Source organism: Panthera uncia (assembly GCF_023721935.1).
Source record: "Panthera uncia isolate 11264 chromosome B2 unlocalized genomic scaffold, Puncia_PCG_1.0 HiC_scaffold_24, whole genome shotgun sequence".
NCBI lineage: Eukaryota > Metazoa > Chordata > Mammalia > Carnivora > Felidae > Panthera > Panthera uncia.
Window position 1 is genome coordinate 116,484,919 of NW_026057580.1, and position 72,089 is coordinate 116,557,007.

Genomic DNA, 72,089 nt, shown 5'->3' on the forward strand with positions numbered 1-72,089 from the left:
TTAAAAAAAAGAAAATAAATGTTAGAGATCGTGTTGCAAATCTAGAATTTTCCGTTGAGAAATGCTATGATTTTGACTCAATAAATAAAAGTACATACTGTTGCAACATGTAACTCATTTGTAATTGGATCTTTGATCAAAGTTTTTTTCAACTCCTTATTCTGGTCACCATGGCAGTGTTAAAGCATAAATGTATACAATGAGTGTTGTAAAAGGATTATTATGGTATGCACGAACACATGTTCAACTTGAACAGAGATGGAAGCTGGGAAACTTCACACAACTGCCCATCTGAGGAAATTCTATACGCATCAAGTAAGGATGGCAAGAAACATCTTTAATCTCTTTCAAATATATCAAGGCGCCTTCAAGGAAAACCCCATTGCTCGGGTCTGCGAATTGTCTTCTATGTCTTGAGGTGCGTTTATCTGAAATACATGCTGAAAATAGCTAACAAAATATTTCCACCACTCGAAACTGTAAAAGGAAACGGTAGGGTTCGCAGAGTTCATAGGTGACAGAGACGGGAAACTTACATCCACGTGGGAAGAACAATGAGCAGGGGGACAGAAAAAAGGAAGGCTGACCAGAGAGTCCAGCGGGCTGCGGAGCAGGTTGGGGGCCCCGCCTTCTCACACTTCTCAAGGGCACATCAGTGGTCACCGGTAATGAAGAGCTTGAATCTGGACACCAGCCGCACAAGCAAGGGCTCTCCTGCCATCTGTGTCCGGGCTCAGCCTAGCCCCCCACCATCCCTGCGTTTATCGGTTTGCTCCTAGAAAACACAGCGCCGTGGGCCAGGCCCAGCGCCGCGCACCCTGGGGCACTGGGTGCCCGTCAGCAGTGCCCAGGCTCCTGGAGGAGATTCCCGGGCTGGCGAGGCAGGACCACGGGAAGAGAATAACGCGTGTGGAGGTGTAAGTGCGGGCGTGCTTCGGGCAGTGAAGGAGAAGTGCCCACGCACAGTCACAGATCACAGATCACGGTCAAGCTGTGCTTGTGGAACGGGATGGAAACCCGTAAGAGAAGACCTCTTGGAAGTGGTATTTCTAGCAGGATCTGAAAACATGGTGGGCACCGGCCTACAGAGGAGCGAGTGGGGGGTGGCTCTAGGCGAGGCTAAGAGAGAGAGAGAGAGAGAGAGAGCTCCCAGAGACTAAGAGGTGAGCAGTGGGCAGGCCAGGGAGGGTGCAGGGTAAGAACTAAGCAAAATATTCCAATGGATCAGATATTCCAGCAATCGATTGATGAGTCTTCAATTAGTAACAGTGGTCTTTATTCATCAAACACTGTTATACTTTTAGTTTCCGTTTGCTATTTCTGTGCATGTCACTGGAGCCAAATACACACTAAGTGATGATTCTGGGGGCACCACAGAAAAGCCGAGGTGACACGGGTACGTAGGTCTGTCCTAAGGCCACAGGTGGGCCTCACAGGGGTTTAAGTGGGAAGGTGACAGCGTCGGACGTGTTTCATTTCCCCCGAGGTCCAGCACGTGCCCTTCTCCCCTGTCCATGTCATCAGCTCAAGATGGCACTTTCTAGGGGTGCCTGGGGGGCTCAGTCGATTAAGCCTCGGACTCTCGGTTTCGGCTCAGGGCATGATCTCACGGTTCGTGAGTTCGAGCCCTGCATCGGGCTCTGCGCTGACAGTGCTGAGCCTGCTTGGGAATCTGTCACTCCTTCTCTCTGCCCCTCCCCCACTCTCTCTCTCAAAATAAATAAACTTTTAAAAAAATTTTAAAAATCACACGTTTCTAGGGAGCAAACTGGGGATACGTTGTGGTCTCCCTGCCTTGCACCAAAGCCTGGGAAATGAGGAACCACCTTGTTAAAAATGATTTAATTATGGCTGCACTCAGAGGAAGAGACCGTGAAGACCCCTGAGACTCAGAGCCAGTGCGTTAAAAAGGAGACAGCAGGGCTGTGGATGGCGGGGCAGGGCGGGTGGGGAACCAGGCCAGAGTGCAGCCCAGGAGCAGGAGGGCCAGAGATGCAGGGAGGCAGAGGGCACGGCCGAACCACAGAACCCACCTGCCCCTTCTGCCCCAGTCCACCTACTGCCCCACGCAGAGCTACAGGTCTCCCGGGCTCCTTGCAGGCAGAAGGGGCCACCGAGGGAAGAGTGCTGTCCAGCAGCAGGAGGGGAACTCGACGTGCGCCAGTCCAGGCCCGTAGGGACCCGGTATGGCTGCTCTAGGCTTTCCTTTCTTTGCTGCCGAGGCCTTAGCCCTGAGGCGCTTTATTGTCAGGCAGCTTGTTAGAGTGACGGAGCCTTCTGCGCTGACAGATGAGAGCAGGGGAGCACCCGGGCCGGCATCGCCCTCGCCCCCGAGGCCCCCGCGGCAGGAACCTCGAACGGTCAAGTCCGTCTGAGAGTCTCCAGCACGGCTGTGCTCTGGGTGCTCAGCGCTGCTCGGGGTAGAAGGCCAGCGGTGGGGACTCCCAGCTGGCCAGCGGATGCCATCCACCCGGGACCGGCGACGTAATCCGCGGGGTCGCCAGGGGTATCAACCACAAAGATACACTCCCAGGCAAGACTTTCCGCGCGTCTGAGGCGCGGTACCATCGTGACACGAGGCAAAGAGAAGACCTCGCTGAGGAAAATGGAGACACCAGTGCCACTATCCCAGATCCTGAAATGAGTCGTGAAGCCACTGAGAGATGAATCACACAGGAGAAGCTTAGTGAATCTCTCCCCCGAGTACTCACATGTGGAGAGCAAGCCGGTTTGTGCCTCTGCGCTCACCCAGGGCCATACCCCCTGATGGAAAGCCATGAACTCAAACAGGTGCCTTAGTGTGGTCTACGGATTCATGGCCCCAAAGATGTCCTCGTCCTCGGGACCGGGAGTGGGGAAGCTCCCATGGCAAAGGGGACTCGGCAGTGTGATCATGGACACGGAGGGGGACTTGAGACGGGGAGAGTAAATGGAATTATCTAGGTAGGCCAGGCCAATTTAATCCCCCAAATCCTTAACAGCTGTGCTGAGAAAGGCAGATGGAGAAGAGGCCAGAGGCCACGGACACAGGCACCTCCAGAAGTTGGGCAAAGCAGGGGTGGGTTTCTCGAGAGGAGAATCTAGAAGGAACAGACAGCCTTGCTGACCCCTTGACTGTAGCCCCGTGAGACTGTGTTGGACCTCTGACCTCCAGAACTGTAAGACGGTCAATCTGTGTTGCTTTAAGCCACTAAATTTGTTACAGCAGCAGCAAGAAACTAATACACTTATGTAGGCAATAACCAAAGATGTGGAAACTATGTGTCTTCCAAAAAACCAGTTATGTTAGCCTGTGTCTGTGGTAGTATTGGGGGTGGGGTGTGTCTCAGGCGCCTAACGTAAGGCACTAGCAAAGAAAGATCCAGAAGGTATAAGAATTGAGTCCACCCCCAAACATTCTCAAAGAGATACAATGACCTCTTTGGCAAAATATGAAAGGGCACGAAAGTCCTTGGTGACTTTCAGCATCTTCTCTCGTTTGGGTTTTCAGGCAGCCACAGGTGCATTTAGCGGGTGTTCGTAGAAGGGGAGGTCACGCCTGACCGGACGCTCTTGCCACAGGTGGCAGTTTGAAGGGGACACGTAGGAGACGTACCCTTTCTAAGAGATACTTATGTTTGCTGTCAGTATGTTAAACACACGTGACACAAAAGAGACGTTAAGCATCTTTAAGTCGACAATTCAGTGGCATCTTTCGCATTCACGGTGCTGTGAAGCCTTCACCACCGTCCGGTCCCAGAACTTTTCCACTCGTCCCAAACACAGACTCTGTCCTCACCAAACACCCCCCAGCCCCTTCCTGGGCTCCCACCCTCCACTTCCTGTCTCTGTGGATTTGATGACCCCAGAGACCTCATCTAAGAGGAAGCACGCGGTCCTCGTCCACTGTACCTGGCTTACGGCACTTGGCACGACGTCCTCAAGTTTCATCCACGCCGTAGCTCGGGCCAGAACCCCATTCCTTTTTATGGCTGAATAATATTCCCTTGCGTGCATCATCATTTGTTCATCCACTCAGCAGCTGATGGGCATTTGGGTGGTACCCACCTTTTTGGCTATTGTGAGCAACGCCGTCCACACCTCAGACGTTCCCGGTTTTCATTCTCGGCACACTTCCGGTTTATCAGTGATGGGAAGACCGTTAAAAAGGGGGTTTCTCAGACTCTACCAGCGAGGGTGCTCTTAACTGCAGTCCGGCTGGGAAGTGCCATGCCACCGGGACTTTAGGGACAAGGTATCAATCACATCAAGTGGGTGAGAGCAGAAACGTCGTAATTTACAGCTGGGGGCTGAACCCAGCCTGCCAAGTTCAAGCCTATCCTACAGGATGAATTTGGTAGCACATTTAGGCAGGAGTAAAATGGCCCAAATTACTGTGTTCTGGAGATGTTTACAGACAGCAGTTTTATTCACTTCTGATAGAGAAGCAGCATTTCATTTAGGCCACAAAGCTGCATCCGGCCCACACCCCTCTTCCAGGCTGTCTGATTGCCCACCGCCCCGCACGGCCAAGGCACCCAAGAGCACCGCTCCGGGCTTCTCCAGTACACCGGGACCCAGGCCCAGAACTTTCCAAGAGGAAACACTCGTGGACGCGGGCGCAGGGCCCTGGATCAGACAGGCACACTCACAGCACATCACCACTAATCTTCTTCCTGCCCTGATGACTTTTTTAACAGAAAAATAACACTGACTCGAGTAGATTCTCAGGCCATGAACAATAGGCACTTGCTGGAGAGGTGGCTGGGTAGGAGGTCTGGGGGGCAACGTGGGTCTGCAGGGGGTTCCAGTGATGGCGTCTGGGGGGAGGGGGCGGGCTTGGGCATCAAGATCTGTGGCCTGGAAAACGGGGTCGCTCCCCGCCCGCAGCCCGGGAACTGGGGGTATCCCTCCCCCTCCATCCCATTCCGGATCCTCTCCAGCTCTCCATGGCAGGAGTAGCTGGGGATGCTGGGGGATCGGCAGGGTCCTGCAAGGCTAGCACAAGGGACCCAGAGCTGTGCCAGGGTGGGGGGTGGGGGGCAGTGGTGCGGCAGAGGAGGGTGTGGCGGCTGTGGGGAGACAGAAGGGACAGGCCAGGGGGGCAGTGGCGCAGGGGGGAGCGGGGAGTGCGGCGGTGGTGGGGGTGTAGGGGGAGCTGCGGGGGGTGGGGGGGAGGCGCGGCGGCAGCAGCGGGGGCGGCAGGGCAGCAGCGAGGCCCAGGGAAGGCCGGCCCTCGCGCTCCCCTCGCGGGCCCCCTGCCCCCCTCCCCCCTGCACCCCCGCCCGAGGCTGCTGGCGTCAGAGCCGCCTGCGTCAATGCCTCGGTGACACACACAGCTTTTTTTTCTCCTGCTCCTTTTTCTCAATGAGAGGAGCCTAATGGGATTTTTATTATCAGACCCATAAATCACGCTGCGGGGCCGTCACGCCGGGCACGTGCCCAGCAACCCCACCCCCACCGGCGGAGCAAGCGAGGGGGTGGGGCAGGCGGCTGTCCCTCCGGTCCCCTGCCCCCCTCCCCCCCCCCCCCCCCCCCGGCACCGCTTTAAACCCCCGGCTCCGGGCGCGGTGCGCGCAGGTGGACCCCGGGCAGCCGGCCCTGAGCTCCGCGCCCGCCCGAGCCCGGGCGGTCCGGCCAGCGCCGCGCTCACAAGGGCGGAGGGGGAGACCGGGAGGTGCGGGGCGGCGACGGGCTGGCCAGGGGGCACGGCCCGCGTTCAAGCTGCTGCTGCGACACGAGCGGGCGCGACGTCGTGTTGGTGGGGGGTGTTGGTGCATAGCGGCATTAGCTGCAGCTTCGGCCCCCGCCCCCCGGGGTTTTGTGTGGGGGTGCGTTACGGACACAAAGCAGAGCACCGGCTAGGAATGCAAATCAAGGAGCAAATGCGTCAGCAGCAGAAGGCGTCTGGGGTGGCAGGAGGCCTGCAGGCTTCAGCGTTCTGATGCCGGGGGCGCCGGCAGGCTTCTGCCACGATAAACAGCGCTGGTCGGTCCCATAAACGCCTGTCCCCAAACAGTCCAGCCCGTTCGTGCTTCTCGGTGCTGGGGTGTGGGAGGGCCAGGTTGGCTCCCGGAGGGGGGTGGGGCGGGGAATGTCACGGGGTCTCCGTCCTTACTTTTGTCAGAGGTCCCAACACTGGTGATGGCCCAGCCGTTTCACAGGGAGGCCCAGGGATCAAGCCGTGGGGTAGGGGTCCCGGGGAGGGAGTCCCGGCTCCTAGGAGTGGACAGACCCCTCCCACCTCTCTGAAGCCACCTACTGGGAACAGCCACGCTAAGTTCCCCCGAACAGGTGCTCGGGGAACTCTGAAACCTGGGGTCAGGGGCTTCCCTGATGGAGCTGCACCGCGTCCGGTAACTTCTCCAGGCAGCCTCTTTGGGCTCACGCGGACACCTCCCAGAGCCCAGCTCCTTCAACTAAAAGTGGGTGCCCAGAGCACAGTGCCTTCGGAGGAAAGTAGCTACAAAGACCGTGACCCCATTTTGGGTAAATTCATAATGATTTTAAGTCCCCTTTTCCCTGTGGTCTCCGTTGCTCCGAATTTCTTCGATGGCCATAAATATCTAACCCGGGAGCAGAGGGGGTTGTGTCTGTTCGTTCCAATTCCAGACCTTTCTCTTCTCCGACTCTGCTGGAGCCAGAGACCCAGGCTGCACACTGCCACAGAGGAGCGGGCTGTCTGCCTGCCTGAACCGCCGTGTTCAGGTGGCCGGTTGCACCCACACCATCCAGATCTGGCTGCGTTTTTACAGCAGACAAGCTCTCTGCTTGTGGGTGAGCTTCTTCCAAAGGAGTTAATAAATTGACTATGGCCAGCTAAGGGAGGCGAGTGATATATTTAAGGAGGGATCACATCAACTGCTGAATTCCTCACATTTCTTTCCCTCCAGCAAGGATAGAATGAAAACAGGGAAGGAGCGAGGCCTGAAGAGAGGGCTCAGGAGGGTGGAAGGAGGGAGACGTGGAAAAGATAAATGAACGCTTACAGCCTGGCCTGTTTGCGTCATTAGGATTGTAACCCATGGATGTGCAGGATGACGTCTTTTATACTAACTGTGGCACCCAGCAGTTTTGGGGTGCACAACAACAACAAAAGAAATGGACGTGAGGACATTGTAGCCTTAGGACAGAGTTGCAAATAGAACCTCAGTCATCTGTGTCTAAGCCCATATTCCGCTCGGAGGGTAACCGTGGTCTGCAGCCTGGGGGCGACAGATGAAACCTGTATTAACACGGTGACGGATAGACTTCAGTGGAAGATCCCACTTATTGCACGAACAAGCCAAAACTGGTCCTATTGCAAAACGATTTTTATGCAAAATTGGGCAGGCGCAGTGAATGCTATCAGATAATTATTAGCTCACTTTTTTTTTTTCTGCATCCAAAGCAGAGAAACGATAGACTTTGCAAATATGTAAAGATATGGATGTCAGTGCGGAGAAAGGGGATCAGGACTCCTTTGCAGAGGAGGAAATGGGCGCGATAAGGACGGAGGAGTGGGTCCCGCACTGACTTTCACCAAGGGAGGGATGCGGGGGGAGGGGCCTGCCAGGGGCTGGCTCCGCCCCTGCGGCTCCCGAGTGCGTCCCGGGTGCGGGTGCCGCAGGGATCCCTGCCCGGGAGGCGCCCACACACCCTGACCCGGGAACCAGCCCCGCCCGCCCACCTGCTGGAAAGACCCACCGAGTCGGCGCACAGCTTGCAGTGCCCCCCGCCCCCACGCCGGCAGACACGGAGGTGGGGGCGGGGGAGGGCGCGGGGAGGGGCGCAGGAAACAACCGACCTCCTCTGGAGCCCTGCCCACGGGCAAGGGAAACCCCCAAATGGGGACTGTCTTGTGTACGTCCTCCAGTGACAAGTTGAACGTGTCATCTCCTATCCTTTCCCTGCAGGGGGACTGTACTGCGCGCGCGCGTGTGTGTGTGTGTGTGTGTGCGCGCGCGCGCCCTCTGAGCATACACGCTCACAAAACGTACAGTAACCCTGCAGAAGGACTGAGTCTGGGAAACATGCACTGCCTGTAAGCTATAGTCTTCAAAACATATGTCTCCAGCTATTTGGGCACCCAGCACCCGCCTCCTTGTCTCCACGCTCCCCAGCGTGTGCAGGGAGGGAACCCGGGAGCCAAAGATGTGACCTGTGCCCGAGGACGTCAGCTGTAGCCCCTCTGACGTCCTCGCCTCGGGCTTTGTTCCGCTGCGATCCCGCAAACCCGCTGCGGTGTCGCACGCGCGCACCGCTAGTTGGGGGAAATCCTTGACCTCGGCGTGGCTGGAGAGTCTTGATACATTTTAATTTTACTGGTTGAAAGGAACGGCTAGGAGGAGGAAAGAAAGGGCAACGGACACATTAAAGGATTGTTTTTACAAAATGTCGTTGTTGTTTTTCCATATGAAAGGTTGGCACCGTAAAGCAGAGAGAGAGAGCTCAGGGCGCAAGATGCTTCCGCTGAAAGGAGAGTCCACCGAGTTCTCTGGAACTGTGCCAGTATTTCTTCGCTAGGACTCACAAGTCGCTTCATGGTACTGCTTCTCTTCTTTTTGTTTATCACTGTTTAAAATGCCAAAGAGGGAAAAAGAGGGCCGCCTGGGCGCTCAGTCGGTTAGGCATCTGCCTTCGGCTCAGGTCATGATCTCGCGGTCTGTGAGTTCGAGCCTGGCGTCGGGCTCTGTGTTGCCAGCTCAGAGCCTGGAGCCTGCTTGGGATGCTGTGTCTCCCTCTCTCTGCCCCTCCCCCACTTGGGTACTTTCTCTCTCTCTCTCTTTCAAAAATAAATAAGTATGTTTACCAGATAAAAAATTAAATGTTAAGAAAAAATAATTTTAAATGTGATATCAATCTTTGCATTTGTCCCCCCTCTCAATTGCCTTCACGGGGCTTCACGACTGGTTTCTAAAGTATCTCGTGGTGAAATGGTAAGGGCGGCTCTGATGTGAGCACAGCAGTAGTCATGGATGAGCCGGGCCTTATACTTGTGTGGTTCTTAAGGGTTGCAAGGGGACAGAGTAGGGACCCCGAGGTGCCGGGGGCAAGCTGCCCGGGGGTGTCTCTGCAAGGACACACGACGGGATTCTGGAGGCAGTCATAAATTCTACTCTGAGAACTGGTCATTGGGCTCAGGGGCCCCAAGGTTCCTGCTCTTGAATGACAAGGGAGGCACATGTTTCCTGGAACCTCAAGGAGGCTGAGACAGGAAGCTGGGGGAATCACTCTGCGACAAGAGAGTCAAGGTGTTTGGGTTCTGTCTTGGGAACCATTAACGGATGGCAGTGAATGAACACCATTAGGACTGCTGTAACGGAGTCCCAGGAACTAGATGGCTAGAAATTTATCCCGTCACAGTCCTGGAGGCTGGACGTCAGGGGTCAAGGTGAGGGCAGGGCCGCACGCCCTCTGAGACTGGGTTCCTCCAGTTTCTGGTGCCAGCTGTGGATCCCTGGGGTTCCTTGGCCTCCTGCTGCATCACTCTGCTCTTTGCCTCTGCCGTCACATGGCCTTCTCTGTGTGTCCTTTGCTTTTCTTCTAAGGACATCGGTCATATTGGATTGGGACCCACCCAAATGACCTCATCTTAACTTGATACATCTGCAAAGACCCGATTCCAAATAAGATCATGTTCACTGATGCCAGGGGTCGGGGCTGCCTCAGAGCACACAGTTTGAGCCTTAGCAGGTGCTTTGGGGTTGTAACATTTGGATGGTCCCCGCCTCGGTCCATGAGGAGCTAGTCCTGAGTTTCTCCAAGGATGCAGCTGAGAGTCGCAGAGGGAAGAAATCCAGTGTTTTCACACTGTCCCGCAATGCGGCGTGGCGCGCCGGGTGGCCTCAGCAGCCTCGAGAGAAACCAGCTCAGCAGGTGCAGCTCCCGGCCACGCCGATGGTGGGACAGGTGCTTTAGAGGTGGCTCGGGGACAGACCCGCCAGCAGACCCTGGCCTGCCTCTCAGATGACCCAGGGTTGTGTGGGGACAGCAGAGCCTGAACCAGAGGAGGAGAGGGAGAGAAGGCTCCTACGGGTCTTCAGGGCCCAGTGACTCCAGGTGCGGGCTTGGCACCAACAGCCCTTCCTTCCATTGCCTGGCCCTCTGCCCTTCTCCAGCTGGTGACATCCGTAGACACGAGCGCATACGCCCCCGTGTTGAGCGCCAAGGTAACTGGACAGACAGTTGGCTGGATCTGTTCCACCCTGATGCGTGCCACTCGGTGTCAGGGCTTCCTGAGGGGCAGCGGTGTGTGTCTGCCTACAAGAAATGACCCTGGGGTTAAGTGCAGGCAGGGCAGTGATTTCCAGCAGCATCCCGCGGAGTTCTAGGGCTGGGAAGAGGCGTCCAGCAGCCCTGGGAGGGGGAGGGGAGGGGTGCCGGGCCTCCCACTTCAGGTCAGAGCTTCGCTGCTGCTTTACCGTGATTGGTTCTCCCCGCTGACAGCGTGTACGGATTTGGTGAAGGACCCCATCTGGGGAAGGAGTCCAGCAAAGTGAAGAAGGAATTCGTGCCTGTGTTCGTTGAACAGACGGGTGGGGTACCTGTATTCCAGGCTCCCTTCTAGGTGCATGAGAGACACCCGTGAACAAAATAAGCTACGATTCTTACACTTGGAGAACTCGCGTTCTATTGGCTGAGGGACATACGATCGAGGATAATAAGTGAGAAAAACAGATATTATGACAGAAGGCAATCTATGCTTTGAGAAAAAACCAAATACAGGAGTATGTAAGGGTGATAGAGTAATGGTGGGCTTTACCAAGGAGATGGGATTAAAGCAGGATTGGAGTTGGTGAAGGAGTTGCTAATGTGGGGGGGGGGTGGGTGCAAAGAATGTTCCAGTTACGAGGAAGAACCAGAGACTGGGACATGAAGTAATTAGGAAACCCTGCAGGTCATGGCAAGGATTTCAGTTTTTACTTGGAAATGGAGGCCTAGCCATTCCTTTTTGCACAGAAAAATGACAGAATCTGGCATGCGTGATAGAAGGATCTCGTGGGCTACAGGGTGGCAAACGGACTGGTGGGGGCAGATGGGGGCAGCAGGGAGGCCAGCGTGGAGACATCGCAGAAACCCCAGTGGGGGGTGAGGCCACCCAGAGCAGGGTGGTAGAGGCAGGAATGATAAGATGCTGTCATATTCTGTGTGTATTTCGAAGGTGGAGCTCAGAGGATTTCCGTGAGCTTCGATGTGGGATGTCATGAAAAAGGGAGCAGAGGGTGATGCTAAAGAAATAAAATCGCAGTGGGAGCGACTTACTGGGAAAATGCAAAACCTGGAAAGCAACACACCAAATCTGAAAAGAACCAGAAATCAATTCTGGATTTTAAAAACGCATTGATCACAAGTAGGAAGTCGGTGGGTGAGTTTAAAAGTTTAAAGTCAATGGACAGACACAGCTGAAGAGAAATTATTAAAAAAGAAGATTCATCAGGAGAAAGTGTCCAGAATATGACACAGAGTGATCAAATACGGGGCAAATTTTAAAAGGAGGTAGGGTGTATTAAAGAGGTATAAATGTTTTGTGTTTTAATCCCCCAAAGATAGAAATGATTCCATGGGAGAGAGGCAACAATTGACAATTGAAGAGATAACGGTGGATGGTTTCCCAGAAATGATGAAAGAAATCAATCCGCAGGTTCAGGAAACCCAGAGAGCATCAAACAAGATAAAGAAAAGATGTCCTCGCCTAAACATAACATGGAAAGAGAAAGTAGCCGAAGAAGAAAAAATGGGCTATCTTCAAAGGGTCCCCAAACTGAGCACTGAATTTCCAGAAAACTGAGACAGGAAGCCTGAAGACCGAATGGCATCCTCAGCGAGAGTGCCGGCCGACACGAAATCCCGGGCAACCTTCAGCGGCGACGAAAAGAAGGACATATCATTCAAGCAGTGGCTGAAACGGTTTGTCACCACAAGGCCACACTAAAAGAAATTCTAAAGAATGTGCTTGAGGCAGAAGGAAAATGGCCCAGAGGGAAAGACAGAGATGCCCGAAGGAATAAAGAGAAAAGGAAGAGACAAACGTAGGAGTGAATCTAAATTAACCTTGCCTTGCTAGTACAAAAAATAATAATGTATTATGGGGTTAAAACACAGAATTAAAATGTATGAAGATAATACCGTGTATGGTGTGAGCGGGATAAATGGAATTGAAATATTCTAAGGTCTATTTTATTTTCTGGGGAGGGATAAATTTATTGATCAACGTTAGCTTGTGACTGGATACAGATGTATTCTGTCCTGTCAGAGGGAACATTTCAGTTCCCTCAGTCAGAGGGGAATATGGGAAATTCTACACTTGGTCTAAAAGGCATCCACCCAAAGTATTATTATTTAAGTATTACCCCATGCACCCGTAACTAATCTCAAACTAATGTTACCTCAAGAGCCCACCAATTCCTTCTCCGTTAGTCATCACTTCTGCATGAGGACTCGTAAGTTCGGGAGAGAACTTTCAATCTCAAATACTAACATACATATTGGAGGAAGTCTTGGAGGGACAAAAGCCAATTCCCACCCGGTTTTGGGCAATGATCAGTTAAAGGTATGGCTTATTTGAAAAATCTCTGAATGGACCAAGGTGCCTCGATACATCTTTTTTTGTGGACAAAATGGCTGAAGAGAAAGGAAGTTAAGGGTGTGACGTCCTCACTAAAGTGTGATAGGGTCAAACCACCTCAGCTGAAAGAGAGAGGCAGAGGGACATGGCCATGGGAAGACTAAGGACTATACAGCAAGCAGGAATCATGGAGCGTGTCAGCTCTGTGAGGGCTTTGGCTTTAGACTTTATCTCTTTAGAGCCCTGCAGAGCCAACTGATGGAGTGTGTGGGTTAGAGGGACGACAAGACCTTACTCACATTTTTAAAGGGTCTCTGTGGCCACAGTATTGAAAAGAGCCCATGGGGAAGTGGCTTGTGACAACAGCCACCACATGAAGCTGCCTGGAATCATAAAGAAGCTATCCTAGACATTTGAACTACAATCCACATTGTTGGTGGGTTAATCCTTCATAGCGTTATTCAGGCGAGAGCTAGTTGTGTTTGCTGGAAAGGAAACTGAGAAGGGGAATTTCTTTCACATCACCATCCCGTTCAAGTCACAAAGTACTGAAGAGTCGCCATGTTGGCACCGGAAGTCAGTGGTCACGTGGCCACGAAAAGGTAATGTTGTTTAAAATTCTTTTGTTTTGTTTGTGTTTTGTGGTTGGATTTCCGTGTCATTCGCAGTTCCTGAGTACGTGGACTGTGTTGTCATCAGAGAGTGGGACATGAGCTACGTTGTTGGGCACAGATTCACTCAACATTTGCAAGCGAATGTCCTGGGGGCAGTTTTCCCCCAGATCTGAGCTGTTGTATGTGATGGTTTAGTCCTGTCAACCTGAGACACGCCTTATAAGAAGCCCACGGTGCGCCAACGTGGTGATTTTTTTTTGGAAAATATTGAACATCTGCTTCAGTAGTTTCTTATTTTGATACTCTTTTCTTCAAGACATTCTATTGGGGCTTTCAAAGATTTTTTTCTCTATGTTTTGTATGTACATGCCGCTGAGATTTTAATGACTTCGTTACTTTATCAGCCAGTATACCTCTGCGAATAATATTTTCTGGTTTTAACACTTCACCACTGATTACGGCTATCAAAGCAATGGCAATATAAGAAGGATCACACTTCTCAATAACACTAGTGAAAGTTTTGCCTTCGTTTCTTCAGAGTAACTAACCTTCATTATCATCATTGGGCTTACTATTAATAATGCATTCAGGAGAGATTGACTACACTTGACAGAAAAGCCCCAGGAGCCTTGGTACAGCACCAATAATTTAGGAATAAAAATAAGTAACATGGGCTTTATTTCTGTATTTTAGGTAATAATATTAACCAGCCACCTTAAAAATTAGGTTTGATTAAGAATAGAGATGTTGTACAAATAAAAGTTTTAAGAGGAGGTAAATGCTTACTTACATAATTAGATTTCCACAAACTTTCCGGTTACAGCTGACAGATTAACCTCATCACATGTAATAAGTGTTCCTATTGCCAGGTTGAAAACCCTTACTGGAAATATCAGTGGCTCCACAATGCAGGGGTGACTTATTTCAGTTCAATTCCAGGTAAGTTCATTGTCCGTGAAAAAACAAACGAACAAACAAGAACCTTTATATCATCCACAGTTGATGGAACATATTCTGTCTGTCGAGTTTTTATGATGTATTTAGCTAAGGTAAACATCAGACATTTAAATAAATAAATAAATAAATAAATAAATAAATAAATTTAAATAAAGCAGACATTATAAGTCTATCCACGGGACTAAAAGAAAATATGGCATCAGTGAAGTAATAGAAAATCTCAACATTGAAATGGAAACTTGGGGTGCCTGGCCAGCATAGTCAATAGAGCATGTGACTGTTGATCTCAGGGTTGTGAGTTCAAGCCCCACCTTAGGTGTGGAGCCTACTTAAAAAAAAAAAAAAAAGAAAAAGAAATAGAAACTTAAAAAACAGAAACCCTAGGGCTGAAAAGTATAATAACTGAAAACAAAATTAAAATAACATATGGGGAATGGCTGGAGAAAAAAATCAGTAAACTTAAAGAAAAATAATTAGAAATTATTTATTTTGAAGTAAGTGATCAAAGATGACAAATAAACGAACAGTTTCAGGGACTTGTGGAAAAATATTAGTCAAACTTTTGTAGGCATGATTGTATTCCCAGGAAGAGGGCAGATTGAAAGGGTTACAAAAATTATTAGAAGAAATAATGGTAAGGTCTTTAAATTAGACTTGAGAAAAAAAATCAAATCTAAGATTCAAGAAAGGCATCAAACCCCAAGTAGAATAAACACAACCTCACTTTGACAAGTCGTAGTCAACTTGCTGAGAGCCAAAAACAAAGAGAAAATATTGAAATCAACAAGGGAAAATTAAACATCCGGTCACATGGGAAAATGATACACAGAATGGCTGACATCTCCTCAGGAACAGTGGAGACCAGACACATTGGAATATCCCATTCCAGGTGTTGAAATAAAACACAGATCATTAAGAATTCCATATGTAATGAAACCATCCTTCAAACATGAAGGCTAAAAAGGGTATTTCTTAATAAATGAAAACTGAGATAATTTGTTGATCAAATACCTGCACTACAATAAATTCTAGGTAAAATTTTTCAGGAACTGGGTATGGTGGCCATCCCAGCCACACCAGATGGTAACTATTTGGTAAACATAAAAGAATTTGTGTGTGTGTGTGTGTGTGTGTGTGTGTGTGTGTGTGTGTATTCTCTTATGTTCTTTAAAAGATATATTGCTATTAAATAGCAAGGATTGAAACATTATACTGGTAATTTAGAAAGCTTGTAGAGACATTATATATGACCATACTAGCACAAAGGGAGTGTTTTGGGGAACACCACCATATTGGTGCAAAGTTCCTATATTTTACTGTAACTGGGTCAGTATTAATATGTAGGCTGTTTTGATAAATGTAAAATATATATTTTAATCCCTTGAATAACTGCTAGATAGGAAAACAAAATATGGCAAAATATAAAGATGATGTGTTACAAATTCTGTTTACCACAAAAGAGAACAGGAAATAAGAAAAACAAAAAAAAAGAGGAGACAAATAAGAAACAAATCGCAAAATGGCAGGACTTAATCCAATCATATTATTACATACAAATGGACCAAACACTCCAGTCAAACACCAGAGATGATCAGACTAGATATAAAAGTAAGATCCAATTATCTTTGGTCTATAAAAAATGCACTTTAAATTGAAAGAAGTGGATATTACAAATATATATTTTATATATCCTAAAAGAATGGAAAAAAGATACATTATGCAAACAACAGGTGTTAAGAAAGTTGAAACGGCTACCTTAATGCTAGGCAAAACAGATCATACAACAAGGAATATTATTACAGACGAAATACAAAATGGACAATCCAAGAGTGGAAATCAATTAAACCAAACTGGTTCTTTTAAAAAGAAATCGTATAAAACTGATAAAAATTTAACTAGATTGATGAAGAAGAAGGAAGAGATGTTACCAATATCCATAATGGCAGAGGATACCTCGACTACAGCAGCCTTCCAAAACAGAAAGCACCAGGCCCATGTGGATTCACTGGTGAATTCTATGAAACACTTAAAGAAGAAATGATACCGATTCTCTGTAATCTCTTCAAGAAGATGGAATCAGAGGGACTATTTTCTAAGTCACTGTGTGAAACCTGCATTACCATAGTACCAAAACCACACAAAGAAAGGAATTAAGAAAGAAAAAAGAGGAAACTACAAAGCGGTGTCTCTCGTGAACATAGATGCAAAAGTCCTCAACAACGTTTTATGAAATCAGATCCTACAATATAAAAAAGAATTATACACCACCACCAACTGGAACTTGTTGGTATGCATCCCAGGCATGCAAGCCTGGGTCAACATTTGAAAATAAATTAACGTGACCCATCATATCAACAGGATAAAGAAGACAAATCACATGATCATCTTGATAAATGCACAAAAAGCATTTGGCAAAATCCAGCACCCATTCCTAATAAAAACTCCCAGCAAGCTAAGAATAGAAGGAACTTTCTCAAATTGATAAAGCAAATTTACAAAAACCTATCGCTACAATCGTACTTCATGGTGAGAAACTCCAAGCTTTCTCGCTAAGATCAGAAACGAGGCAAACATGTCCCTTCACACCACAGCTTGTCTTTTTTTTTTTTTTTTTTTAATTTTTTTTTTTCAACGTTTTTTTTTTTTTTTTGGGACAGAGAGGGGCAGAGCATGAACGGGGGAGGGGCAGAGAGAGAGGGAGACACAGAATCGGAAACAGGCTCCAGGCTCCGAGCCATCAGCCCAGAGCCTGACGCGGGGCTCGAACTCACGGACCGCGAGATCGTGACCTGGCTGAAGTCGGACGCTTAACCGACTGCGCCACCCAGGCGCCCCAACACCACAGCTTTTCAACATCTTCTCAGAGTTGGCTCTTGTCCATTTTTTCCTAATATTATTGAGATGTAATTGACATACGATGCTATCAAAGTTTAACGTGTACAGCACAGTGATTAGCTTACATGCATTGTAACCGAGGACCCTTATTAGTTTTGTTAATATCCATCATTCGATGGAGATAGGGAAAAAAAATGGTGTTTTCCTTGTGATGAGAACCCTTAGGATTTACTCTCTTAACAGCTTTTAAACGGGGTGTGTTGCAGTTTATGCAAATTATACTTTAACGAAGTTAAAATCAACTTAATGAACTGATCTTTCAAAAAGAAGAAAAAAAAAACCAAAACAGGGAAGCTAAGGCTGATGACACCAAGCCAGGCTCTCGTGATCATGCCGAGCGACCAGTAGTCATCCCTGTGATGGTCCTGCCCCACAGGGGTGTGCTGAGGCACAGGGAGGGAGAGGGGAGGAGGGCAGTCTCATAGGCTGGTCAGGAGAGCTGAGTCAGCTTACTGGTCCCTCCAAGGCAAACTGTCCCTGCGGCTCCTCTTTCCAGAGTCGGTTCCATTTTTTATAGCTCTGGGCATTCTTGGTCGTAGGGCCCCTGCCACTACAGAGCACACATATTAAAAAGTCACCACATCCCACATTAAATATAAATGGGTTTAGTTAAATTGCAGGAAACCAGTTGGCATAATGTCATATTTTGTGGGCCTTTAGTTAAACATTTATTTATTTCAAGTTTTCTGTGTTTCTCCCACCCGCAAATTGCCGCCAATTTTTTCCCTTTGTAGTTCTTAAAAATCGCACCAAATCGAGTACAGTAGGACTTCTGTACCTACGGAGACTTTTTTTCTTCTTTTTGAAAGCTTCTCTTTCATCTACAGAGAGCTCACGCCACAGAGAACTGAGTGGGGTGGGCAGGGTGGGGTGAACCCACCCCTGGCCCCGCACACCGGGGTGACAGCCTGAGCCCCGTTCCTCGGGCAGCATTCAGGCACAGATCACCTGTGGGCATCTGTCCTGTTCGCATGCGCAGTCTGAGCGGCATGTCTGGGCTGGCCCAGAGCCTCTGCCTCTCTAACCAGCTCCTGATGTTGCCTGTTGTCTTCGACTGGGGTCTTTCCCAGCAGAGCCTGACTCCTCGGGGTTCTTGTCTGAGGAGTTCTCTAGGAAGGGTCCCCAGAGGAGCCGGTCAGGAGGAGGGAAGCAGGAGAGGCCTTAGAAGAGGAACCTCCCAGAAGTGTTGTTAGCGGAAGGCCAGCTCTGACCTGACCCCAGAGGGGCTCCGGAGCAAGCATCACCCCAGGAGCCGCTCCTGCCGTAGCAGGCTCCCACCCCCATTCCCCTCTACTCCCCCCCTCCCCCGCCCCCAGAGCAAGTATCCCAAGGAGGCAGCTTTGAGCCAAATGCAGTTAACTTTCACAGTAACTGGGGCCCGGGAGAGGGGACCCAGCCGCCCACAGCTCCTGCCCCACAGCCTGGCTCTTGTTCCTAAAGACCATCTTTGTATGGTGGCCTCAGCTAATGGGTATCCTACCCCAATACAGATTTCCAGGAACCACCCCCAAGACAAAAGTTGTTTCCAGAAGTTTCCAAGGAATTCTAGTTGCAGCCAAGTTTGGGAGGCACTGAATTTTAACTAGAATTTCATTGGCTTTAACTCTTGCCCAGTAATGAGTGTCTGCGGAGAATTTCTCTCCAGCCTCTGGGCTGCCACGGGAGCCTCCAGCTTGCACACCCTTGACCGTTGTTGGTTGGGTGGTGTTAGCCTGCACTGAACTCATAGCCACACAGCCGCCCTGGGACTCCTGGGGGCAGCAGACCCCCTCTCCCCCTCTCCTTTTTGTCATACGTTTTGCAAGCGTAGCTCTTTGCAAACCCTATACCACAGAGTTTTTAGTGAAACACCTTTTTGGTTTTTACATCGTCTACAGCCTATGGGCAGGTGATGTCCTGATTGGTGTGTGTGTGGTGAAGGGGGGAAACGGGGTGTATTTATCCAAGTGATAATGTTCTCAGAATCTCCCCTGTTTCCACATGCCCTGTGGTTGGTAAGGACTAAGGACCAGGCCAGGCTCTCTGGGGAGACTCCTTAGTCTCTCATGGCGATAAACGCCCTTGGATTCTGGACTCCTTCCTCAGACAGACTCAGTTACTCAAGCAGGCAATGAGAGTGCCTGAAGGATTCTATTCCTTGCTCTGGTTCAGGAAGCGACCGTGAGTAACGTCCTCATTTTTCTTCTTCTCGTGCTTTTCACCAGAAACAGCAACTTTGTCTAACACACCCAGCGCCCTTCGGGTACCCTTGGCTCTTTTGGGCAGGAAGACTGTCTGTATGATTTTTTTTTTTCACTATTTGGTCTTCTGCACCCTTCAGATTTCCTACAACAAAAGAGCGCTTCTGTCTATGCAATGAGCACACACAGAGATGGCCTCTAATCACAAGGGCTAGGTGACAAAGGGCGGATTTTAGGCATTTACTGAGTCCGTACCGAGGTGTGCATGAGTCATGTTTCATGAATGACCTCACTCTAAAGTCTTTCCAGTTGTGAATGGAAAAATGACAGCCTGGGTAATAGGAGGTCTTGTAAAAAAGTGTCTCTGTTTTCAGCCTGCTACGCAGTATACGAAAATCTCAGGGTTTCTGGTGAGCTGTTAAAAACATCTTAATTTGCGATTATCACCCTAAAATGAAACGTCTTGTATGATAGGAATTATTTGTATGTCATCCCACCAAATACCCTATAGGCTGTATGTGATTTCTCCAGACCCTCCCAGAAAGACGAAGAAAGGCAAAGAAGGCATTGGTTTGATGCATTTTCCAAATTACCATAAAATGCTAGGACTGTGTTTGATGCTGATTATTTCATACATAGTGGCTTAAAACGCAGATCTGTTGATTCACAGATCGATAACATAAGCATGTCTGAGTAACAAGATGAAAAGAGGAGACTGTGTTTTTATCATGTTACTCTCATCAATGGAGATACTAAGCTGGAGGCTGAAGCTGAGAAAAATCTAGAATTGGTAGTTCAGCTGTCTTCATTGATCTGGTATCTGACAGTTACTAACACTCTCTACCCCTCCTTGGTCGAGATGAGCCAGGGGAATTCTGCTCTCAGATGGTGACACATTCTCTTCTGCAACACACGTAGGAGAGGCGGTGTGTAATGGCCAGGAGGCCGGGTTAACGTGTGTGACATGGGACTTCACCCCACCCATCACGTACCCACTGTGTGGCCCCCATGCGACCACCCTGTTGTCCCAGTGTGGGTCCAGGCAAGCTGCGGGGGGGGGGGCCCTGCCCCACTTCTAAACTCCCATGGTGCCGTCATCTTGAGAATGTGGATTATTGAAGGCCGATCCAAAATAAATTTCAACCAAAAAGGACAGAGTTTTATAGAAGCACACAACTGTAACAAATCTAGGAATAAAACCTAGTATCCAACTCATCTGGATCCTTTCCTTAACAATTCTTAGACCCTCCGATGGATGCCCACAACATATAAATGACCCCACGTGGCCCTGAGGCTGGGATAATGAACACATTTCAGTCTCCCAGATCCCCTAAGTTCTTTAAGAGCTGGATGTTGGGAGACAATTTTCCATGGGTCTTTTGTGTTCCTGGATGCCTTGCACGCGAGGCACAGACTGCTTTTGTTCTGGACATCGTTGCAAGGATGTTTGCGTGTGAGCAGCCTTGGGAATAAGGTGGAATCTTCCTCCGCAGCAAACGGCATGCGTGCTTACCGTCCAGTGGGACACACGATGTCCCCTTCCGCGGCCAATGGCACACTCGCCCGGTCCGTCCGTTCACATCCCTCAGGCAGGTTCTTCTCCAGAGCTGCGCATAACTGCAAATTAACATGTCCCCTTCACGTTGGCTTACAGAAAGTGGGGTTTGGGGGCACTGAGCCATCAGCTGCCAACGCGGTGAGTGACCGACTGGCCTTCATCTGGACCAGCACCCGGGGACTGTGGGCTGGGCGTGCTGATTTGTTAGCTTGCAAGTGGGGAACATTCCAGGCCCCCTGACACTTCTGGACTGAAGGCTGACTCTCACAGCACACCTCTAAGACTCACTAAAATTGACAGTGATTGTGATTAATGGGCTTTTCTTTCTGGTAAGTTTTCAAATATCAGCGATGCTGTAAGTTGCAGAAGATGACAAGATGACCTTCCTTCCCCCCCGCCCCCGGCCTATAAATGATGAATAAAGGCATAAGCCCCATAGAAGGACTGAAGGAAACACCACATGCAGAAACACCCAGAAAGTGACTGAAACTCACTTGAAGGCAGACTTGATAAATTTAAGGTACATAATATACCCCAGGACAACTATACATGTGCACGAAAGAAATACGGCTAAGAAGCCAATTATAGCAATAAAATTGGATTATTAAAAAACAGTTAATACAGAAGAAGACAGGAAAAGAGACAAAGAGACAAACACCAGATGGCATAAACCAAAAATAATAGCAAGAGAATAGATGTAAACACGAAAATATTGATAACCGCTGGGCATGTAAAGGGTCTAATTCAGGAATTTCTGCCAGCAGCCAGAGAGTAAACATTTTATGCTTTGCATGCAATAAGATCTTTGCTACCAACACAAAACTCTGCTGTCGTAGCAAGAAATCAGTAACAGACATTCCGCCATTGAATAGATGTGGCCGTGTTCCAACAAAATTTATTTACAAAACCAGGTGGTGGGATTTGGCCCAGGGGCCATAGCTTGCTGGCCTCCAGCCTAAGTGGTCCAGTTAACAGGCAAACCTATATATAAAGAGACTGAGACGCTAATCGTAAAACATTGGGAAAACGTGTATTATTAGAATAGCAGTCAAAAAAAAAATGCTGAAGTGGCAAGATTAACATTAGACAGAGTAGATTTAGAACAAAGACTGTTGCCCAGGATGGAAAGAGACATTTTATAATGATAAGTGGGTCAATTCATCATTAGAACATTCAATGCTAACATTCAATGCACTTAATAGCAGATCTTCGAAATACTTGCAGCAAAAACTGATAAAAATGAAAGGATAAACAAATCCACAGTTATAAATGGAGCTTTCAATCTACTCTCTCAATAATTGATAAAACAAGGAAACAGAAGATTAATAAATATACAGGAGGCACCCACGTGGCTCAGTCTGTTAAGCATCTGACTCTTAGTTTGGGCTCAGGTCATGATCTCACAGTTTGTGAGTTTGAGCCCCACACCGGACTCTGTGCTGACAGTGCAGAGCCTGCTTGGGATTCTCTCTCTGCTCCTCTCCTGCTTGTGCTCTCGATTTCTTTCTCTCAAAATAAATAAATAAACGTTAAATAAATAAGTAAAGATACAGAAGTTTTGGCAAACACTAATATCAATTGTCTTAATTGACATCTATAGAAAACTACCCCCAACTACAAAATGCAAGTTCATTTCAAGTGCACATGGGACTTTTACCAAGGTAGACCACATTCGGGACCAAAAAACAACTGTCCGGAATTTTTTTTTTAACATTTATTCATTTTTGAGAGACAGAGTGTGAACGGGGGAGGGGTAGAGAGAGAGGGAGACACAGAATCCGAAGCAGGTTCCAGGCTCAGCACAGGCCCGATGCAGGGCTCAAACTCACGGACTGTGAGATCATGACCTGAGCTGAAGTTCGGACCTCAGCTGAACCAACTGAGCCACCCAGGTTCCCCTTAACTGTCCATAATTTTAAAGATTGAAATCATAAAAAGAATATTCTCTGAACAAAGTGATATTAAATTAGAAGTTAATAACAGCAATATATGTGGCAAGTCCCCAAATGTTTGGATATTGAACAAACATGCAATGTTTCAAAGAAGAAATCAAAAAGGGAAATTAGAAAAATATTTTGATTTGGATAAAAATGAAAACAGTCTGTCAAAATTTGCAAGATGCAGCCAAATCAGTACTTAAAGGAAAAGTTATAGCCTCAAATGCTTATGTTAGAAGATAAATATTTCAAACTGGTGATCTAAGCTCCCAACCTAAGAAAACTAGTAACGGGCAAGACCTGATATGGCAGAGTGAGGAATGTGGCGAGTCCTCTCCCCCAAAAGACAAAAATAACAAAACAACAATTTCAGGGCTCTGGGAATTGACCCAAAACATATAACAACTGAGAAATGGTTATTCACGAAAACCTATTGATCCTCAGGTAAGAATGGAGGGAGATGGCAGGGTCCTTGCCCCAGCGGACCCCAGCACTCTCTGCTTCACCAGTGAGAGAGCTGCACCAGTTTGGGGTGAGTCGTGGAAGTCAGCGATCTTGCCACTAGCCGAGCCTCACTAATTTTGAGGGGAATACAAAACTAGCAAACGACAACCCCGCCTCCAGGGCCGTTGTGAGTAACAGCAGAGACCTGGTGGCAAAGGTAGTGGAAAGGCAGTCAGGATACAGTCAGCTAGCCCGCGGTCTGGTCTTGACTGGGACAAGCGGCAGAGCAGAGGACTGGCCGGAAAATTAGCAGGGCAATCCAGGAACTGGGACAGCTCTGGAGGCCGGCTCCGTGCATTCACATGGCAGAGACCGGAGAGAGCCCGCGCTCTCCGTGAACTGACCGTGGGCCAGCGCTTGTGCAGAGAGGGGAACGTTAGAGCCAGGAGAGACCTGAGGGCCCTCCCGGAGTCATAAACTGACCTACCGGCAGGTGGTGGAAGCTTTACTGGCTGGAGCTGTCTAAGCACAGCCCCTGAGCAGAGTCCCCTGCTAACCACTGTGCTATGCAGACACAAGGATGAGCCCTCAAACCCTCAAATGCCAGGCTGAAGAATAAAACAAGATTGAAAAAAAACAAAACAAAACTGAGCAAAGACAGCATTGGCCACACACCGTAGGGGAACCAGATTTCCCAGATTTAGTGTAAGGAAGTCCCTACACAAATGAAACACCAGCAACCATACCCTCCAGTGGGAAATAGCAGATTCCACAGTTGCTAAATATACAGTATATACAGAATGTTACCCAAATATTGGTAAGATCTAACATATTATCCAGACTGCCCAGAAACAGCTAAGTATGATCCACAGGGAGGGGGGGAAAGCACTCAACAGTTCTATTTTTCAACACCAAGATATCTGTTTAGTACTTTTAGAGAATTTGTCTCTTTTCTGTGTGGAACGATCTTATTTTAATTCATCAGACTGGTTTTTAGCAATTTAAACTGCTTCAGCATTTTGAGCGTATTTATTTCAACATTTTTCTAAAGTTTTGGTTTTAATGTTCTGATTTATTTTTGAGACAGAGAGACAGTCCTCAGCAGAGGACTTCTTTGGTGAGAGACGGACAGAATTTTCTCCTGGGCCCCCTATAATTATGCATGGTCCGGAAGTTTCCATCTACTGTGGGGCAGCCATAATTGGGGCAGTCCCTTTCAAATTGTTTCTGAGTGAATTACTTCAGGGAGATTGGTGACCATGGAAGAGGTCTCTCAAAGCAGCCAGAGACCTGAGAAGCGCTTGTGTTGTTCTAGAAATAAGTGTAAATGGGTCCAAGGTGCCATTCTCTTTGGTGGGCGGACAAAGGGAAAGAGATTTTCTCCCCACTCAGGTCAGTGGCATTACTCACGGGGCCCTCCAGGGGCCGCCAGAGAACCTCGAGGAGCACCTGTTTGGCGCATTCAGAAGGAGACACCAGGGAAGCGAGTCTCATAAGCAACAAGAATGATTTAAGGCCACCGGGCTCGCGGCAAAAGGACTGATGTCTAGCTGCTGTCAAACAGATGCTCGTGTCAAAGCCACACGACGTAAGTCCGTACACATGCACTTTTCCCCAGGACGCTCTCTCTGCCCACTCTGGGTTCCACTTGAGAGAGAAGGAAACACAAATAAGGTGGGGTGGGGTGGGGTGGGTAGAAGTCAAGGAGACCGAGGGTGCAAGGCAGCAGGAGAGCCCGAACCTCTTCCTGGAGGGTGTGCCTGTTTCCTCTGAGCTCTGGCTTTGTGGTCTTTACAGTGAAGGGGCACCTGGGTGGCTCAGTCGGTTAAGGTCCCGACTTCGGCTCAGGTCACGATTTCACGGTTCGTGAGTTCGGGCCCCGCATCGGGCTCGGAGCCTGGAGCCTGCTTCAGATTCTGTGTCTCCCTCTCTCTCTGCCCCTCCCCTGCTTGTGCTCTGTCTCTCTCCATCTCTCAAAAAGGAATAAACGTTAAGAAAAGAGTTTTAAAGTAAAGCAGCTGGACCATCTCATATTGAGGGCTCTTTCCTTTAAGACTGTGTTTCTTCCTTGTGTCGGATCACGCTGGACTTAGAGCGTGTTGTTTCATCGGAACAAACTGCCGTTCCGGTGTTGAGGCCCCAGACACCGGGCATCGTCTCGTGCTTGGAGAATCTGCAACCCAGGCCCATGGTGCTTCCAGCGATGACAGGTGCATTTCCATTGGAAGTCGGGAAAATGGTGAAATTATAACTGGCAGAATTTTAACTGTAAATTTACAATCCTATTTCGCTCAAGAGAGAAAACAACTAAAACATAATCTCCTTCGGGGCACCCGGGTGGCTCAATCGGTTAAGTGTCTGACTCTTCATTTCGGCTCAGGTCATGATCTCATGGTTCGTGGAAATCAAGCCCCGTGTCAGGCTCTGGGCTGACGTCACGGAGCCTGCTTGAGATTCTCTCTCTCTGCCTCTCTCTCTCTCTGCCCCTTATCCTGCTCACATGCTCTCTTTCTCAAAATAAATAATAAATTTAAAACTTAAAAAAAAAAAAGAATGGTCCATGCTTAGTATCCTCGGTAACTCGCGTAACGTCATGCAGAGAAGGTATCTGTAAGGATGTAGTAAGTGACAAATTAACTAGGTGAACACACGGATAAATGAACGTTTACCGTGGCTCTGCAGCCTACACGGGAATCTGTTGTGCAGAGAAGCGTCTCTATCGTGTCGTTTCACCCCATTTGTACGATTAAAAGTGAGGCAATATGTCCGGTGTTTTCCTGCTTATTTGACGTCTGGAAAGGGCTTGTAGGCGGAAGGATGTGAGGATGATGCAGAAGCTAACGTTCACCCAGCGTCTATCAAGTGCTAGAAAGCTGTCAGGCTCTGGATATGGTCCTCACAGTCGATGCTCATGAATCTGTGCTGTGGTCAGGGTTCCTGGGCGCTACTCGCGGAAGTCTATGCCTCATGCGTTGAAAGGGAGGATTTTGTATGCATATCACAGATAAAATCCGCGAGAAGGTTGGAGTAAAATCTCAAGGCGCAGAAACCTAGGGGGGTGCGGGAGAGGGGCGAAGGTCGCCTCCAAGGGCAGTCCCGGTGGGACCCCTTCTGCTGCCCCTCCCCCTTCCCTCCCGTGCTTGTGACCCTCCCTCAGGATTCGGCGTCTCGGGTAAGAGCAGCTGACGACTCGAGCTTGACTCACCTGCTCTTGTCTTCCCTGCCAGGGTTGTGGGGAGAGGGATTATTCTCCTCTTGGGCTTTTCTAGTGGGACCTGGGTCACCTGTCACGAAAGACTCGTAATAAAAGCCATTATGGTTCAACAGGATGAAGGTTGGTATCCTGGGCAGGAGAAAAAGAAGAGGGAGAAGTCAGTTATAGGCAGTTACAGCTACTATTCACGTCTTACAGAGGAGGAAACCTGGGCTCAGAGAGGTTCCGTAGCTCGTTCAACGTCACACAGCTGCTCAATTGTATTGCAACGCCAAGGAGCACAAGAGAATGGTTGTGCCCTGTCCTTTCATTAATCAGTTAACTTATTTAGCAAAATACAGGTTGAGTAATTACTGTGTTTCAGGAAGTGCTCTAGGTGATGAAAATACCGTGGTGAATTATTCTCAACTATGGTGGTCCCTATCCTCCTGTTCTTTATAATCTAAGTGAGGATATGGACATTAACCGTGCAACCATCACGGGCACTTGGGTGGCTCAGTCGGTTAAGCGTCCGAAGCTCAGGTCATGATCTCGCCGTTCGTGGGTTCGAGCCCCGCGTTGGGCTCTGTGCTGACAGCTCAGAGCCTGGAACCTGCTTCCAATTCTGTGTCTGCCTGTCTCTTGCTCCGTCTCTCTCTCTCTCTCTCTCAAAAATAAATAAACGTTTTAAAATAAATTAAAAAAAACATGGAACCATCAAATGAAATAAGCCATGACGGATTTGTGAAGATTAAGAAGAAAAACTACAAAGTATCACAGGAGAACTTACAATGAATGCGAGGTTATTTAAGTTGTCTGAGACAAGAGATTTAGCCAGGGGAAGAATGGGGAAAATAGCGTCGCAGAGAGTTCAGCATATATCAGACCCTGCGATTGGAAAGAGCACGATGTGTTCAACATGGTTGCATGCTCAGATATTTCCTTTATAGATTATTTTGGCTAGAGTCTGCAAAATTTGTCATTTTGGCTAGAGTCTGCAAAATTTGTCATTTAGAGTACCTACGTGTAATTATTAAATGCACGTGAAGACGTAGATTGTTGACTGATTATTTTACGACCTGACGCCTTCCTGAATTTTGAATTTCTTATTTGAAATTTGAAACCAGACAAAATACGTAACAAAATCTCTTCGAGTGGAGAGAAACACCGCATCAGCAATGCGCCATGAGAGGACGTAGCCTCCGGCCTCAAGGAAATCCATCTCCTTCCAGAAGTTATCCTTGACCGTGCATTTTCTTTTGGTGCCCGTGCAGAGGCCAGAAATGTAAAGAAGAAGAGGACAAACCTCCAAAAAGAAAAGTTCCGCCTCTTCAATCAGGATCATGTCACCGAGCCCTCTTACGTGACAACACAAGCCACGCTCGAGATGGTCATTCATGCTTCTTCTACACACTGGCGGCTACCACCACTGCATATTTTGCAGAAATGGGAACACCGTGCCTGTGACGTGTGCCAGACGTCCACCTGGGGGAGCTAAGTCAGAAGGGCAGGAAGAAATCGCATCTTTGTGTAAGAAAGCGGTTCCCGCAGCCCCGTCCATACTGCCGCTCTGGGCGTGAGCAATCCTCGGGAAATGTCAAGTGCATTCTCAGTGTGTGGGTTCACTTAGCCTTGGCAATGCCATGGGAACGAACAGCTCCCACGTCTAAGGGATTGAAACGATACTTATTCCTTGCTCGTGCTTCGGCACTGTGCGCAGCTAGGGTGTCTTTATTTACCGTGGCCCCTTCGGAACCAGTCTGGTGGGGAGCCCACCTTCTCGCGTGTTTCCCCCAGGGCCAGGAGAGGAAAAGGACTATGGTGGATGCGCACAGACTCAAGGCTCCTTCTTTGAAGTGGCTCAGCTCTTGTCCAAGTGAGTCACAGGTCACTGCTGACTTCAAAGTGGGTGACCAAGTGCAGCCTTGCCGAAGGCACCCGGAGAAGGAGGACAGTTGAGATCTCCACGGGCACACCTGATGACAATCACGGAGGCAATTGGGAATGACCGCGTGGCCCCGGACTTTGTAGGGTCGCACGCATATCGCCAAGGTTTGCAGTAAAACCTTTGCCCCTTCGACTCTGAAGTCTGTGTGTGAGGCAGGATCCACTCAAGGAAATGGGAATTACAGTAGGTATTTCAAGCCTAGAGGCAATAGGTTATACAGTGCGGAGAAAGCTGGGGAGGGCAGGGGGAGGGAGGGCAGGGAGATGAAACATGACGTCCCTGAGGTCAGGGGCACAAACTGGCCTGCGCTGGGGTCCCTGAGCCTGTACCACGGCTGCATTGTTGGTTCTGAACCTCCCACCAGCGCGCTCACCAACGGCTGCGACTCGACCACGGTAATGTACCATCGTTCATTTCTCGATGTTAACGGCTGTGTTGTGCGTACATAAGAAGACATCCTTCTACTGGAGAAATGCACACGGAAGCGCTGGTGGGCGGTAGGTCTTGAGTTTGGCAAATAACTTTCAAAAGATTCAGATTCTTCGCATCTTCCGAATGGCACCTTTTTTGTAAGTTTGAGTTTTTGTTTTTTGTTTTTTGGGTTTTTTAAAATTTGAACACTGAGCGTAGGAGCGCTGTGGATGGTCTGAACAACAAACAGATCCGTTCCTTCCCCCACGGGAAGTAACAGCCCCAGCTCTTCCTGAAGAGCGCTCCGTTCTCACGCCAACATGACTGCTCCTCCCTTGCCTGCTGCTGTCTTGGCACAAGGATCCTGAAGCGCCTGGGTGACAGCCACAGCTTGAATTTGAATAGGACTGTCATTCGTGCCCCCAGATGGAAATGTGGAAATGTTTGCCCTCTGGGAACCGGGACGCGACAACTGCCAACCTAAAGTTGCAGGTGCACATTTCGTTGGGAGATTGGGATCCTTTTCTGGGATCACGGGGGGGCGGGGGGGACAAATGGTAGCGGGACTTCCTTCCACCCCTTGATTCCCAGACCCATATATCACACCTGCTGGGGACACAGTACTACATACTGGTCACTGGTTAAAGGAGCCTCTCAGTAAGCCTGGTGTTCCCCTACCAGTCCATTCCTCACCTTTTCAATCAACTCCATTCCGGTGTAATTTATTTATTTATTTATTTATTTTTTTTTTTTTTTGGGACAGAGAGAGACAGAGCATGAACGGGGGAGGGGCAGAGAGAGAGGGAGACACAGAATCGGAAGCAGGCTCCAGGCTCCGAGCCATCAGCCCAGAGCCTGATGCGGGGCTCGAACTCACGGACCGCGAGATCGTGACCTGGCTGAAGTCGGACGCTTAACCGACTGCGCCACCCAGGCGCCCCCGGTGTAATTTACATACAACGCAACTCAACAGTTTCAAGGGTAGCATCCAGTGGGTTTTACCATGATTAGAATTTTTATTACCTCAAAGTTTCCTCCTACTCCTTTGCATCCTGTCCACTCCCCCAAACCTGGGTCTTGGCAACCACTAGTGTGACCTGTGTCACGACAGCTTAGCCCTTTCCAGAATTTCATACAAATGGACTCAGACAGCATGTGGTCTTTCATGGTTGGCTTCTGTGACTCGACGTCATGCTTTTGAGGTTCAGCCATGTGCCGTGTGCATGGGTGATGTGTTCCTTTTTCCTGCCTAATCGTATTCTGTTACGTGCAGATGCCGTAATAATAGCCTTGAAGTCAGGTAGCGTGAGCTTTCCTACTTTGTCATAATTTTTCAAAAGTGTCTTCGACGTTCTAGGTTCTTTGCATAACTCGCAAAGAAAGCTTACAATCAGCTTCTTAATTTCTATGAAAATGCCTGCTGGGATTTGGATTAGGACCTCGATGAACACCAAGGTCAGTTTGGGGAAAGAAAACATCTTAATAATACTAATTAATCCCTCTATCTCCTGAGGTTGAAAGCCGTCTACACTTGCCAAGACTTCTGTATTGTTTTCAACAGTTTTCTTTTTTTAGTTTACAATAGAGAGGTTTTGCACGTATCTTGTTAAGGCTATCCCTAATTATTTCATCTATTTGCTGCTCTTGTAAATGGTCTTATTTAAATTTTGATTTCCAATCAGTCATTGCTCGTATATGGAAATATAGTTAATTTCTGTGTCTTGATCATGTCGCCTGCAACCTTGCTAAAGTAATTTATTATTCTAGTAGCTTTTTTTTCATAGGTTCTTGGGGATTTTTCTATGTAGACAATTATGTAGTCTCTAAAGAAAATCAGCTTTATATTTCCCTTTCAGTCTGCATGGTTCCCCCCCGCCTTGTTTTACGGCACTGGTAGGTAGGACCTCCAAACCATGGTGAGTACAAGTGCCTTATTTCAGATCAGGCTTTCACCATGACCCACAATGTTGGCTGTACGTTTTTCTATTGCAGTGCTTTATTATGTGGATAAAATTAAGTTATATGCCCAGTGTTCCAAGAATTTTATTTATCAAAAATGAATATTGAATTTTGTGTCTTTTTTGCATCCGTTGAGATGATCGTATTTTGTTTCCTTTGTGGTCAATTGATATGGTAAATCACACTAACTGATTTTCAAATGTGGATTCAACCTTACTTTCATGAAATTTTGCTCACTTATTTATGACATATTACATTTCTTACAGTAGGCAGGATTTGCTCGGTCTGTATTTTGTTAAGGGTATCTGTGTCTCTCATCATGAGGTCTATTTATCTGCTTTTGGTCTCAGCGCCATCAACCTCCTGGTATGTCCTAGAAGGGTTTATACTACTTCCTGAAGCTTGCTGGGCCAGGATAATTGTGCTTGGGGTTTTCTGCTGGGGCTGTTTTAAACCATCCTGTGATTATTTTGAAGAAGCAGAGCTATTCTGGTCATCAGTTTCTTCTTGAGTCAGTTGGTAGTTTGTACCTTTAAGGACTGTCGTCCAATTCATCTGAGTTGACGTATTAGTTCATATGAAACTAATTCCTGTGAAGTGACTGGTTTCTGTAAAGTACAGTTGACCCTTGTAGGATATCATTTTGACTACCTGAATCCACTTATATATGGATTTTTTTTCAATGAACACAGTACAGTACTGTAAATGTATTTTTTTCTTTTTTGTGATTTTCTTATCTTCTTTTCTCTAGCTTACTCTATTGTAAGAATACAGTATGTGACACAGATAACATACAGGATGTGTGTTAACTTATGGTTTATGTTATGGTAAGACTCCCAGTCAACAGTAGACTTAGTAGTTAAGTTTTGGGAGAGTCAAAGTTAAAGGTGGATTTTCAAGTGCATGGGGGGGGGGTCAGCGCCTCCAGCCCCCACGTCGTTCAAGGGTCAACTGTAGTTCATAATATTCCCTCATTATCCCTTCAGCATGTGTGAGATCTGTACCAATGACCCTTCTCTCTCACCTGATTTTGGTAAATTTTATCTTTTCTATTTTATCCTGGTCGGTCTGATTATACTTTATTAATTATTGACCCTTTCAAATAGCACAGTTCTGGTTTCAGTGACTATTGGTCTTCTGTTTTCTTTTAAAATTTTTTTTAAATGTTTTTATTTATTTTTGAGAGACAGAAAGACAGAGCTCGAGCTGGGGAGGAGCAGAGAAAGAGGGAGACAGAAATCTTCAGCAGGCTCCAGGCTCTGAGCGGTCAGCCTAGAGCCCGACACCAGGCTCGAACTCGTGAATCACGAGATATGAGCTGAGCTAAAGTTGGATGCTTCACCGGCTGAGCCACCCAGGCGCCCCTGGTTTTCTGTTTTCTATTTGACAGATCTATTTTCTTATCTTTAATATTTTTCCTTCTTGGTTCGTTCGGTTCAATTTTCTCTTCTTTCCTAATTTCTTCGAGCTGACGCGTGGGTGATTGATTTGAGACCTTCTTTTCTCACACAAGCTTTTAATGTTGAACGTTGCGCACCAAGCAATGGCACCAACATCAGTGTGCTGTGCCTTCAACTTTACACAATTAAAAACATTTTCAATTTGTGTGCGTGTGGTTTCTTCTTTTCCTCATGGTTATTTCGAATGTGTTTTCCTGTAGCCAAATACTTGGAAATTGTCTCTATTTCTGTTATCGAGTTTTAATTGCATGCTGTCATGAAAAGAAAATATACTTACATGCACTCTGTCCTCTCAGATCTATTTAGACTTGCCTTACGGCCAGAATAGGGTCTATCCTGATACGTGTTTATTTCTACTTGAAGAGAGGGTATATTCTGCTGTTGGGTGAAGTGAGTTCCGAATGTCAATGATAGTAAGTTGGATGACAGTTGTGATACACTGAATGACGGTCCCCAAAGATATCCAGGTCCTAATCCCTGGGACCCGTGAAGATTACTTTTATGGGAACAAGAAATTTGCATGTGTGATTAAGGTAAGGATTTTGAGAGGAGGCGATCACCCTGGATTATCCGGATGCGTCCTACACGTAACCACGAGAGTCCTTATAAGAGGGAAGAGGGGCAGATCTGAACACAGAAGGGGAAAAGTGAAGACAGAAGCAGAGAGAGATTTGAAGATCAATGCGCTGCTGGTATTGAAGGTGGAGGAAGGGGCCATGAGTCAAGGAATGCAGAGAACGTGGCTCTAACGCGTGGAAAAGGAAAGGAAATCGATTTTTCCTGGAGTCTCTGGAGGGAGCATGGCCTTCTCTTCACTTTGATTTCGGCCCAGTGAAGCCCATTCCTGACTTCTGACCTCCAGGTTGCAAGAGAGCACGTGTGTTTTGTTTTAAACCACCAAGTCCGTGGTGTTTCAGCAGCCGTAGGAAACTACCACAATAGCGTTGCTCAGGACTTCTATATCCTTATTTATTTTTGGTCTATTCATTCTATTAACGAGGGAGGCGTGTTCCAGTCCCCAACCATAACTGCATGGTCTGTTTCTTTTTCTTTCTGCCTCCGTTTTGCTCCTTGTATTCTGTACCTATGTTATACCTTTCACACTATTACGTTCTCGTGAGGAATTGTCTCTTTCCTCGTCAGGAAGTGTCTCATTTCATCTCTAGCAATTTTCCTTACCCTGATGTGTATTTGGACTGTCATCAACATAACCATTCTGGTGTCCTTGTGATGGGCGTTTTTATGAGCTACCGTTTTCCACCCTTTCCTTTTTTTTTTTTTTTTTTTAATTTTTTTTAAACGTTTTTTATTTATTTTTGGGACAGAGAGAGACAGACCATGAACGGGGGAGGGGCAGAGAGAGAGGGAGACACAGAATCGGAAACAGGCTCCAGGCTCCGAGCCGTCAGCCCAGAGCCTGACGCGGGGCTCGAACTCACGGACCGCGAGATCGTGACCTGGCTGAAGTCGGACGCTTAACCGACTGCGCCACCCAGGCGCCCCTCCACCCTTTCCTTTTTAGCACGTGGCTTTATATCCAAAGTGGGTATTTTGTAGACATGTCCAATCTGATGAGCCCTCACACTCAGTTCTGGTGTTTAGACCACATATATGTAATCTAATTATCAATGTGGATAGACTGAAAATAACCACTTTGCTATGCATTTTCTATTTGTCTTATCTTCCCTTTGTTCCTTTTCAATTAAATCAGGTTTGCTAATAATTTCATTTCATTTCTGCTGTTGGCTATTAGCTATACTTTTCTGTGTTATTTCTAAGTGGTTTTTCTAGAGTTTACAAAATACATATTTAACTTAACACGATCTACCTTAAGTAGTATTAGCCTGCCTTATGCATCTGTGAAGAACCTAACGACAGTCTTTTTACCTTAATCCTTTCTGTTCCTTGGGCTGTATTTTGTACACTAGAAATTACGTATTTCTACATAATTTATAAGTCCTTCAACCTAGTATTGTAATTTTTGCTTTCAACTGTCAATTATGTTTTAAAGAAATTTTTAAAAAATGAGAAAAAAAGATACCATACAGACCTACCTAACTACCACTTCGGGTTCTCTATTCCTTTGAGAGGATCTCACTTCTATTTGGGAATATTCTCCCTTTGCCCAAAAAACTTCCTTTAACATTTCGGAATTACTGCTCTGCTCATGGGGAAGTCCCTTAAGTTTTCTTTCTCTAACGAAGGCTTTACTCAGTTTTAATTTTTGAAAAATTATTTTCATTTTGTAAAGACTTCTAGGTTGATTTTTTTTTTCTAATTATCTTAAATACATCTCCCATTGTACTCCGGCTTCCATACTTTCTGATGGGAAACCTGGCATGTTTGTTCTCATTGCTCCTAGGCAGGTGTAATTTTTTCTGGCTCCTGCTAAATTTTCTCTTTATTACTAGTTTTTAGCAAGTTAATGGTGATGCACACAACATAGTCTTTCTTTCTTTCTTTCTTTCTTTCTTTCTTTCTACTCATTGAGTATCTGGTGTTGGTGGGCTTATAGTTTTTCTTAAATTTGTAAATTGTTTTGCTATTATTTCTTCAAATACTAGTCTAGTGCCCCTTCCCCCATCTCCTGCGACTCCAATTCTGGGCATATGAGACTACGTGATGTTTTCCACAGGCCGGGAATACTCTGTTGATTATTTCCCAGCCTTTTCTCCTCTGTGAGCTTCATTTCAGATAGTTTCTACCATCATGGCCTCAAGTTCACTGCTTTTTAAAATATTTACCTACCACACCTAATCTGCTGTTAATCCCATCCGATTGCTTTCAGATGTTTTACGCGTTTTCATCTCTAGAAATACGACCTCAACCTTTGTCGACACCTTCCATTTCAGTCTGCATCATGCTCACGGGCATCTCTATCCCCCGGAAGATACGGCACACGGGGAATATCTCTTCGATCTCCTTTCCTGCTCCTTCCATCATCTTTTCATTTCTGGTTCTGTTTCCACTGGTTGATGTATCTCCTGATGAAGGGTCGTATTTTCCTGCTTTTTTTTTTTTTTGCCTGCCAGGCGGTTTTATATGATATCCTGGACACCGTGACGTTGGCGTTGTTGGCTTCTGGGTTTTGCCGTATTCCTCTAAAAACTGTTTGTTCGGCCACGTGTGCAGTTACGAGTAGCGGCATCCTTTGGAGGCTTTCTCTGGAGCTATGTTAGGAAGCCCAGGGCCATCCTTAGGGCGTTACGGCCCCACTACTAAGGCAATCTTCTGATGAGGGTCTCGCTGATGCTCACGCTCCCTGTTTCTCTCTTTAGTGGTGCAGGAATTATTCCTTGTCCTGTGGGGGCTGCAAGAACTGCATTATCTCCTCTTTCCCTTGTCTTTTTTCTTTGGCTGCCTTGGGCAAATCCCCCTCCTGTACGTGTGCGTCGGCACTCACTCAGCGGCTCAGGGAGACCCCTCTGTGCATTCTTCTCTTTCTCCGTAGTTCCCTCATCTCTTGTATTTTTGAACCTGCGAGTTCTATCCACCTCGGCCTCCGTGAGCTTCCAACTTTGTCTCCTCACGTTCGTAATGCCGCCAGGCTCTACTGCTTTTGTACCCTTGCCCCGCAGCCTGGAGACAGTCTCTGGGCATTAGGCACAGGGGACATCGAGCTCAGCTCCTCTGTTTCCCCTTCCCTCAGAGATCTCGTTCCCCTGCTGCCCGTGGCCCCGTGTCTGACACCATTGCTTTCTACGTTCTGTATCGTTTTACAGTTGGGTGAGGTGGCAGGTAAATCTGGTCTCTCTCACTCCATCCGGGCTAGACCTGGGAGTCCCCAGCACGTCCTGTATTGACGTAGCGAATGGGGTGTTTCCCAGACACTGTGCCAAACGTAGTCAGCTTACGGGTTCTCTGGACTTGGGTTGTCTATGCGTCCGTGACCACCTTCCTAAGACCCCTCCCTCCACCATCTCCCCCGGCAGTCCTTGTGTTCCCGCTTCCCTTAAGTGGACACAGCCATCACTTTTCCAGAATTCCAGGTCATTCCTAGCTATACGTTTGCACTCCCTCCTGGGAGTCCTTGCCAGGGTGTTACATCTCACGTCGGGGAAAGAGCACCTGGCACCGTAGGGAGATTGGCAGAAAGACGCTCACAAAGAAAAAGAGAAAAACGTAGGGGACCCGGTCTGGTTTCTTTCTGAACATGCTGGTAACTGACCCTCCTGACAAGGAATATTTTCTGGGACAGTCCCTGTCTATTGCATATTCTTATCTAAATTTAAACCTGTGCGAAACGAACCTAGACTCCACACGTGTGCGGTACACATTTCCCTGGAAAATGTCACCTGGGCCACGCAATGATCTGTGTGTAAGATGAGATTTCCTAACCTCCCACGCGCCCTGCGCCCTGAGTGGCCTGCACCTTGCCGAGGGACCTCTTCTACCGTTCTGGGCTCACCTCGTGTGTCTCCCATGGAGATGCAGGACCCAAGGGCCTTACTCGAGCTTCCAGATCTCTCTCTCTGCTCTTCGCGTGCCTCAGGCCCCCGCCTGTAGGTATTTGCTAGATGCCACTGCTCCCGCTCATCTCCACACGGCCCCTCTGTTCTCTCGGCAAGCCCGCATAGCTTCAGTTGGATTTCAGGAGGATTTGGCCCTCGATGTTCCTCTAGCTTCCAGAAGGGAACACGGAGCTTTTGCGCTGAGGCCGCGGCCAATCCTGTGGGAGACTTTGGAACTGAGGTGACCCTTCCAGTGCCTTCCAAGCTGAAATCAAGAGGCCAGACGCTATATCCCCACCCGCCAGACATGGGCCATGTGTTCCTCAAACAAGGTGCTTCCCTGTGCCTACAGACACTGCCCAGGGAGGACTCTGTCTATCGATGTTCCCCGCACCCCAGCTGCGGTGGGTGGGGCCCCCAAGTATCCACAGTGTCATCCTCTTTGATTTTTTAAAAAACATTCTCACTGAGACTCACTGAATTCTAGCCTCCCAGCTGGTCATGGCCCGAAGCTGGAAACATACTGGCCCGGCTCCCGCTTGGGGAGTCAGCACCTGGCACCTTGCTGAGCTCATAGCAGGTGACAGCATCCCACTGTAATCCCGTCTCTGTTGACGGCAAGGAAACGCCTTCTCTCCGGTAGCCGGGGCCAAACATGCCAAGTTACGCCTGACTCATTCTTTTCTCTCACATCCCACATCTGTCCCTCCACCTCGTGGGGCTGGCTCCCCCTTCAAAACGCGGCGTGTCGGAGGCCGCACCCTTCTTCCCCCTTGGCTGCTGCGGCCCTGGGGTGAGCTTCCAGACTTCCGCCGAAACGATCCTTTAAAAACGTTAAGTCAGGTAACGCTAGTCCTACTCCGCACTCAAGACCCTCTGGTCTCCCTCCATTTCACTCAGAGTGAGAGGCTGAGACTTGACAACGGTCCGTAAATCCCTGCCAGTGTCCCCCAAGCCTCTCTGAACACGTGTCCCACATGGCCGCCCCGCTCGCTGTTCCGGAAACTTCTCTTCACAGTCACTCCGTCAGTGCGAGGGGCCCCCACCTCAGGGCCTGGAAGGCTCTTCTTCAGGACATCCTCGTGGCTCACTTCTCCTTCTCCAGGTCCTGGCCGAATAACTGCCTGTAAACCAGGCCCACACTCCACCCTTCTGTTTGGCCTCTTCCAAAACCCTTTCTCTGTTCCACTTTTCACAGCATTTCCTTCCTATAGCACGCTAAACAGTGTACCGTGTTTCCACTTTTTCTGTCTCCTTTACTGGGCTTTTGATCACAGGAGGGCAGGGAGTTCTGTTTTTTCGTGCACAGATGTATTCCTGGGAGGCGGGGTGGGTAGAATGTAGCCTGGCCCACGTAGGCGCTCGGTAATTATTCGTAGAAGCTGTCAGTGGTGATGGAGGGACCCCGAGGGACCCCGAGCTTTGACTTGTCTTTTCTCCAGAACTTACTCCCATTTTTAAAATCCTGATTCTCATGCATGTACTGGAGTGCACATTCTTTTTTTTTTTTTTTGTAATGTTTATGTGTTTATTTTGAGAGAGAGAAAGCACGAGTGATGGAGGGGCAGAGAGAGAGGGGGAGAGAGAGAATCCCAAGCAGGCTCCACGCTGTCAGCGCAGAGCCCGATGCGGGGCTTGAACCCACCACAGACCCTGAGATCACGACCTGAGCTGGAAAGTTGGACCCACTTGATCGACTGAACCGCCCGGGGGCCCCTGCAATGTCATCACATCCTTAGGCCCTAAACCGTGGGCATGCAAAGTGGCTTATGTTCAAAAGGTTTTAATTCATCCATCTTGTTTACTAACTTCAAATCTGATTTGAAATCACGAATTTTCCTGATTTATGTAACTGACAAAAACGAACGCGGGAGAATATCCTTTCTGATAGGGATTTTGTCTCCCGGGCTCCTGCTAGCAATGAAAACAGTCTGTGATTCTAAGAGTCTGTTCAGTCTCCACGACCACATCCAAATATTTCAACACCAATCCACAGCCTGCACAGTTGGGCGGCCCAGCTGGTCCGCAAGATCCGGGGGAGGCTCGTGGGGGGCTGACGTCAACTGGCAGAGCCCAGTCTGGAAGGAGCTCACGCTCAGCCTGCCTCCCACGTGTTTCTGTCTTTTCCGTCCCCTGTTATCAGCTGACTTTGCTTCTCAGTATTCACATTCACCTTCTCTGATTTTCTCAACAAGGACATTTGGGGCCCTCCCGGGCCCTTCGGTCATCCCGTTCTCAGGCTGTGACTCTGTCGATGAAAAATACAGGAGTTAAGCGTGCGTGGTTACGACAAACGCCACCCTTAACGATGCATTTCTTTCTCAAGATAGTGCTAGGTTTTTTTTAAATGTCGGAACCCATTCTTTGAGGCTTTTCCGTGGGCTTAGTAAACCGTGCATCTCTTTGTCACTACGGTGGGACGAATAAACCCGGGAGGGAACTCACACGGCGGGACTCACGGAAGCTTAGGGTGCTGGGTGGAAGGAAACAGACGAAACTGGCCCAGTTCGTGATCTAAATAGGAAGTGTTCTCTTCTACCAGCGCTTACTTTCATGTGAAATTCCTCCCGCAGAGCTGGCAGCCTAACTTAATTACAGACTATGAGGGCCTGAGGCTCCAAACCTGGAGACGGGGAGAGGAGGCGTGGAGGCCGACCCTCAGAAAGCCGCACCGCTGGCTGACCGACCAGGCTCGGGCGCTTGGGTCCCCAGAGCTTCTGTACTGGACCCCTGCTCTCGGTGACAATCCCGCACCACACCACCCCTCCCTCAGCTGCCCTCGGTTTCTCCCACCGTCACCCGATTCTCAGAATCCGGCAGTTATTTGCTGACCAATTTGTTTAATGTTTATTTATTTTGAGAGAGAGAGAGAGAGAGAGAGCAGGGGAGGAGCAGATAGAAGGGGAGAGGGGATCTGTGCTGACAGCAGAGAGCCCGACGTGGGGCTCGAACTCACGAACCACGAGCTCATGACCCGAGCCAAAGTCGGATGCTCAACCGACTGAGCCACACTGAGGCGCCCAATGGAAACCATTTCGATGTAGGCTGGATGACCGTGAAGACTGGTGGCCCCATTGCGAGTTCCGTGGGGCAGTTAGCGGAACGACGCCACGTGGACGGTCTCCCGTGGAGCGCCACAGAGCTTCAATACGGTCTTAGAAACAAATCTTGAAAGCAAATGGTCTCCTTGTCACATGCATTCAAGAGGGAAAGTTCTCATGGAGAGTCAATGTGTAGATCAGACTAAAAACCAAAATAAAACAAAAAACAGAGACCTCGGCAGTCTCAACTATCAGTCTGACTCCCAGATGGTGAAACTTGGTTAAGTGTCATCTCAAGTCTTGCGTTCGAATTCGGCACCAGAAAGGCACCGCCTCACAGCAGGTTGCCGCAGAATTTTAGGATTCGGAAACTCTAAACTCCCAAGGGAACGCGTGGCATCATTCACTGACCCAAACCCCAAGGGAGTGTGCTCTTGCACTATATTAAAAGAGGTTCTAGAAGAAAGGGAGATGTTAACCCTGACGTGACCCAGCACTGTGGAAGGGTCTGCGGGCACGCTTTTGGAAACACTTTGACAGACTTGTGTAAATCCAGCTATGGGCAGCTGGAATCCTGGAGGGAAGGATTGTTCCTGGAAGGAACCATTGTTTATTGGGAAGACCGAAGTTACTGGTGACATTCAGCTTCAAGAAGAAAACAGGAGACCTGAGAGCTGACCTCAAATATCTAGAGATATTGACGCAGTTACAAGGAATAGATTTTTATCTCCAGCGCCAATGCAACCTGATACAGATACCCCCAGGTTATTATTTTTTTTTTCCTGGAAAATGTTGCCAAGTTGGCGTATCAACCTTTGCTGTGCAAGTACGTATTTCCCACGAGTCTTGGGAATGTCTGCAACGTGCAGGAGGTGTTCTTGCCTCATAATTGCATTATTAAAAGTAATTAACATTTTAAAATATCACTAAGTCAGAGACTGACATGGAAAATCAAGAGTCTGCATTTCCCTTCATGCTATCGCATTTCCCAACGTCTCAGGATCTGCCTGGACTATAATAGGTGACTACATGGGAGTATTTCTGATCTGGCATCGATGGCTTTTGGTGTCTACACCCGTGGGGCTGCCACTACAATCAACCTTTCCATCACCCAGAGGTCACGGGGCCACATGGCCTCATTAACCTGCAACCAGGCAACCATTGGATGTGCTTTAGGACCATCACAGGTTAGATCCCCCTTCTAGAATTTCATCCAAATAGAATCATTTACACACGGTCTCGTGCCTGGCTTTTGATCAGGGTAAATTTTTCTTTGGGATTCATCACTCTTACACGTGTCAGGGCCTTTTTATTACCGTGTAGCTTTCCATTGTATGGAAACCACAATTTTATATCCATTCACCTGTTGATCGACATTGGGGGTTTTTCCTAGGTTTTGGCTATTTCAGGCAAAGCTGCCATGAACATTCCCGTAAAGTCTGTGTGCGGAGAAGGCTGGCATCTCTTTCACTTACATTCCTACGAGTCATGGCCAGCATGTTCTTAAAGTTTCTGTTTGGAGAATCAAGTATAAAAAGTTGAGTTGATCACACTCCTAAGTTCTTGGCACAATATCATCTGTACCCACGGGGCTACCCATCTCTAGCCCTTTGCGTGTTTCTTTTATGTACTTACGAATGAATTTTTTAGTTTTCCTCCCCATCCCCATATCCCTTCCCTTCAAATCCTTGGGAGAGTTTGAGGCGGTTCCCACATCAGATCGTGAGTCAGACAGGGAAACCGTCCAACCAGAGATGTCCACGCTACAAGAAAGAGCGCGTCAACAGCTTGTAGCAAATGGACAAATCCATGGAAATGTCTTAGAGTGACTTGTCAAGAAACCAACGCTCTGCATCACAATCTCCCACCAGTTGAATGAGGGGTACAGGTTAGTAATAAACAAAAGGGACATACGTGTCTCATTTCTTGATTTACGTCTGAATTTACCCCAGTTGTAAATATTTTTAACAAGTCCCACAGGAGCATTCTTCTGCTTGTAATGCGTGTGCGCGCGCGCACGTGTGCGCATATTTTAATTTAGGTGAGTGACATTGTGCTCTAGCTCCTATATCGCTTCTGTTTTTATTCACCGAGCACCATGCTTTTAAGATCTATCCACTTTGCTTCTAACGACCACCTTGCACACCAGATATACATCTACCACATTTGTCCATCACTGTCTCCACATTCCTGCCATAGAAATACACCACAATAAACATTCTCGCGTGCGTCCGTGGTGAACCCATGTGAAGATCTAACAAACATATATTAATTTGACTAATATCGTTAGCGCACTCTTCAAAATGGTTGCACCTGTCGACATACGGGATTCCTATCCTTCTATTCCACCAAACTGACACTATGCATGAGTTTCACCGATCTAACAGATATCGAGGGATATCTTACAGTTTCCCATGTGGAGTTCCGGTGCATTGATGATGATTTCCTATTTACTCTAGATTCTGACAATGTTAGTGTTTTCATTATATTTTTTTTTAGTTAGTATTGCCATGGTAGAGAGACACTAACATTTCATAAGTTCTTGGATCCGAAAATGTTGGTGAATTCTGTTACTAGTTCTAATAGTTGGATTTTTTTTGATAGATGAGTAGATCATCTGGAAGTAACAACAGTTTTTATGTCCCTCTGATTCTTACTTCTAGTTTCTTTTTTGGTAACACCTGTCAGAAGCTTAAGTACAAATGTTAAATAACCGTAGTGATGGTGCGTATCCCCACCTTGTTGACAATTTCAGAGGAAACAGTAAAATGTCCTTAATAAGACGAAAGTATGCTGTAACTTTCAGAGTACATAACGGTAACAAGAAGTTCTTTTACGCTGCTAGTTTGTTAGTTATTCTCACTACGTGTTGAATTTACCAAGAATGTTTTCTGCATCCATTCGGGTAATCATGCATCATATACTTGAGTCTTAGTCAATGTGGCGAATTCCATTGATGTGTTCCCTCTCGCATTCATGAATAAGTCTCACTTAATTATCACCTCTTTTTAAAAAATATACTATGGGGTTTTCTTTGCTATCTCTCACGGAAAACATTTACACCTGTGTTCAAAATAAACTATGCTTGTAATTGTCCTCTCTTGAATTGTCCTTATCTAGCAATAGAATGAAAAGTGCATTTTTTATACAAAGGGGGGGAAAACCGTTGTAAAGTAGAAATGAATTGTTTCCTGCAAGTTGAATAAAACTTATCAATACAACCATCTGGCCTTTAGAGTTCTGGAGAGAGAAAAAAAAGATGTTTTTTAAATGTTATATTTATATCTAGGTACTGGGGGCCAATTAAAAGTGTGGTAAAAAAAACATCTCAAAAGCCCTGGTTAGGGGAGTCACGAAGTCCTTTTCTTTACCACCTGCCCAACCCCTCTTCATATCCCTCTATGAGTCACGCTGACTGCATCGTTGGAACCGATCAAATTCAGGCACCTGTCACCATTGCCTCCTTCCTGCCCAGAAGCCCTAGTGAAATTACCTACCTTGTCTCACTGTAAATAGTTGCCTTTTCCCCTCCCCACTCAACCCCCGAACTTCTTTAGCATCTTGAACTTCAGGTGTTAGACATAACCAACTGAAGCAATACAAGCGAGTCCGGCTTTGCCTCCACAGGTATGGTTCTGTTGACCTTGGCAGAGGACAGAACTGGCCTTCCGGTCTCCATATGCCACAAGCTACATGAGTGCCTGGGTTCCGTTCAGGGTCTCGCTTACGTGTGTCCCCATCTATTGGAAGGTGGGGAGTGCACGCTGATGTGAGGGAGGTGCCCATTCCAGGGCAGGGGGACCACTCCCTGCTTGTGGGGAACAGAATATCCCAAGAACGCCACCGTTTTCAAATATTTGTCTCTCTGAGAATAATTTTCCAGCCTCCTGTCTTTCCCCCCATCTCTGGACTGATTCGTCTTTACTGTGGACCGAATGTCTGTGTCCTGCCCAAATTCACGTGTTGGAATCCTGATCCCAAGCTGATGGAATTAGAAGGTGGGCCTTCTGCAGGTGATTAGCTCATGAGAGGGGTTCCCTCGTGAATGGGATTAATGCCCTCTTAAAAGACCCCAGAGAACTTCCTTCCCGCTTCCAGCCGTGTGAGGAGACAGACAGAAATTTACAGACGGTGATCCAGAAGAGATCCCTCACCAGATCTCGACCGTGCTGGCACCCGACTCTCAGGCTCCCAGCCTCAGAACTGTGACAGATAAATGTCTGTTGTTTATGAGCCACTAATCTGTGGTATTTTGTTATGGCAGCCCAAACAGACCAAGGCAATCTTTGAGACAAAAAATCAGGCTCTGGGATCATGCCTCTAAATATTTATGCCAGACATTTGGGTTAGAGGTCCCTTGGGACTCCGTTTCTGCTGGAGGTGCTCATGAGGCACCAAGAAAAAAGGGAGTGGAAAGCAGAGAAACAGAAAGCCAAGGGGTTAATACTCCAGAGCTGCGGTCCGCTACCCACGCTCATGCGTGATCGTCTAGCCAGGGCTCACGCCCTGCGAAGTCAACAGACAACAAAATGTCTCTACCCAGAATTATCTTTGGGGGAAAAAAAAGAAGTAAGAGGTAAAAGGAGACAAAATTAAGATACGAAGAGGAATCTTAAAATTGTTGATGCAAATGAGTTTGAGGTTCTCGGCCTGAACCAACTAGTTCCAAAGACGTGGAAAATACTTGTGTATGAAATGGACGGAAAACTGCGTGTAATGCTTGAGGAACTTTAAAAATGAGGGGTAAAACATGTAAATCAGCTTTTTATTTTCAAAATGCACAAAGGAAAAAATGACAAAAGAGAGGGTAGGTTGATAAACTACTTGATCCCAGGCCATTCTTTCCTGTGTGATTAGTGCACGCGTTCATCCACATTTTGAGTTCAGGAACAAACCACATCTTGCTAATTTCATTTCTGTCTTGGATGGGATTGTGGACGGTGGAAATTCTTAAATTACCACCGTCCCCTTTCTGTTTTGTCTTCAATGTTTTTAACATTTATTTATTTTTGAGAGAGAAAGAGAGACAGAGAGCGGGCAGGGGAAGGGCAGAGAGAGCAGAGACACAGAATCGGAAGCGGGCTCCAGGCTCCGAGCTGTGAGCACAGAGCCCGACACGGGGCTGGAACCCACAGACCACGAGATCGTGACCTGAGCCGAAGTTGGCCGCTTAACCGACGGAGCCACCCAGGCCGCAACTCACCCTTTCCCTTTTCTTAAGAATGTTGGAAGCAGGGGCGCCTGGGTGGCGCAGTCGGTTAAGCGTCCGACTTCAGCCAGGTCACGATCTCGCGGTCCGCGAGTTCGAGCCCCGTGTCGGGCTCTGGGCTGACGGCTCAGAGCCTGGAGCCTGTTTCCCATTCTGTGTCTCCCTCTCTCTCTGCCCCTCCCCCGTTCATGCTCTGTCTCTCTCTGTCCCAAAAATAAATAAAAAACGTTGAAAAAAAATTAAAAAAAAAAAAAAAAAGAATGTTGGAAGCATTCTTCCAACATATGTCAGCTAACACATAGATCCCCACGCACAGCAAACTTTTAACTACTTCGAAATAAGGAGTAGTGAACGGATGTGCATACAAGTTCATTTTAATCTAAAGCCTAAGGGTACTTAGTGAGTAGGTAGCTAATCAGAAATCTACACTTCACAGGTAACTGTAACAGGATTTTGAGGCACTGTTACATAAATCTGCTGTAGAAATGTCTTGAATTAGCAAATTTTCCTTGGTGAAGGAAATATTATTCAAAAACCGCAATTGTGTAGGAAGTTTTACAGTTTCCACTGCCCTTGTACAGACAGGTGTTAAAATCTGGTTACATCTAATCCATAGGGAGTGGGGCTCTAGATCTGGGGCTCTCCACCTAAAGAGGACGAAAGACAATGGTCGCCTACTTCATCCGAGAAGCCTGACCCTGACATGGGGTACTTTGGGGTTCCCCACTCATACCTGGGGACATGTAGAAAGGATTCCACCAAAGACCACAAAGCCAGCTGTATGTGGCCTTGGGGTCTGCCTGTTAACAGACACAGGTGAGGCAGAACCGAGTTGGAGACTTCTCGGGTTGCAACAGCCCGCCTGGAGTCAGGTGGCGGAGAAGGGGGCCCATCTTTAATCACGAGTGATTGGCAATGTCATTCAAAAATCTGAAAGTCGTTTGCTAGACCCTGCCTTATGCCATGCAACCCTCCCCCCGCCACAACCGAGCAGACCAAAGGCGGGCGTCTGCTAGAGGGTCTGGGGCCAAGTTATCCACAGGGGCCTCCACTGAGGACTTTTCTTGGGGCGTATAAATACGGGGCAGAGGAAGGCAGTGGGCAGGAGCAGAGCCGGAGCACAGGAAGAGACAGCCAGAGGAGACGGGGGACAGATAGAGAGAGCTGGGAGGGAACCGAAGGAGCAGTGTGAGCGCTGTGGTGACCACCAGGTGAGGCCCCAACACAGCTCCCTGGGGGACGCAGAGCTCTGCCACACAGCCAGGGCTCCCGCTGGCTCGCAAGGGGCGGCCCAGACCCACGGGCTGAGTGGACAGAAGAATGGGATGCCAGACGTCCCAGCAGTGTGGTCATGGTAGGCCTGTCATCCCCACAGCCTGACCCTCCAACCTGGTAGGTTAGAAACATGAGAACTCTTCTGTCAGAACATCTCTTAAGCCTACAAACACTCGCAGGCATCTTGGAAAGAATGATGCCGATCTGCTTGTCAGCCTAACTAAATTGCGTTACCAGAGCTCCCTTGCTTATTAAATAAATGAACGTTCCTTCCAAGAAGCCGTTTCTGTGTGGTCAGAATCCAACCTGGCCTAATTAGAAATCTCATCGGGGCCCCCAGATCTATGCTTTGTCCATATGAAATAAGAACTAAACAGAGAGGAAACTTTGAAATACCAAAGCTTAGAAGAGAGCAGAGATTGGAGAACACGATGATGAATGAAGTCACTTGTCGCACAGACGTGGATTAGCCGTCTCTCTCTGAAAGTCACTTTGGGGATAAAAATGGTGCCAGCCCCTCCTCTAAAGGGTTCACAATACAGTGGAACCAACAGCCTCCTACAGAGCTTTTCATGATAAAAGGCAGCGTGTGACGTCATAAAGGCATAAACCAAATATTTAAAGGTAGATAAAGACACACTAATGTTCTTATATGAATCAGGCTTTATTCAGGAAAACCGTTCTTTCCTAAACTTGCACGGAATCGATCCTTCTTCCTTGCTTTAATGAGAGCTGCTGCTACCGAAACTCTGTTTGATGAAGATTCCAGAGTGCTTGTCAACCTTTCCCGCACTTAGCACCAGTTTACAGGTACATCTGTTACAATAAGCAAACTTCGGAAGGTTCAAACTGTAGTTGTGTCATTAACATGAAAAGTAACATTGAAATGGATGGTTTTTCAGAATACATGTGTTCTCTCACCAGTATGCATTAGATAATTGATATATATAAAATATATATATGTATGATATGATACATATAACATATAATATAAAACATATAACATGTAATATATAACATATGTATTATATATATACACACACGTATATATATGTATATACACACACGTATATATATATATGACATATATATATATACACACACACACACACACATATATATATATATACATATATATATATATGACGGTGCCCTAGGATAAAGCTAACACAGATGAAATTAAAAGCAAATGACAGAACGAGAAACAGATTTTTAAAAAATTTTTTTAATGTCTGTTTTGAGAAAGATCGAGAGAGACTGTGAGCAGGGGAGGGGCAGAGAGAGAGGGAGACACAGAATCCAAAGCAGGCTCCGGGCTCCAGGCTCCGAGCCGTCAGCACAGAGCCCGACGCAAGGCTCGAACTCAGGGGAAGATCATGACCTGAGCTAAAGTCAGACGCTCCACTGACTGAGCCACACAGGCACCCCAGAAACAGATTTTTTAAAATGTTCATTTATTTATTTGGGGGGGGGGGTGCGCAGGAACAGGGGAGGGGCAGAGAGAGAGAGAGAGAGAAAGAATCTTAAGCAGGCTCCAGGCTCAGTGCAGAGCCCGACGCAGGGCTCGATCCCACGACTCTGGGATCATGACCTGAGCCGAGATCAAGAGTCAGATGCTTAACTGACTGAGTCACCCAGGCACCCCCAGATTTTTAAATTTCATTAATCACTCCCTGTTCCGGCCATGCTGCAAGAGGTAATAAACTTAGATTGATCTGTAGTAATCTTTATTTGTACCACATTTGTCCTGCCAAGGTATCAGGGTTATTCTCTAAAACAGTTAAAATGTTTTCCAGTATATAGACTATGTCCTGGAATAGTATATAGTCCACAATCATTTTCTTTAAAGTTTTGAGCTTATTTGCATAAAACTCCCAAAGCCTTGTGCCTTTTGAAAAACTTCTGGGATTGGTTGTAAGTATGAGGGGCAAGCAATTTATTTTTCAAAGTGGAGCGTTTTTAAGATTTAAGAAGGGCGCCAACCACACAGATGCCCAAACAGACATAAAAACAAGATGCCCCCAGTCAGACGAGGGATGTTGTGGGTCTAGGGAAGTTCAGGGTAAGTTGGGCTCTGTGATGCATTCTCTCTCTGGAGGACCTGAGGAGACGAGGAAAAATGAAAAAACAATGTCCTATTCAAATCTCCCTGGAAACCTGCTCATCAGACTTCTCCACGAGATTTACAAGCGAAAGGTAACAGAGAGGCCTCGTCTAGAGAGTGCTTTGAGCAGGCTAGACGTGGTCTTTCTAGGTTGCCTGTGACACATGACTACAGGATTTATGAATTTATAGCCCATGAGCCTCTGGAAAATGTCAACATCAAATACGTAATTATTAGACTATAAAGTAGAGCCACTGTATGATTGAAAAGCCCCCTTTGGGGGACAGCCGTGCCCTGCACGCCTGACCAGGAGCCTCACAAGATAGATCTTTCAAGCAAGACCCTGGGAATTGCCCTGGTGACCTAGCCCTCCCCTTGATTCCCCGGGGTCTCAGGATTGCCTGCACCTGTCGGGTCACCAGTAAAACTTAATAAAGCTACACTTTCTGATTCTTGAGAGTCTATTTGCTATTCCAACCAAATTTCCCCCATTTATTATCATAGAACTGGGCAGGACGCATGTTTATAATTTGCTTGACCTCTTCTCTATGATCATACAGCAACACTAACAGCGTGCCTTTGTATGTTTTCTCTTGGTTTCTTGATCGTCCTTGCCTTTAGAATTCCACGCACAGCTGCAAACGCAATGCCACGGACAGAAGGCCATTTTTATCCATGAACGCTTCTGTGGACATTCCTTAAAAACAAGAACGTGCTGTTATCCAGCCACAGTGCGGTGGATGAAATCGGGAAGTAACCTTGATATGGCACTAACATCTACAACGGCAGACCTTTTTAAAACGATGCCAAGTGTTCCACAAATGGGCGTTTACAGAGAAACAGACACTCGAATCAGACTCCGGTTTGGGCTGTCATCCGGGATGATGTTGTTTTGTCTGTTTACCTTCCTTTGATCTAGAACATCTCTTTGGCCTGCCTTTGTCTTTACCACCTCGATCGCTTTAAAGACGGCGTGGCCGATACAAGTTTTCAAAAGACGTTTTTGAACAAGATGCCCGACTGGAAGGAGAATTTGCCTAGTCTCGGGTTTGTTAGAATAATACAGTCCTGTTGGAAGACAGAGGATGCCCTGCGATTGACAGGAATAGAGCAGATAGTAATAAAAGCAAAATCCAAGCAGGGAATGTATGTAAGGCTTCTATTCGTGTTTGTTTACGGTGAAACGTTGAGATCAAAATAACCTGCCGCCATATGAACGTAAAAAATTTGACTACGCGTTATCACCACTGAAGAAGAAAAGGTGTATTTTCTGAGAACCCATTTCTGTCCTCACCTCATCTAGAGTTGATGTGGATCAAAACACAGCGTTGGCGATTTAGGGGAACAAGGAGGCATTACGGTTGAGCACACACACACCGGTTATTCTGCGTACCGTAAATTGCTGGGGGCGGCCGAAGACCAGGAAAAACCACGGTCATAGTTTGAATGTAATGAGACCGACTCACGGTGTCCCAGTAGCGAATACACTACAGTTTGCCCGGTGTCGGATAAAATAGCAAGTTTTTCATTTGCCTGAAGTTTGGGGGGTTTCGTTTGTTTATTAGATTCCTTTGGCTGCTATGAAATGCAGTTATCTTACCTGCATTCTGTAGGTCCCCTGTGCCCTTTCTCGGATCGGCTGGTCTGATCCAACTGGAATTTGATCTGATTTCATCGACTTGCCTTCAGGCTTCAATGGTTTGCTTCCCTGGAACCTGGCTCTGCATGGGTGATCCCATCATTTGGCAAACATCCAAACATTTTACTCCCCCTTGTACCTTAAGACACGTGAAGGGGGCGCACCTGGGTGGCTCAGTCGGTTGAGCATCCAGCTTCGGCTCAGGTCACGATCTCACGGTCGGTGGGTTCGAGCCCCGTGTCGGGCTCTGTGCTGACAGCTCGGAGCCTGGAGCCTGCTTGGGTTTCTGTGTCTCCCTCTCTTTCTGCCCCCCCCCCCCACCCCTGCCTCAAAGAAATTCAAAAAAAGAGAGAGAGTGAGAGAGGGAGATGTGAAGGGATGAATATCCAAAACATTCTGGCTCCGTTTTCCGCCCTCTACTCAAATGGTGATGAACTTGGCTACCCAACGGGGCCCGGAGACAAATAGGCATTTTTCCACGGCCACAGGCCACCCCTCACGGGACCACCTACCGAGTCACTGCTTCGGAGGGCTAGGGCTGTGGCGGAAGCGGAGAGCTGAGGTGAGGTCCGGGCACTAAGCGGGAGCACAAGCAGGAAGCGACCCCACTTTGTGGACAAAGGCAGACTGCTCCCCAGAACTCTGCCAGCATGACGCATTTTCTTCCCTTGTTACATGGCTTGTGAGTTACCGTTTCAGGAAGAACGCTCAGATCCTGGTCTAACTGCCTTCATGGATATACTTTTAAAATTCCACTTTATTCCCCAGAGAAAGGGAAACAGAGCCATCAGTTACAGGGCTCAGGAATAAGTGCCCGGAAAGGAATGGGACCAAGAACCTCCCAAGCAGCATTCTTTGGAGTTTTCCTCTCTTTCTACGTCTTTATCTACAAACTGTGAAATACCGGCTGTGAGCCAAGGGACATTTTGAACTCAGGACAAGTTTTAACACATGCTGACAGTTTCCTTTCACTCAGGGGGGACCTGGCTCATCAAACTGGCGCCTGACGGGCGAGGGCCGGTGGCACCAACAGCTGCAGTATTGATCGCCAAGCCCTGAAGCTCGGTCCGCGTGCTCCTAAGCCATCCCTTGACTGAAGGGGCTGAGTGGCCAGGGCCGTAGGTGACAACGCCACAGACCCGTGGGCTGCCTGACCTCTTTTGGCACCTTTCTTTGTCGAGCGAGAACCCTCGGCACCAGCCCTGAAGCTGAGGAAATATCTACCCGACTTTCTGAATTAAAAATGAACTGAGGGGGGGACCCCTACAGACAGATCATCAAAGTCGGGTAAACTTGGGTCCCCAGCTGCTCCCTCTCATCCTTTTCCACCAAATAATCAAATCTTCTGTGAGTTTTCCGCATCATTCATGATGAAATAGTAGCTTGCTACAGGGCCAGTCTATTGCTCTTCGAGGCACCCTTCAGACACAACATTTTCAGCATTTTGACACAAGCTGAAAATTCCACCAACGGGCGCCTAGATGGCTCAGTTGGTTAAGCTTCCGACCCTATGTTCCGGCTCAGGTCGTGACCTCGCGGTTCGTGGGTTTGAGTCCCGCAGCAGGCTCTGCACTGTCGGCTTGGGATTCATTCTCTCTCTCTGTCCCTCCCCTGCTCTCATTCTCTCAAAATAAATAAATAAACTTAAAAAAAAAAAAAAAGGTGTGGTAATGAACAGAACTCCAGGAACAAAGATTTTAATAAATAAATAAATAAATAAATAAATAAACAAATAAATAATAAAAAATAAAAATTCCAACAAATGCCATTATTTAAAAAATAAGCCATTTATTTGGGGTTGCCCCTTCCTTTTTCTAGAGATTGATCATGGAATGTACGTTCTTTCTGATTTTTTTTTTTTTTTTTGAGAGAGAGAGAGTGAGCACGAGCGGGGGAGAGAATCTCAAGCCGGCTCTACACCCAGCTAGAAGCCCAACACAGGGCTTGATCCCATGACCGTGAGATCATGACCTGAGCCAGAATCAAGAGCCGGACGCTTCACTGAGCCACCCAGGCGCCCCATGGAATGTACATTCTTAAGCAGTTTCTAAAACTCATCCACGTGACACGGTGAAGTGATGTGAAACAGGACATTTCTTAAAATCATAAACGCATAAATTTGTGAATGCTAAAGTTTTCAACCACCGAGCAGTTTTTTCCACGGATTTTTCTGAACCAAACGTCTGTAGCTAAAATAATCAGAATCATATGTACCTCCAAATTTTGTAAGTATTTCCGATTTCCTGGATTTAGTCTCCTCCAGTATTTGAAAACTGATCCTTTATGAGAACCCAAGGAAAAGCTAAATGTGGGAGGTGTGTAAATGGTCTCAGCTCACATTTTGTGATCTGGGGATTATAGATTTCAATACCATGTGGAAATAACTAGCTTAAAAATATCACACATTCTACAATTTCGGCTTTTCTACATGTGAGGAGATCAGAACCAACTGTTGAAACTCTGGGGAAACTCAGGGCTATCAACAAGTTGTTATTGTGCTGAAAGCATCCACACAGCAGAGAGCAATGTGTTGAGCCAGAAATCTAGACACATTTCACTGAAAGTTGCCATTAATTCCTATTATAATAGATACATTTTTAAAGAGGTTTTTTTTTTTTCTTTTTTGGTAATTTGGCTAACAACTTTTGGGGTCTACAAAGCCAATAACACAGAACACTACTGGCTCATTTGTTTTAATTCTTTTTAACATTTATTTATTTTTGAGAGATCAAGAGAGACAGAGCGTGAGTGGGGGAGAGGCAGAGAGAGAGGGAGACACAGAATCCGAAACAGGCTCCAGGCTCCAAGCTGTCAGGACAGAGCCTGATGCGGGGCTCAAACCCGCAAACTCTGAGATCATGACCGGAGCCGAAGTCGGACGCTTAACCGACTGAGCCACCCAGGCGCCCCACATCCTGGCTTATGGAGTCAGCGCAGGGCCCTGTGTGGAGTGGCGACATAGATGTGGACATAGTCCCGGATCTCTCTGGACAGTGGGGCTGCCGGGGACAAAGGAAGAAAAAGGTCAGCAGTGAAAGAACATTCACACTCCCCAGTTCGGTGAGAAATAGATCACACCCAAACTCAAGTCAAGAAACACTAGGATCCTGTAACCATTCAACAATATTTGTCGTGCAATAAAATCTGGGTCAGACGTTTAGGCTGGGAGGTTTGGGATGAAACACATGGGCGCGTGGGAGGAGGACGATACAGGTCTTCCCAGAAGGGTTGCCAAACTTCAGAAAGGTTAGCTACCACCTTGGAACTGAGACTTGAAAAGTAGTTAGGAATTTCCTTGGCAGCCAAGTAGGAGGAGAATACGTCCAGAGACGAGCATCCTTCATAACACACCCAAGGGGGGGCGGATGGGGACTGCACATCTGGTGGCGGGGGCAATGAACACGCATACCAAGCACTTCCCACAACTAAGAAACAGGACCGGACGTTACGAGACTAAAACGACAAAGAAGAGAAATATGTATATGCAGCTGGAAATGAAGAGTAAGAATCTGGGGACGGGGGCACCTGAGTGGCTCAGTCAGCTGAGCAGCAGACTCTCGATTTCAGCTCAGGTCATCATCTCCTGACGGGTTTGTGGGTTTGAACCCCGCGTCGGGCTCTGTGCTGACATTGTGACGCCTACTTGGGATTCTCTCTGTCCCTCCCTCTCTGCTCCTCACCCGCCCTCCCCCTTGAAATAAATAAGTAAACTTAAAAAAAAAAAGAATTTGGGGACATGGGACAACAGGACAGAAAACGTTAAATAAAGACAAGAGTGAGATTAGTACTCAAAATACCTACCGTAAGTTGCTGAACACTTAAAATTGGCTCTTTACTTCCAACCAACCAACGAAAAGAGGAAGACACAATCGGTTGCCTCGTTGCCAGTGGAAACCAAATTTTAAAAGAATCAATTGCTGGGCGGGGGGGGCGCCTGGGTGGCTCAGTCGGTGAAGCGTCTAACTTCAGCTCAGGTCACGAGCTGACCGAGGTTGGCGGGTTCAGGCACCGCATCGGGCTCTGTGCTGACAGCTGGGAGCCCGGAGCCCCCTTGGGACTCTGTGTCTCCCTCTCTCTGCCCCTCCCCCGCTTGTGCTCTGTCTCTGTCTCCTCTCAAAAATACACATTAAAGCAAAAAAATTAAAAATGAATAAATAAATCCAAATTAAAAAAAAATTTAATTGCACCAGAGACGCACGGGTTAATTTCGTGGAACCCTGACATGTGTGTCTCCGGGTGATTCTTCATGACGTAGTGAACAGTGTCCTTGACAAGGTCTGGACATTAAGAAAAGCGTGAACAGAAATAGCTCCCCTTCCGAGGGACCTGAGGCACAACCACCAGAGCACAGCTGGGGAAAAGAACTTCTATTTTGGATCAAAATAATGCAGCCCGGACCCACAGCTCTCTGACAGTCAGGTAGAAGGGGCTTCTGGACGTCATCCCCGTCATGCCCAGGTCGGGATGGGTAACGACCTGGACAGCTCGACGGCCATTTCCCCTCAGAGGGAGGAGCTCCGAGGCGGTATCTGAAGACAGAGCCCAGGTTTTCCTTGGAAAGCAGTTCTGGCTTGATCACAACACAGAGAATGGCCACGGTGCCTCTAGCTTAGTCAACTGGGTCATCTCCCCAAGTCTCGTCTGGGTTCAAAGACGGGCGGACGGGAAGTCTTGGTTCAAGGTGGCTTGTGCGGTGCTCGCCACCGGACAGGCCAACAGGCGCTGCAAGGATTCACGCCAGCCGGGAGTACCACCGAGGGGCCGGATGCGCCCCACGCTTTCCTCGGCTGCTCCCGGAAATGTGACCGATGTCTGACGCCACGTGAAGAGGTATGGCTACCCTGCCGGAGAGACCACAGGGAGAGGCCACGTTTGGGCAGCCACCAGCCATTACAGCCGTTGAGCAGAAGCACCGGATATGTGAGCGGAGACGTCTTGCTGCCATATGAGCGACACCAAGTGGCCTGACCCCTCTCTCTTTCCCTCCCCCACCTCTCAAAAATAAATAAACATTTACAAAGTGAAAAAGAAAACAGAATCATACGCAAACCAATGGCTACTGGTTTCAGTCCCTGAGGTTTGGGCTAGTTTGCCAAATGGCCTTGGATTACTAAAATACCTCCACACTTGGAAAAAAATTAAAAGCATATGTGTCAAAACACCCACAAAGACCTCCTTTCCCCAAACTGAAAAAGTAACCAAGTAAAATCTAACATTAAGCATTAATACTTGATCGCCAGGGGGACCTGCAGGGCTCAGTCGGTTGAGCATCAGACTTTGGCTCGGGTCATGATCTTGCGGCTCGTGGGTTTGAGTCTGGCCTCGGGCTCTGTGCTGGCAGCTCGGAGCCTGGAGTCTTCTTAGGATTCTATGTCTCTGTCTGTCTGTCTTTCTCTCTCCCCCCTGCCCCTCCCCTGCTCGTGCTCTGTCTTTCTCTCTCTCTCAAAAGGAAATAAGCATAAACAATTTTAAAAAACAAAAAACAAAAAACTTCTAGATCACTAAATAAGTCGAAGGGTTATGTAGGCTGTTACCTGTATACCGGTTAAATGCTGGAGGTGACACTGTTATTCATGGTTAACGGGATCAGAAAGCGCTTTCAACAACTGCACGAAGCATCCCCCACACAAGATACACATCCACGAAAAATGAGAGGTTTGGTTCTGAAATCGTTACTCTTAAACCCTTCTCCTGGGTTTCCGGTCGAGCCTGTAACCACACTGAAGAGTCAGAGATGAGACTGTGGGAAGAGAAGTTCATCCCCATGGAACAGACGTCCTGCACAAGGCCTAGAGGTGGTGAAAGGGCGGGTGTGCTCAGGACCAGTGTGGCAAAGTGGAGGACCGCAGGACAGAGCTGTTGACATGGTCCTAAACCACCGCAGAAGACCTCTCCTCGGTTCCCCAGGGCCACCGTAACAGAGTGCCACAACCGAGGTGACTTGTGACACCAGGGAACTGTTCTTTCACGGGTCTGGAGGCTGGAAGTTCTAAATCAAGATGGTGGCAGAACTACGCTGTCCCTGAAGCCTCTCACGGAGGCTCCTTCCCTGCCTCTTCGAGCTTCTGGTGGTCGCCAACGATCCTTGGGGTTCCTTGGCCTGGGACAGCGTGACTCCGGTCACCGCACCCACGGTATCATGTGTTCTCCGTGCGTGTTTCTGTGTCTGCACGTGGCATTCTCTCTGTGAGCCTGTGTCCAAATTCCCCTCTGCTTCTAAGGACACCGAGTCATTACCGCCACCCTATCCAACTTGATGACCAACTTGATGACCTCCGTGAAAACCCTACTTCAAATAACCTCACATTCTGAGGCTCCGGGTGAACATGGAACCAGCCTCTTTTCAACCCGCTCCAACCTTCAGTTCCCACCGAAGACACCGGGATGTTTTACGGCATGCAGTTACCACACTGGAGCAGGAGTGAAATGAATGACTGCAAGAGGGCGACAAGGTCAGGACCTTCTGTGAATGAAGGAATCGTGATGACCTTCCTCCGATAATGACAGATGCTTGTGTGTTATTACTTGACTCTTGTGGGTGGACGAATCTTGGCTCTCCGACCAGAATCTGGTGGAAGGCCAGTGACCTCCATTTTTTCATCGATGTGCTGCCCAATAAATACTTTCGGCCCGGAAAAATGTTCCATGAGAAGGAGTAGCAGGAAGCCGGGAGGAGACCACGTACTGAATCCACACCGCGCTCCGGGTCAGGCGTCACTCACACGTCTGCTCACCAGGCAGCCTGAGACCCCAGGCCACAACGAGGAACCCGATGAATAGAGAAATTTGACACCTGCCCACACCAACAGTCTGCATGTTTTACTTGCCTTTATGGGGACCCCACTCATGCACCTCGATAGCATTTAACAAGTGTTGGCAACGGAAGAGGGAAGGCTCTGGGGTCCTGTGAGATGCTCAGGGTTGCTGTGGGGTGTGGCTTTGAGAGGGGCTCTTAAAAGACCGGATTTCATTCCATGTTATTGTTGGTTGTGAGACTGTCCGTCTCTGGATGCAAGAGAGCCACACGGCTACCTCAGTAAAACATAAACACATGAGACCCATGCACGAAAATACTGCTTGGCAGAAACTTAGATTATTTTTTTCTTCCTTATACCTTTCTGAATCTCTCTTTTTTTTTTTAAGTTTTTATTGATTTATTTTGAGAAAGAACAAGCAGGGGAGGAACAGAGAGAGGGAACGAGAGAGAATCCCAAGCAGGCTCCACGCTGTCAGTGCAAAGCCCTGTGCGGAGCTCGAAGTCACGAGCCACGGGATCATGACCGGAGCCGAAATCAAGAATACGACCCTTCGTCGACTGAGCCACCCAGGTACCCCCCTTTTCTGAATCTCCTCATGAACATCTTTGTTTCTGCAATGGAAATGAATAAGCACTTAAACATACACACAAAAATTTTGGCTGTGGCATTTTAGGTCAGAACGTGAATATGACTTCCTCTACTAACGTCTGGGCACTTACCAGCTAATCATCTCTAAGTGAGGCAGCTGTTGCTTCCTTATCACTGTGGCCCAGAGCTAGAAATACCCATGAAAATAACAACCACCACCCAGGATTCTTGAGACTCAAATCAGATCGGAAAAGTTTCAGCACCGAGCACAGTACAAAAGACAAAGGACGTGGCATATGCACAAGCACCTGCCACTTTGTCATCTCTTTCCTTTCACGACAGCCTGTCTCCTCACCACTGCGTTAACCTTTGTTAAAAGAAAATTAAGTGGAGACCAGGCTTGAAAATCTCCCAAGCACACAAAATTATTTAAGCCACGTCAGCAAAACTAAATCTAGCTTATGTCGTGACCGTTAAGTGACACGAGAACAAGCCAGTTCCCGTAAATGCCTCTGATAATCGGGAAAGAACCTGAAGCCATCTTTCTAAAATGGTATGAGAGAACTGCTTTCAGCCAATCCCTTGCCGTCTGGAAACCCACCCTGCAGTAGCCGGTCAGGGTGACGGTTGGACAACCTCTTCATTTTCACTTTATAAGCCATCCCGTAATGCCACGCTGCTGAGTTCACATCAGTTCGGGTTTGGAGGCTCCCAGTTGCAAACTGTACTTACGCGTTCAATAAACTCTTCCTAAATACTATTTTACTGATCTGGTGGTTCGAATTTTTGCCGTTACCGGATTTGGGGCACACTTCAGGATGGACTGCATGTTCTCACCCTTAAGCCAAACACCCCCAGAAAGGCTTCTAGCATGGGATAGTACTCACACGTTTTCAGATTTGTACATTAATTAATATCACTCAACAATATTGTGTCACGTATTTTTTTTTTAATTTTTTTTTTAACGCTTATTTATTTTTGAGACAGAGAGAGACAGAGCATGAACGGGGGAGGGCCAGAGAGAGGGAGACACAGAATCTGAAACAGGCTCCAGGCTCTGAGCTGTCAGCACAGAGCCCGACGCGGGGCTCGAACTCACGGACCGCGAGATCATGGCCTGAGCCGAAGTCGGCCGCCTAACTGACTGAGCCACCCAGGTGCCCCTGTCATGTATTTTCTTAAAAAGCATGTCAAAATTTAAGAGTAGACCTTTTCTCTAATACTAGTTTGTAACTTAATATCTTAACAACGCATATTTAAGACACATGCCTCCAAATTTTGGAGGAGGGGGGTAGTTTCACAGAGACTGATATCTGTTGCCTAGAAGGATCAAGGTGTGTAAATATAAAAACACAAAAAAAGTAGGCAAAAAATATGAAAAGGAGACAAATTAGTTTGGGGCTAGATGGCGTAGAGTCCTGAAAAGCACAAAGGTCATATTTGTACTGTTTGCCCCCTATTCTCTTGGGTGACACTTAAAGGCTCCTTCCCACCGCATTGTCAAAAGCTAAGCTCTTACCGTAGACTTGGTTTTTCAACAGCCCGTGAGTAAATGCGCATGCGTCATTGTTCGCTGAAATTCACAAACTTATTTGGAGCTTTGTTGCACAAGGCAGATTGAGAGGCACCAGCGATAGATTAAAGCCGTGGCAAATATACCAAGCAAGTACTTTGTGTTTAGAATTCTTCACCAAACAGCTATATCGCCTGCTGGAAATCACATTTTCAAATGTTGAAGAAATTAATCTCCAAAATACTAAAGGTTAACAGAAGGATTTCAAATTTTCGTAGCTTTCATGTGGCAAAGTGCCTTCTCCTTGGGCCAATGCAGAAGTGCAGGGGTTGTTTGCTATACTGAACGCTCCCAGACTTTCGACATCAATGAAAATAGTTTTATTTTTAGTTGTACCAGATTACCTTTAATGAAAAGGAAAATAAGATTTGATGCAGCTGAGTTAATAATGTAACACCCATCTTCTTTTTCATGAGGGTAGTTTTTGTCTATATGAAGCATGAAAAAAATTAAGTGCTAGTAAACATATAAAATATTTTGCCCTTATATTTTTTGAGCCACTGGGGAGAGTAACAGATCATTCAAAACCATATACTTTTTTTATATTATATTTTTTTAACTTATTTTTGAAGGAGAGAGAGACAGAGTGTGGGCGGGGGAGGGGCAGAGACAGAGGGAGACACAGAATCTGAAACAGGCTCCAGGCTCTGAGCTGTCGGCACAGAGCCGACGCGGGGCTCGAATCCCCGAGCTGTGAGATCGTGACCTGAGCCGAGGTCAGATGCTTAACCGACTGAACCCCCCAGGCTCCCCAAAACCATATACTTTTAAAATAACAGGTACTTATTCAGAATTTGCTGCTTATCAGTTGGACAGGCAAACCACTTATCCGATATAAGCCCACTTGCTCATACATAAATTTGGAATAACCATCCCTAGCTTGCAAGACGACTGTAAGCGTTCAAAGTAATAATGAATATGACAGCGATTTTGCATCTTAAGGGGATATACACACACAGGGCATATTATTATAAGTGCAGGTTCAGGAAAGAAGTAGCAACATATCACCCACAGAATCCTCGCCTGGGGACACCCCACCCCCCACCCCATCACTGACTCTGAAAACAGAAGAAATACAGAATACCTTCAGACTTAGCTTCAAATGTGCACATTTTTATTTGGCAAAGATTTGGAATTATCTTTTTTTTATTAATTTTTTTTTTTAACATTTATCTTTGAGAGGCAGGGCAAGACAGAACATGGGTGGGGAAGGGGCTGAGAGGGGGGCAGACACAGAATCCAAAGCAGGCTCCAGGCTCTGAGCTGTCAGCACAGAGCCGGATGCTGGGCTTGAACTCACTGACTGCGAGATCATGACCTGAGCCGAAGTCGGACGCGTAACCGACTGAGCCACCCAGGCGCCCCTGGAAGTACCTTTTTTAATTTGAATGTCTTGTGAGGACAAATATCAGCTTAGCAATTGGATGGGTCAAGAAAGGGTGGAAATGAAACAGATAAACCACAGAGTCAGTTTCCGAGATGCTCAACATCCCAAGCTCCTGGGGTGGGGGGTGGGAGGGGGGGGGTGGGGGTAGGGAAGGAAGAAATCATGAGTTTAGAATTTTTCTAAAGTTCACCCAAAAATCACATGCACACGCTAATCCTGATTTTACTTACAAAGTACCTTAGAATTAAGTCAGAGTGGCTGTGCGCTTGCAAAAGGATTGAGGGGGAATTTGTAAGGCATTCACCTTGACCTTGTATCACATTCTGAAGCGATTCCAGTTTAAAACTCTCCACACCTGATCTCAAATAACGAAAACTACTTTCCATCTGCGGAAGGTTCTGTTTTAGGGTCTCCCGGGGCCGGTGAAGGCCGCACAGAAGTCAAAGATGCTCCATTAAACCGGTCCAAGAGGAGCTCCGCCAGGGGGCGCCCTGCCCGCACCACCCGCCCCACCACCCTGAGACGTGGGGCCCCCGCCCGCGACAGCAGCTCCCCACCCCCAGGGGGCGCCAGGCCCGCGCCACCTGCCCTGCCGCCCCCAAGGGCCACCCTGCACGCACCACCCGCCTCGCCGCCCCGAGGGGGCGCCAGACCCATGCCACCTGCTTCCGCGCCCCAGGGGGCACCCGGCCCGCGCCACCTGCGCACACCCCCCCCCCCAACACCCAGGGGCCTCCCGGCCCACAGCACCTGCCCCGCCGCCCCGAGGGGAATGACCGGCCAGCACCCTCTGCCTGCGTGCGTGTCGGGCGGGCGCCGGGCAGGAAGGAGGCTCCCCGAGGGGTCCCCGGGGACCCCGTCACCACTGCCCCGAGGATGCCCCTCAGCCAACATCCCAGTCATGCAGCCCCGCGCATCGTGGGACAAACCGCGGGGAAGAAGAGGAAAAGGCGGACGCGGTGCCAGCTGCCCGGACGCCTGCCGTCCTCGGCACTGCGGACAACCGTCCGTGTCTGAGACCGGTTTCTCCCACTGTAAGAGGGGTATCAGGAGCCGTCAGCGGGGCTCTGAGACTTGGCGACGCTGGCAGGGCCCCCCCCCCCCCCCCGCTCCCGGCACGCGCCCCAGGACCGTCCCGTCTGCACCTGCGTCTCCGCGGGAGACTCCCTCCAGGACAAGGGGGTTCCCCGTACTGAGGGCCTCCGGCTCCGTTTTCCTCGTGGACAAGGCCTTCCGTGGCTTCGTCTACACTCTGTGTTCATCTCTACCTCCCATTCACCCCTTTTCTCCCCGGCTGGCTTCCATCCCCAACATGACACTCGTGTTAGCTGGCCACCTCACCCCCCCGCTCCCGGGGTGACATTTCTGCCCTGACCTTCCCTGGGGGAGCACTCTGCCCAGTTGACACCCCCTCCTGGAAACACCGTGGGCCCCGGGCTTCGTCCCTCTGGCTCTCTTCTGCCCTCCCCACCTGGGCAGTGACTCCAGCTCTGCCTTCTTGGTGACTGTCTCCTCGCCCTCCCCGCCCTAAACATTGCGTGGCCCCGAGGCCTTCTTCTCGTCTCTCCCAGAAATCCACTGACCATCCGTGTGCTGGGGACTCCAAACGATCATCTCTGGCCTGGATTTTCTTCCCGGCTTCAAACCTGAATATGCAACAGAAATCACAAGGATCTCAAACTCCGCGTGTCCGAAGGGAAACTCTTTGATGTCCCCCCCCCCCCAAAACGATACGCACCTGTGCCACCCGTCCCTGGGGCCACGGTTCATCCGGTTCCTCCAGACAGAAACCCAGGCACGTACCCCGGCGTCCCCTTTCTCTTAATGTTCATACCCAGGTCCCAGCAAACCCAGTCAAACCAGTGGCCAGAATGACGTCTGTGCGTCCCCTCGGCTCTGTCTCGGCCTGGCCGCTCGTGTCTCGTGGGCCCCAACGCCTCACAGGTCTCTCGGCGTTTGGTGTCGTCCCGACCCCACCAACCGATCTCTTTCCCCTAAATTCCTCATGGCCACTGAGAGTCCGCGTCCCAGCGGCCCCACCTGTCTTCCCACCCTCATCTTTCCTCTCTCTCTCTCTCACCCAGTCCTGTGGCATTTCTTCGGCAACGCACCAAAGCGTCCTTTTCTTTAAGCCCGTTGCTCTGCCTGGAATCCACACATCTGAACCGCTCGCACAAGGAGTCCTTCTCGTGCTCGTGTCTCAACCAAACATCACACCCCGTGAATCTATTCCATCTCCTACCGCCTATTCCGTGAACCTCATCCGCTGGCTCCAGAGCGGACTCCGTGGGGGTAGGGCGCGCCCAGCGCCCAGCGCCCAGCGCCCAGCACCACGCCTGGGGTACAGCGGGCACCTAATAAAGATCTGAAGAGGGAGTGAAAACTCGGGCTGCATACTTTGTCGGGTAAGGCAAATCCAAGTAAGCAGAGTTACCGGAAAATACTTTGTAATTGTAAAAGTGCTTAAGTAACATTAGCACTTTACCCACGATGCATATATATTGGTAAAAATCTAATAGAGGAGGCCCAATAAAACGAAAATAGAAGCCATTGACATTTAAGAAAAGAATAGCCATACAGAGTTGTAAAACCCCTCTGTAGCCTACTAACTTCCAATGCCAATGCCATGGACGTGGATGTTTTCTTTATGCACCCAAATTCTAACAGCCTGCTCTGTGACAGGCTGTGTTTGGTCAGTTGGGATCATCTGGCTGCGAGCGACAAACAGAAGTACAGCGAAAATAATAACAACGACAGGATTCAAACGGACTTAAAATCGTAAGGGAACTTATAATCTCCTTTATAATTTCAGACATAAATTGCATGAAACTACTTTCGTCAGAATCACAGTCTCTCAGAGACGGGCCTCACATGGAAAGATCTCTCCACGCCACCTTCCCCTCACAAAGACTCTCTCCTTGACCAGACCTGAAGCAGGCCCCTCTGCGCTCTCTTCTCGACTGGGACTTGACCTTGACCAGCCACCCTGCCCTCGACCTGAAGTGTTAGCGAAGCCCAGTGTTATCGAAGAATCCTGCTACGTCAGTTTAGCAAAGATCCCTTCACGGTTGATGTCTAATCAGGCTCCGGGGTAGTTTTCTGCCCCACCCCACCCCACCCCCGCTCTGCTCACCAGCTGTAAATCCCCGTCGCCTTCGCTGTGTGGGGAGTGGAGCCCAGTTCTGGTTAAAGTCTCTCTCCTCTACTGCAGTAGCTCAAACAAAATCTGCCTTCCTGTTTTTAACAGCTGCCTGGTGAATAATTTCTCTATTACACCTTGTTCCTGGCTCCCTGCTCTGGTTGGTCACCAAAGCAGTTCTGTGGGTCAGATCTTTATCTATCTACAGACCTATCCATCTGTTTGTCTCTCTATCTGTCTGCCTCTCTCTTTCTCTTGCATCAGCTTTTCCCACTGATGATGCTGTCATGGGGACCAAAGTTGACTTTTGAGCAAGAGGGGGTCCACATTAAGAAGGTGGCCTGGGCCAACGACACCCAGCTGTTCTACTGGACAAGCTTTCTTTGGGTTTCTTGGAAGAGAACACATAAGACCAGGATGGGTGTCACCAAGCTGAATTGAATTACAGCCTCGTGAATATTAAGGGCATGTATGTTGTATATTTAGTGTATATTTGTATACACTATTGTATATTTAGTGTATCCTGAAACTTTAGTGACTCACGAATTTGGATCACTTACGTTTTCACCCTGATTTATAAACATTCACTTCTCACTGTAGAATTGAAACGCTCAAAAGTAAATGCACACTGCAAAGCCCACAGTCCAGTAATTCTAATAAAGAAAAATTCACCGAATTGGGTAATTGAAGATTGTTTTCAGCCTGGAGAGGGAAATGAGGTTCCAACAGGAGAAAAAGCAGAGACACCTATGCTAGGGGATGTGTGTGGTCAGGGATGGCTTTTGAAGGAGGCCCGAAGGATGAGAACCACAGCCATGTGATGGGTCTGGGGGCATCCCAGGCCCCCAGGCCCTGCTGCAGGAACACACCAGGCACGTTCTAGCACCCTACGGCCCAGGGACGGTGCTTGGTGAGCCAAGCGGACACTTCTAGACGCTGAGGCTGGATAGGCAGGCAGGAGCCAAATATTGCACCGAGGGCCATCGGGAGCTTGAAGGGTGTGTTGTTATCTGATTGGTTTATCCCTTTAAAAGTTCATTCTGTCTACTATTTGGAGACTGCGTGAGTGAGCAAAGCAAAAACGAGTACAGCTAAACCAGTCAGGAAGCTGCTGGGATAATCCAGCTCAGGATGGCAGTGGCATGGACAGAGAGAGAGGGGTGGAGACAGAGAAAAGTGGGTGGTCTCGAGACGTATTTTGAAGATCAAATCGACGGGATTTATTGGTGACCAGGAAGAGGGAGAGCCGAAGGGTCGAGTCAAGGTGACCCCATGGCTGGACGGACCTCATGGTGGAGGCAGGTGCCATTTACTGAGATGGGAGGCAGACGGTTCAGTTCGGGAGGGAGTCTCAAGAGCTCCTTCTAGACAGGCCACGTTTGAGCTGCCTGTATCCATTGTGGTTGCGTTGTCTGTGTTAACGAGCAATGTCATCATCCAGCTTGGGTTTCAGAAGAAATGTCTGGGCTAGAGATATCATTTGGACCTTCTCAGTGCGTAGACGGCGTGTCAACACCTGGAAATACTGAGGCCACCGAAGGAAAGAGCGAAGAAGGAAGTGTGGTTAAAAAGGCCGGACGCTTTCTTACGGAGGCGCGCATCCACGGACCACGTGGCCCAGCCTGGAGGTACCCCATGTCTAGGTATCTGTCCCAGGGGAATGAGAAACGATCTTTATGCAAAAACCTGTCCGTGAGTATTTACAGCAACATTATTCATCCTCATCCAAAACCAGACGCGCCGCAAATGGCCTTCGATGGGTACGCGGATACACCGGCTGCGCTCTGTCCACAGCATGGCTCCACCCATGTGCCAGTGACATGGGTGACAGTGTGGCCAGCCTCAGTGCATGATGCTGACGAGGGAGGAAGCCAGTGTCGGGTGCATATACCACGTGGTTCCGCCTCGGTGACCCTCTGGAAAAAGAACGCCTGTAGGATCAGTGGTTGCCAAGGAGGGGGGGGGGGGGGGGGGGGGGGGGGGGGAGGCACCGGGGGATTCTTTGCTTGTTAGAACTGCTCTGTGTCCCGTTTGTGCTGCTGGTTACAAAAATCACGTGTGTTAAAGCCCCCAGAACAGGACACCAAAAAAGCGAATGTTACTGTATGCAAATGTTTTAAAATGAAATAAATGCTAAATTTAAAAAAAAAAAAGAAGAAGAAGAAGAAGAAAGAAAACCAAAGAATCCAAACCAAGGAGACTTTATGTGGCTTCTACTGTCGACTAACCTCGAGTGGTGCCCAAGGCAGTCGGACGTCGCTACGTTGGAGGTCACCAGCCGTCTCCCAGGAGAAATTGAGAAGACAAGCGCAAAACAGATGTTCATTCCCCAGAAGGAAAATGATTATAAATTGTTTATAAGTTTCAGACCAAACTGATGCCGGCTGCAGGACTGTTCTGAACCAAAACCCACGCGTGGGGGAGAAACACCCCCTTTACTCGGGCGAGTTCGCTGCACGGACTCGGCTCGAGCTCTCTGCTGTGATCCCGTTAAAAAATCCCGCGTAAAGCCTTCCTCCCCTCTGAACAGGGAGGAGCTTTCGAAGCGAAGTCACACGGCCCAGCTGACAGAGCACAACTCAGCGAGCCCCGCCAGCCTTCATCCTCCCTCCCTTTAAAACTGAACTCCCTGTGCAGCTCCATCCTGCAAAACACATCCTTTTACTGCAATTGAAAGATGCGATTCACCAAATCCGTTTTGCAGGGAAAACGGCGGTGATGTAGCGTCTTCGTGTTGTGCCTTGGGAAACCCCGGGCTATGTGTGCCCTAGGCGGGTGAATTCTGCGCCCTATCCCTTCTGCCCAGTGACCCAGGGCTGCTGGGGCTCCCCCTGGTGGCTGCCTTGGGTGTCAGCTCTGGGATTACCTTGGTGTCAAACCAGCAAAAACAGGAACCCACCTTAGGTACAGAAAGACAGAATCTAGTAACTTACCGATGAGAGAAAAACAAAACTATGTGTGCAAAGGTACTCACTTTAGCATTGTTTTTTTTTTTAATTTTTTTAAATGTTTATTTTTGAGAGAGAGAGAGAGAGACAGAGTGTAAGTGGGGGAGGGGCAGAGAGAGAGGGAGACACAGAATCCCAAGCAGGCTCCAGGCTCTGAGCTGTCAGCACAGTCCGACGCGGGGCTCAAACTCACGGACCGCGAGATCATGACCTGAGCCGAAGTCGGACGCTCAGCCGACTGAGCCACCCAGGCGCCCCAGCGTGGTGTAAAATAATGAAAAATTGGGAATGAATTCACGTCCATCAACGTGGGACTGGTTCCCTACCAGAGGACCCCACCCCTCGGTGGAACGCGACTCACCACGGGGACAAGGACCCTCGTCCCTAGCGCTCGTGTGGCGAGAAGGCCAAGGCATGCTGATATCAACCTGAGTGCGCATTTCTGCCAACAAGACGCGCAGGTGGCCGACAGCACTCCACTAGCCATCGGGAAACGCAAGCCAGAACCACAGTGAGATATCGCCTCACACCTGTTGGGATGCTATTAAGGAAAGGGTAAGGGATGACAAGCGTCGAGAGGATGTGGAGACAAGGGAACCCTCATGCACTCTTTGTGGGGCTGTAAATTGCTGCAACCACTATGGAAAACAGTGTGAACGTGCATCAAAAAATTAAAAATGAGCCCATCGTAGGATCCGGCAATCCTGTTTCTGAGCGTATATCCGAAGGAAATGAAATCCGTATCTCGAAGAGATGCCCGCTCCCCCACGTTCACTGCGCCATCATTTACAATGGCCAAGACGCGGAAACAGCCTAAGTGTCCTTCGAGGGATGAGTGAATAAAGACAAGGTCACACACACACACACACACACACACACACACACACACTGGAATATTCTTCTCCCATAAAACGAGGGAAATCCTACCATTTGCAACAACACAGATAAATCTGGACGGTATTGTGCCACGTGAAATAAGCCGGACGGAGAAAGGCAAAGGCTATATGATATCACTTCCATGTGGAATCAAGAAAAAAGGTCACAGAAACAGAACCGAATCGTGGTTTCAGGGGTGGGAAGGAGTATAAATGGGGAGCTACGGTTAAAAGGATACAAGTGTTCAGTCGGGAGAAGAAGTTCTGAGGACCTAATGTACAGCGTGGGGACCATGGCTAATAATTCGGTATCATATACCAGAAATTGCTGGGCGTAGACCTTACGTGTCCACACCACTCACACGCACACTCACACACACGACAGCGAGGTGAGGTGATGGATGTGCTCATTCCCTTGGTCTTGGCAATCCCTCCCAGCGGGCATGTATATCCAGTCACCACACTGCATACTAAATATATACAATTGCATTTGTCAATTGTTCTTTAACAAGGTTTAAAAGAGTAGGTCTGTGCTTGCACAAAGAGAGACGGGGAAAGGAGGTTTAGTTAACCGTAACAGCGGCTGCAAGTTTTTTTTTTTAACGATTTTTAATTTCTTCTCTTTGATTTTCTGCGTCACCTGAATTTTCCCCGTATGTATGTGTTAGCTGCGTAACTGGAAGGACAGTCGTTTTCATTCCTTTAAAATAAAAAGACGGCGCGATCTTTACAAAGTCGTCTCTAATGAGCGGGAGTCGGGATGTTCTCTTGGAAACCGGCAGGAACGTCAGTGATTTTACAGGAACCCAGGGGCCCCGATGAATTCTGGGTTTATTCTCCTACCTCCAAGACTGCAGACAGGCTTCTGCTGGAGAGACCCAGAAGGGAATGAAGCAGGAGAATCCAGCGCGAGATGAAACTCGAAGCTTCTAAAAGGAGATCCCCACAGGCGTGACCTCCCGGATCACTCCGAAAAGCCACCGCTGACCCAGGCATTCTTTTCCGTGTGGCCTGTCACAGCCAGTGTGACATCTCGTCCCTCGATGACGTCACCAACGCCGGCCCATCCCACTGGACCCTGAGCTTCACGAAGATATGCACCTTTCTCTGTTGTTGTTGTTGCTCACAATTCATCCTTGTCATCTGGCAAGGCCACTGACGCATTTTATGCACTCAAAGACTACACTCGCGTAAGCGCGTAAAAGCACTGTAGCATAACTTTTAAAAAATTAATTATAGCCCTTATCGAGTTGGGAAGCACAACTTAACTGACCTATTCATCTTAAGAATGCATTTCGTACTCTTGGCTTTGGTTGCATATTTTAAAGCAATAAATGAGTCGCTATTTTTTTCTTGACAGTTACCTAGTTACCGCCATCCATCTAAGAAATTGCAAACGGCAGAGGAAACACCAGAACCGTACAGGACGTTTCACTGTGAGAAAAGTTAAACACGTAAATCCTGGGGGCGCCTGGGTGGCCCAGTCGGTTAAGTGTCTGACTTCAGCTCAGGTCATGATCTCGCGGTCCATGGGTTCGAGCCCCGTGTCGGGCTCTGTGCTGACAGCTCAGAGTCTGGAGCTTGTTTTGCATTCTGTGTCTCCCTCTTTCTCTGACCCTCCCCTGTTCATACTCTCTCTCTGTCTCAAAAATAAATAAATGTTAAAAAAATTAAAAAAAAAACACATAAATCCTGGATTTGGAAGGCTGAGACCCTGTTCCTCCCAGGGCACCGCTGCATGCGTGACCCTACGGATCGGTGTGGTTCCACCTGGTAAAGCGTTAACAAGCAGCAGAGTCTGGGCAAGGTCGTTCAGAAGGTCACAGCAGCAGATCCACAGGAGGGAGTTAGAAACCCAGGAACAGCCCGATTCGGGGCTTCAGCATCTGAGACGCTGTGTATGCTGCTCAGAATTACAGAGGCTTCTGGAACAAGAGGCAATGAGGTAGATGTATTTCCTCGCTGGGAGCACCAGGGAGGAGGACGGCGGGGCAGAGGTTGAATTTTGTTGGCTCTCAAACACAGCGGTGACGTCTCGGGGAGTAACCTCAGAAGAAAGGACACGACATCGCCTGAAGCCTAAAGGGAAAACCAAACAAATGTTCTTTACACTTGGAGGAGCGTATAGTGAGCTCCAGGTCAGTGGTCAGACTCTTTCCAGCTGAGGCCACTTTACCCAGAGCCCGCTAAAAAGAGTGTGAGATGACGTCACACACTCTAAAAAGGAGCAATTTCATGATCATTCTAAATGCCTTACGCTAAACTTGTGGCAGATTCTTCAAATCAGTCAAATGCCCCCCAGAGTTTAATCATGTGCTTACCGTGAAACTTAGTTAACCTGGAACGTGGGGTTATATTAATAGAAGCATATTTGTCAGATCATGGGAGGTCCTAATCCCACTATAATAATCACAATATGTTGAATGTCCATTATTTCTTAACCCTCAGAACAACAGTGAGAGGCAGACGACTGGGGGGAAGGGGTATCCTGCGCCCCAGTGTCTAGAGGAACAGGCACCAGATTGGCCCCGTGACCTTGTGGGAATTCTGTGCGCCGGTACAGGGGAAACGCTGACTTAGCCCAGGTCTGGGCATCAGTAAACAAATAGTAGCAATTGTTTGATGATTATTGACAGACGAGAACCCAAGACTCCTCTGGTCACATGACCTGCCCGAGATCCCGGCAGTTGTAGGAAGTCGAGCCAGGGTTCCAACCCGGCTTTGGATTTTAAGCTCTGGTCCCTTCTTCTTCACCAGCTTCTCAGCCAGCTTTTCCACTCGGTCTTGCCGTGACGGCATCACAGGTGACACCTTTCCTTTGTCCAGATAGGTTGACGTGATTCCCCCGGATGCTGATAGGTCTCTTCTAGAAACTAAGTCTTTCCACGATTACTTACGTCTTCCGTGGTTCCCTGTCCATCTACTCTGCTGGGTAACGTCTCTCTGTGGAAAAAGCCTAAAAGAAACAAACAAAGAAAGAAACAAAAGCACGTGTTCTCCCTCCTGCCTCCCCGTCAGCTTCAGACCTATCTTGTCCCTTCCCGGCACACTTGTGTTTATAGAGTCTTCTGCTATTTACCTGCTCTGCCAACCCTTCTGTTTGTCCCCTTGAAATCTGGCTACAATCTTCCTATTGTACTGAACTGCAGGGGTCCCAGTGATGATAGATAGATAGACAGATAGATAATAGATAAATGGATAGATGGATGATAGATGCATGATAGATGGATGATAGATAGATAGGTAGATAGATAGATAGATAGAGAGAGAGATAATAGATGGGTAGGTAGATAATAGATGGAGAGATAGATGATAGATGGATGGATAGATATAGACAGATAGAAAGGTAGATAATAGATTGATAGATAGATGATAGATGGATAGATAGATGTAGACAGATGGATAGATAGAAAGGTAGATAAGAGATAAATGGATAGATGGATAATAGATGACAGATGGGTAGATAGAAAGGTAGATAATAGATGCAAAGGTGGATGATAGATGGGTGATAGATATAGACAGATAGCCAATGCTTTACTCTGTCTTCCGTCCCCACCTTGACAGCGCTAAGCGCCCCTAGGCACCTCCCAGTCCCCGAGCCCCTTCCCTCGGCTTCCTGACCCACTTTTGTATTTTCCTTCCTTGCTCTAACTTTGCCAACTTGTCTAGTTTCTTTTCTTGACTCCTCTTTATGCTGTCTCCGGACTGTCCGAATTTCTCTTAAAGATCAGGGAATTTCAGGATGATAGCGAATCTCAAAAGTTATGTTGCAACCACCATCTACGGTTTAATACCCTCCCCACAGCCCTCTCTAACTGCCCGTGTGCAGAGCAATGTACCTTCACCTAGCTACAATGTAGGAAGATCTATCAGTTACCCAACAAAACTGGCTTCCTACAGCCTTTCGCAGTTCTGCCCCTTGAAGTCACCAAGAACAAGAACTGTCCCTGTTCTCCGCACAATCACTCCAGACACAGAAGGCTCTCGCGTGGCCCCGACTTTGCCCCAAAACTCTGAGGTTTCTTCTTTCCAGATAGCAACCCACGATTCTTCAACCACAACTCATGAAATATGGTTTCTTCCGCTCCACTCTTCTGTCTCGGAGCACATCCCAATTTCCCTACCTTTACACTCTGAATTTTGCTTGCCTGAGAGGACCTTTTTGAAATACAGAGGGATGCCCACCCCTCTGGTTCTAGAGAAGATGCATATGGGAGGTTGATTCCCAGCTGGAATGGGATCCCAGGTAGATGGAGAGACAGATGGGTAGAGATAGGCAGAGGATTGCAGATCGATAAACTGGATCCATACATCAGAAGCAAAGTCAAACCACAGCTAGGCAAGATAAAAGCTGTTTAGTTCGGTGCTGGAAGTTGACAAGCACAGTAAATGTGATCGAATGTGTGCACGGAGCCTGCCCCACACCATCGTGAGTCAGCGTGCATATGGCGCCCGGGCGTCGGCGGTCCACTCCCTGTGGTCCTGAACCCAGGGACAGCCGTGTCTTGTCCACGGCTCTGCTTCTCCACCAATACAACTTGCTCTACATCTATTGCCCTGGAGTCTTTTCCACGTTGCAAAATTACCCTTTTTGACTTACTTTAGCTTTTTTCTGCACCCCAGTATCCCACCTGGGGAGAAAAGTGTATTGTTCATAGTGCTAGTGCCAGGACCTGACACGTAGTAACGGCTCCGTAAATATTACCTGAACCAACAAGGGACTTGGTGAGGGGGTGAGTGTGTCTGTTCACACACAGAAGAGGGTGCGCTAACCAGCAATTTTCAAACACAGCGACCTGCGAAGCTTTGCCGAGGTTGTCTCGCCATCGTGTGGCCTTTTAGGGTATTGCATCTAAAGGCTTTTAAGCCGGGCTGCATTTCACGACCTTTGGCCCAGGTGGGGGAAAGAAATTGCGGTGTTTGCCCCATTGGCTGGTGGAATTAAGTCAGAAGCTGATAGGACCTACTACATTCAGCTTGCTTTATGTATCTGAAGTTTTGTTATTAAGTGTAAATATTT